We start from the raw sequence: 60,948 nt of genomic DNA, 5'->3' as shown, positions 1-60,948 counted from the left end.
GTTTTATATGACAAAAGCGAGGAAATATTTATAATGGTAATATTAATGATGATAATATAAAAAGTAAACATTTTTCAACATTCATTATGGAAGCATTGAACTTTTTTTGGATATGCCTGTAACTGCAGTTTCTATAAGCTCTGCCACAGCGTGATAACGAGCCATTCATTTGATTCAGGTGTGTTGGAGCAGGGACACGCCTACAAGTCGAGGATCGTTGATCTAAACTAAACATGGTGAGTTGATGAAACTCACACTTTTCTTCTAGTTGGTGACTAGTTGTACCAGGGGAGCAAACGTGTGTTAGTAAAATGACTGCAGGTAAAATGTAGGCGCCATATTGGATCAAAACACGCCCTGTTCGCCCTGAAATTGAGAGTGAGTTTGGTTGTGACCGCGTTAGGACATGTGACCAACGCATCTCACTGGTACTTGGCACAATTTATTTTACAAATAAGGCAATAAAACTCAGGACATTATGTTTTAATGTTGCCAAATGTCTTCTATAAAACCTGCTTTACAGTGATTTTGAGTATTTTAACCAATTTTTTTTTTTTTTTTTAAATTCTGAAATTATAATGAGTAAATACTAGTGCAGTGCCCATAGGAAGTACTGGATGTGTTGCTATAGAAAAGTGGGAGGTTAAGTAGCTTTTTCATGAATGGCCAAATGAGGTTGTGTTTGAAGGTGGGACGTCAGGGACATTTAGGTTTGTTGTAAAATAAAAGGTGAGTGATAACTATTGTTTTCATATATTTTGGCTTTAAACAAGGACACTGTAAGGAGTTGAACCCCATTCCGCTGACGTGAAAGCACCACAACTGGTGCCTTTTTTTGTGTTTTTAGCCATTGGGGAAAAAAGCAAAACCAGTGATGCAACAGCATGACATTTTGAAGGTTAAAATTGGTTAGATTTGTGTTTTAAGGATAAATAAAGGGTATGTTTGGTCAAATATTGTATTAAGTATGAATTTGTTATCCATCATGGTTATACTGTTGCATTGGTATAAAACACAAACCCTTGGTGTGTTTAAAAAACATGTTGAGTTTTAAATAATTCCTTTTAAGACAGAAATCGGTGACGTAGATAGAGAGAATGACGGCTGTTGTAGCGCCGTGATGACTTTATTAGAATGAGAAATAGTTCAGTAATGGTAAGTGTAAGTGGTCATTTTTCTCTTCCAGCCCTATTTGATTGGTCAGTATGTGTGTGTTTCATCTCTGTGGGGGGAGGGGCTATGGTGTCACATTAGTTTCAAAAACAACAACCACGCGCCTAAAACCCGTAGCGAGCGGGCATTCGCTTGCGGTCTCTCAATGAGGTGAATTATCACGCACATTTACGTGTGCCGGACAGGAGGTGGGGTGTGAGGGTGGGCTCTACAGTGACTGGCTCTGGTGCGCACGTGATTGCGGTAGCTCCGCCCCGGTGGACAATTTTGTGAAATAGTTCATTAACAGTATCATTGCAGCCCAAACAAATCCGACGTTGCAAACTCTTGAACCAAGCTGCAGCCATGTTGAAAGTCTCAGGTCAATCTTAGCCTGACCTGCAGAGATATTTGAGGAACACACAGAGACAGACAGATGTGTGATTACTTAATACTAGTTCTATTGCATTTGTTTAGTTTTTAGCAACGAGGACCAAATAAATTCCATTGGCCTCTGAGTGAGATGAAGTCCAGGCAGCCTGTAGTGGAGGTGCTTTAGGACAGTTACAGTTAAAACAATGGTGATGATGAGCAGCCGTCCTCTACCGTACCCCCATGATGTAGTTGATACCTGCGTCTGTTTGCGTACGTGATTGATGCCAGCCTCACAAATGCCTGGGTTGTGCACAGGCAGTGTTTAGGGGTACCAGAAGCCAGACACACCTTTTATATAGCTCATTTGTTGACCACCAGTGCTGATGTCTCTGTACAGGGACACTGTAGCGACACCTCAATTGTGGCTGTAGGGTTTGATCTCTCGCTCCTATACAAGCAAACAGCCGTACGTTAAAGTCAAATGATGTCTACATTTACTACAAGCTCTGCATGAACAGTGAGCGTATCTTTGGTTTGGTACCAGAAAAAGAATCCAAATGGTGTCTAAACGTACAATGCGTCTGTTGACAGGTGTCTGTGTCTGTGTTTATGTTGTATTTTTCTATAAGTGATGATTTAATGTTAAAAAAATGTGTTCCTTTGACCCTATTTACGTATGCATTTCTCATATTTGTTTACAGATCTTGGATTTTTTTTTTACCATTTATGGGCAAGGACTTAAATATGGTAACTTCCATAAACTCTCCATGAAAATGAAAAGTTTTCCAAAATTTGACGACAGTAATCAAGAGCTGCTATATCATCCAATAACACTCTAAGGTTGAGTAATTGAATTAAGAAATATTTCAATGAGTGCCCTAAGCTTTTATGATATTTTAGCAGTTACCTAATAAACAGTTGTTGATTTGCACAATGAAAGGACACACCTGACACTTGAACCATGGCGCCCGCCCTAGGAGGTCATGGGCTCTACGTCGTGCCTGTTACAACTCTCAGACAACAAAACGCTGTCATTTTAATGTTTAATCATCAAAGTGTCCTTTTTTTTAAATGCCAAATCAAAGCCTGGCATCACTTCATTATGTCTGTTAGCAGTGGTTCTCAACCCCATTTCTGTATGCAAGTACTCGCTTTCTTTTATTTCTTAACCCAAGTACACCTTATGTCCAATGAGAATTAGAATTCTGTGAAAAACAACCCCCACAATGCAGCATTATTAATGATGGAATATACAGTATGAGTGATTACACACATTTTAAATAATGTAATTTTGTAAATAAGTGGAATGAAACAGTATTTAGTGCCTCCTATAGATGTATTTCTATAGTTTGTATCATAGTTATCTCCCTCCTGATGTGGAACCAAGACTGACCCTTGTATTTTCAGTTTTTGTATTTGTATTTCATCATTTTGTGAGTATTTTGTTGTCATTTTTTTTTTGAAGTTTGTTCTTTTTATTATTCATTAATACATATCATCTTATTTTGTGTTATTTTATTTTTTTTTGTCATAGTTTTGTGAGTTGCTGCTAATATTTAGTTTCTCACGTACCCCTGTAGTGCCAGCACGTATCCCCAGGGGTACACGTACCTCTATTTGAGAAACACTGTGCCAGAGTGTGAACAACTTTGAAGAAAACTGCTGCCTCAGCTGTTAGACTGAAGCTTATTGTGCTTTTAGAAGTAGCAGCTTTGTCTCAGTGCCATGAGAAACTTACCACTGGTTCCCAGTTCAAATCCCTAAAACTACCACTGAGTCAGTTTGAGCTACTTTCCCCAAGTGTCCAGGTAAAGTTAGTCCTTGTGTAGCATTTTTGGCAGACATGCGGCCCCTAAAACAAATACACAAAATAACAGAAAACACACAAAATGACAATATAAAGTCACAAAACTGAAAAACACACAAAACTATTTGTTCTTCCATGTGATAAAAGCTGTTCATCACTGATTTATGACATATCACATGGAAAGAGCAGAATTAAGAAGTTCTCACAAAAAAAAAAAAAAAAAAAAATGCAAACCATGCAAAAGTAAAAGAAAGCACACACCACTATTTTTGAGAAACTTTTTTTATTTTTCAAATGGTTGTTCTTAGAATTTTGTACATAATCGAATAATCTTCACTTTAAGTAACAAAAAACAAAATCAAACTGTCACCAATCCCGTTTGTTAAAAAAAAAAGAGAAAAATAATCATATTTACACCATGGTAAAACTAGAAACTACATTTATGTACACAGTGGTGGTAGTGGTCTTGAGAAGACTGGGAGAACTGGTTTCCAGAGGACTAATCTTACCTGATCAGTGTTGAAATAACAGGATGCTAACACAACAGATGAAATCCAACGTTTTTGTGATTAAAAAGGGGCGGGATCATTTAACTTTAACCATGCATGTGAAATGTAGAGCTTTTGCCATTTACAGGCCAGATGTAGAACAGCAGCAGAGGACAGTGAACCACTGGTTCCAATGGTTCCAATAGACCCAATGGTAGATTTGTACTTTACATTACAGCTGGGTCACCACTGGTGTGTTCATATAAACTCATTCTATTTACATTTGTAATTCTGGAACAATAGAAAAAGTTCTGGTCAAACAGAAAGTCATTTAAAAAAAGATCATCTCATCACAGGGGTGGACTGGGACCAACAATCATCCCTGGCATTTTCTGTCCAGACCAGTTCAATACATTAGCAGTGACACCACAGTTATTGACTCGGTGATTCTCAACATGTGGCATTTTATGTCTTCATTATAATAATTATTCCCACAGAAAACCGTAAAAGGAGGACACTTCCTTCGTCCCATTTTTGCCCCTTTTCAAAACATTTTTCAGACTCTAGCTACCGTTTGCCAATTAATATCCTTTTGTTCCTATTTTTCTTCATTTTTGTAAGTTCTTTTTGACACTTTTATCCAATTTTCTGTCCTTTCTTTAATATGTTTGGCCACTTTTCATCCCAATAAGCTAATTTTTGCCCAATATATTTAAATATCACCCATTTTTTGACCAATCTTGACTGCTATTGGTCCATTTTAGTCACTTTTCACTCTTTTCTTGCCACTTTTGAACCATTTTTGGCCACCTGTTACCATGTCTGCCACAACACGCTTGTTTAAAAAAAAAAACACCTAGCGGACCGGCCCACTTGGGGTCGACAGCCCACCTGGACGATGTCCCGTATGCCAGATGGCCAGTCCACCCCTGTCTCATCAAGATACATCAGTTCACATCTGTTCACCCTTTAGAAATGTCCTGGTCTATATTTGTGCTGCTGTGACACGTCCATCCTGTAGGTGGCGCCACTAGTTAAAAGAAGAACAAGCTCTGTTGGTTTAACACACCATATGAAACTTTCTTTTTCTTTTTTTTCAAAGTATATTTTAACTCAATCAACCATTCAGAAAAATGTGTCAGTTATTAAATATTTGCTAATATTTGTATTTGGAAAGCACGACTAAAGTGCAGTTTATCAACTTTTCCACACGTTCAGTGAAACAATGGAGTCCTTTGATGATTACATAAGAGTTTCATCCACTCAGCTCCGTCCTTTCATTAGCTGAAGTGCTAAACAAACACCAGACGAAGGTGGAAAGCTATAGTCTTTAAAGACGCAGGGGCCAATCGGACGCTTTAGTCAAAGGAGCACCGTTGCTGCGGCAACCGGCAAAAGGCCCGGATACAAACATTGACTGTGCTCGCTGAGCTTGACAGGTACTACGTGTGCCGGGGCGATGATTAACTTTTCCGTGAGGTTTTTGATTGTTATTAGGAGGGAGCTCATTTTGGCCAGGAACACAGTTTCACTCGCGTTAGAATCAAAAGTGGAAACGAAACCAAATACGTCGAGGAAAAAACTCCAATACGGTCGTTAAATTCTCCGAAATATAAACACACACATATACATACATATATATACTGTATATATTTACAGATATTTACACAGGCAGGACAGGAGGGGAAGGCGTGTCCGCCTCCCTTTGAAAGTTCATACCTCCAAAACGGCAGCACGCTCATTAATTTGAACTGAAGTTATCACAAGTGCATCAAAAGAGTCAGACATGTTTTATCAATGAGTTCTAACGGCACGTTTTTTATAAATGATAAGAAATGGCACCAAAGATCACCCTGGGGTTCATTATTCACAGGATTGTGTAACTGTGAGTGTGTTTAATATACAAATATGTGTACATCATAAATTATGTTGGCTGCAACGATTGTTCGATGAATTTTCTCTGCCTCGAAGACTTGTTTATTAAAAAATTATTTTGTATTTTTATTTATTTTTTTGGGGGGAGGTTTTTTTTTATTTTTTTTTTACAATTTCTGCATTTTAGATCTTAGTTTGGCGTCACCTGTAGTGGAATTTTTCATGACAAATATGCATGTTTTTAACACTGTATGTAGTGACTGCATCTAAAAAAGACAAAGTAAGTAAAAGTGGTCCTGAAATTTTCACGTTATCTATATTCAATTCTTTTTACCAATCAAAAAAATCCCCAGAAATGGGTGGAGCAAACACCAAGTTTCCAGTTTTGTGTTTTTTTTTTTTTTTCTCCGAAGAATTTTTTCCTAATTTTTCAGTAATTTTTAAAAATCACCCATGGTAGTGGTCGGGTTTTTTTTTTCCATTTTGTGAGGCATGGCATTGGTGAAAATAAGACACAACTCTAAGTTGTCATGGATTGTCATAATTTGATATATTTTGATTATAATCACTTTTTATTGGAGTTTGTGAGGGTGTTACTAGTTTTAGGGATAGGGTTAAGTGATCAGCCTTAGTTTTTGTTCCATATTTTAAAAAAAATTGGGCTTAAATTAAACAAAAATATATTTTATCCGTATATTACTCAAATAATTGACAGAATACAAAGATTTTGATCGCTGCAGCCCCTAATAAAACCTGATATTTGTGTTAGTTTGTTGGAAGGATGTGTGGATGATTCGGGTGCCTGTAGTTGTGTGTGCGTGTTAGTTCTGGTGGCGCTTCATGTGCAGAGCCAGGTGGTCTGAGCGTGAGAAGCAGCGGCTGCAGGCGATGCACTTAAAGGGTTTGGCCCCGGTGTGTTTCCTGTAGTGTCTGGTGAGTTCGTCAGAACGAGCGAAGCGCCAGTCGCAGTTTTCCCACGTACAGCGGTACGGTTTCTCTCCTGTGGGTAGACACAAAGCACAGATGTGTTCAACAAATGTCTATCTATAGTACATAGATCTATTCACTGAAAAATTATTTTTTAAAAAAATAGACAAAATGACTCAAATAATACACAAAATTACTGAAAAAAAATACACGTATTGACAAATAATACACAAAATGACAAATAACACATAAAATGACTAAAAAATAATTTTTCAACAAATACACAAAATGACAAAAAATGCACAAAATTACTGAAAAAAAATACACTATTGACAAATAATACACAAAATGACTCAAAAACACATATATTGACAAAAATACACAATGATTCAAGAAATACACATATACTGACAAATATTATACAAAATAACTGAAAATTTATTTAAAAACATACCCAAAATGACTCAAAAAATACACATTGACAAAAAATACACAATGACAAAAAATACACGTATTGACATAATACACAAAATGACTCAAAAAAACACATATATTGACAAAAATACACATAATGACTTAAAAAACACATGTTGACATATTTAAAAAAATAATGACTCAAAAAATAAATGACTCCAAAAAATACACAAAATATGTCAGAAAATTCCAAAACAACAAAAAAGATATATTGTAAAATCATTTTCACATACAGAGAATGAGCACAGTCAGCATTTAAAGGTTTAAAGCGTGCTACTTCCTGACAGTGAGCTAATCATGGACACAGAGAATAAACTGTACTGTTGAATAGAATAGTACAGTATGTACGGCAGGATGTCATCTTTCAAACTAAAGAGCCAAATAATGAGAAGGAACGTTCAAAACTCTCCAAATGTGGTTCGTTCTTCACAGAGGACACGTTTTTAAAGTTGACGCTGGTGACTGTGAGGGTCATTAGGTCCTCATTAGCAGCATTAGCCCGTTAGCACTGATTAGATAGCTCCTGCTATTGACCATCAATCTCTGAGAGACACTTTTTATCACGGTGAGGTCGACCAAAGAGCAACGAGAAGAACAAAGAGAAAAGCTTTGTGTGTCTGTGCAGAGGTGGCAGAACTACACACATCTTACACTTATTAGTACACGTGTGTTAAAGGGGAACTGTAGGGATTCTATTAAATAAATGTGGACATATTTACTTTAATCTGTAATATTTTAAACACCAAATACTCCTGGTTTGAAGTATTTTTATTTGTAGAGCTGCTCGAGAGCCACATTGTCATGAAATTAGAGAAATAAAGACGTGATGAAGTCTTTTGATGTTTAGAGTCGACACAAAAAGTAAAAGTAACCACAGCTTCTGTTATTTATTCTTATTTGTGCCTTTTTCTTTAAGTGTCACCTCAGTGTACATCAAAAAGTACTATTTCAGACAAATGACTGCTTCACCAACAGTCACTGTTATAAACTGAAGCGTTTTTGTGGGACTCTGAGCATTACCGATGTCAGGCACTGACGTTGGATGAGAAGGACTAGTTCCAGTTTAAAGGGTTGAGGTCCATGTCTTTATGACATACAGTACATCATGTTGGAATAACAAATGAATAACAATTTTACTCAAAAATATGAGTTTGAATCTTGTGCTTTGAGGAGAACATGCAAACACTCCACAGAAACACCTTCACTTGCACCCTAAACGTTCTAACTGTGAAACGCACAGAATCTATGGATAGATGTATATTAGCAGAGCTAACAGCTAAATGCTACAATTGTGTTTGTTGCACAATATCAGCCTTTGAAGGCTCCACTAAGCACTCTGAGGCCCTTGAGCCGGTGCTATTAAAACAGGCCCTGCCCTTGATGAGTGTGTGTAGAGGTGAAACACAAACATCTCCATATTAATAGGCTGAGGTCCTCCACCTGCAGGTGTATTTGTTGGATTTACTCTGTAGCTGCGCCGTCGGGGTCAAAAACTCTCAGACTATTATCCCTGAGAGCTAGCAAACAGGCCGGGTGAAATACAAGACATGGGCGCACAGAACAAACACACTCCACTGGTATATGTTCCTAAACAAGCTGCTAAAAGGTCACCTGGAAAGCTGAACCACCATTCATCCAGGACAAGGTGAATAAATAAAACACCGCTCCATGCGTAATGAGTTCTACTTCTTATAAACTCACAGTAACCAAGTTTAATGCTCATAAAGCTTTGAATCAAACTTTATTTACTATAATAGAAAAGTGGACAGTTTTCTTTTTATCAACGAAAACACAGGTTTCCAACCTTTTTTTGGGGTGTGACCCCATGTGACCCCAGAGACATTAGGTTTTGATCATTTAAAAAAAAAAAAAAAAATGTGTTACAAATAGAATAGCCAGGATTAGTGCGCCATACTGCATTTTATTTCAACTTAGGGCTGGGAAAAACATTGATTAATCAAATTTGTAGATAAAAACGATTTTTTTTTGCAAAACTAATGTATTTATTTATTTTTTTCCCACCACAGTTTTTTCGGACTTTTTCGCGTTCCGATGTGAGCCCGCCCCCCTCTTTGTTTATATTTGTTTAGCCTTTGAGTAGGCTATATGTGAGCCATAGGCATGTTCAATGTTTTATTCACACTACGCTGAGATGCTATGGGAAGAGTTCATTATATTTTTAATTGTAATGTTATATGTTATAAAATATGTAGTTATCTGATATTTTAATCAGAAAATTTAAGCTACTGTGAAGTTGCTGTTGCACTTTTGCTTAAAACTGGGTTCAAGCTTAAATGACAGAACCTCGTTTACTTTTTATTTTGGGATTGTTTTTAACTCTTGAGGACAATCACAGCAGTAAAGTTGCACTTTTGACAATGTATCTGATGTCTGCAGTCATTATTAAGTGCATAAAAAAAAAAAAATCAAAACTCGAATTGAAACTTGAATTTTCCTTTTAAATATCGGAGATATTTTTTTAAGGCAAAATCGCCCAGCCCTATTTCAACTGTATTTATATTTGAGAAAGTTGAAGTATAGGATACAGTTATGTGATATTTATTGTGTGTATGAATACAAATCACACAGTGTGATGTGCATTTGAAAAATAATAATAATTAAGAAAAAATATTTTAATTATAAATAATTTTAATCCTTTTATTTGCTTACTTTTTTTTCTTTTTTTCTTTGACCAATTACTAGACTTTTCAGGCGACCCCATTTAATTCCAGGCAACCTTACATAGGGTCCCGACCCCAAGGTTGGAAAACACTGAACTAAAACCATAACGCTACACAGAAGTCCTATACCCTCTAAAAACTGTTTCTACCCTTAAAACTAAAACTAAGCCTAAAGCTCAACATAATCCTAAACCTATTTCTACCCATTTTATTTCATTTATTTATTTAGCTCAGATTAAAAAAAAAAAAAAAAAAAAAAAACAACATTAAAAGTGCAAAAGAGGGAACGAAAGAGCCCAAAGAGCTCCACCCCTTTCAACAAACACAAACAATTTAAAACAAAGGCTAACAAACACTGATGCACAATTAAACTTTGATATATGAGGAGAAATAATATACAAAGTACACAAAAATCAATATCAAAAGACCTATAATAACCCAAACCCTAATGCTAACTATAAAAACATGTTTGCTAATAAATGTCCCTTTTTTTATTCTTTGTAAATGACACTGGAATTTGGTCCAGCTTTGTAGTTGTTTTGTACATTTCATCTCTCGCTAACCATTGTAAACAAGAGGAGAAAGCGTCTGCATAGAAAAGACAGCGGCTGTTTGATCAGGTGCCTGATTAGAAAACAAACCATTATCCCTCGGACGCACATGCTCGCTACGAACACACAATAACCCTCAACGCACATACACACGATCACAACAAAACACACAGTGAGGAAGCGTAACAGTGCATCAATCACAGGAGACCAGATATCTGCTGATGGACGCCGACTCAGTAAAAACTCATCTCCTGGGGAGTATTAAAAGCTGATGGCACAACGTGTAACGCTATGTCTTTCCAACATGACTGCACACGGAGCGGCGTGTTGGTGTATTCTTTTATCAGCAGTGTAATAATCCTGTTTCATAACCATCTGTGAGCTTTTACTGAGTCAAAGAGCAAACATGCTCAGGCTCTCCAGAACGCCAATAAACGTCTTTGTGGTCCTCTCAGCTTTATCAGCTCGCTCAGTGTTTGTGAAAAGGGCTGGAGGTGTTTCTAATCAGGCCGATATCACTCTGCTCGTTACATACACACACACACACGCACACGCACGCACACACACACACACACTTTGACCTCCTCAGGCTAAGGCCAAGGTAGAATAAATAAATAAATAAATACTGAAGCTGTCACATTAGTTCTTCTTGGTTTTTATTTTTATTTTTATCTGCATGTTAGTAAACACAGTAAAAAAAAATAAATAAAGTCAATTACATTTTGAAGCCTAACTGATGCACTGTTTAATTTGACCAAAAAATGTATAATTAAATCTAAAAGGTGCAATATGTGTAAATTTTCAACTTTTAAATTTGTCTTAAATAAAAATGTGTTAAGAAACATGTCCTTAGCTGTCATACCATATGTTATTTATTCATTTATACATAGTTATATATATATACATTATTAAATATTGCCGACCCGGCCAACCTGTAGTACCTATTTTCCACCAGTTGGGTGAGTATAAGCCTATTTACAGCAGAGCAGTACCTGAACTGGACCATCTCTGGTAACAAACATCCATCAAACAGATAAACGATGCGCTACAACTAACAAATAACGGCTTAAACATCTTCACTCATGAAGGCATCGCACATGCAAAGCCGACGGTATACATCTGAAAACATGTAGCATGAGATGGGATGTAGCAGAGTGGTCGGATATGGCACAAGTGTTGGTTTTACTCAGTAATATGCCACCTGGTGGTCGCAGAAATTGCTTGCAAATCTCACAAATTGCACATATTTATTCAAAACTTTGATTGAATTGATTTTTGTTTGCATTGAAGTATCACCTCACACACCACACAGTCTTTGTCTGTGCATGAAATCAAATGTGGGTTTTTTTTTTCTTCAGAAAAGTGCTTAAAAAACACCTTATTTCCTTCAGTACAAGTATTATGTGTAAATCTGTGCAAAATCCACAGCTCACAAATATGTTCAGATTTCATTTATTCAGACAACTGTTCCTCAGGATAGCCACTTTGATCTCCTGACATGTTTTTATTATATTATTATTATACATTACTTTACATTATTATGTTATTTAAATAGAAGAAGAAATGATTCTTGATGGAACAACACTAGGAAGTTTCTGGGGTTTGGGTTCATCTCCCAACACAAGTTGTAATGTAAACATATAAGTTTCATACTAACACCCAACATGGTGGCTATGCTGGTGCACACATGTATTACACATCTGTTAATAATCCTCTATTCATTGCATGCATTCTAACATTAAAATCCCATATTTTGCCTCAATGAGTCCAAAGACTGCTTCTGATCTTATCAGTGGCCCAGCCAATCAGTGTGCATGGATAGGTTGCATACGCACAGGTCAGGTTAGGAGGTCAGGTAGGAAAAGATCATAAATAAAACCATGTGGGTTATGTTATCACTTCCAGGTATTTGTTGGGGATAAGGAACGAGCTGCAGACTTCTCTAGGACCAATGGTGCAAAAATAACACTTTAGTAAGATTTAAAAAAAAGTAAAGGACATCATTTAATTTCTGACATCCAGGAGTGAACTAATCTATAAAACTAAAACAAGGAAAAACTGGATGAAGTCACGCAATATGTATTTAACACTATAAATAACATAAGGCGTGATTGAGACGTGATAGAAATCCAACCAAGTTTGCAAAGATAACGAAAAATAAACTGTTGATGTTCAGTCTGGGACTAGATCTTCTTCTTTATAATTTAGCTTCATTACGGTCATATTATTATTACTACTATCATTTCTGCATGTCAGAACGATCCGTTCCACATCTCTCTCATTATCAGACGGTGAGTCATCATCAACTGTACCGAAAACAAGACGGGACACGGTTGGTTTGGATAAATTAAAACTGAACTAGAAACCACAGATCTGCCACAGGTGGCGTACACATGGAATTCACAATTGTAACTGCGTTCTCATAGAGTTTATGCTACAACAGGACATAGACCAGCAGGAAATACATTAAACTATTCAAAAGGTTTAATTATAAGGCTCAAAGTGATTTCATCTTCTTTAAATCGGCGAATAATTGCCAAATAGTACATATAGGTCAAATATTGTACAAAATTGAACCCAAACATTGACACTAACTCGTGTTTAGTTTCTATTTCTGAAATATAAATCAAGGTAATTATTTCATTCAATTGATAATGTTAAATATTTCTGTTTTCCAGGCATTGACATTTTGCTGTTTCCTTATTTTAGCTTGCATCGTGCCATCGTAACACACCACACTATATGTCATTGTTAAGGTCACGATGTCCACTATGCATCCCACTATGAACTAATGTGGTTGATAAAAGGAGTTTAAAGATATAGAGCAAAAGTTAATATTAACAGATGTGAATAAACTGGTTCAAACCTGGTGTAAACCCCCATCAGGACTAATTTTTCAGGTATATTTTGTGTTTAACAGTGTTATCTCATCATCTTTAAGCATAACCCTGTTTACACTTCTCAGTGCTGATGTCAGAGTGTTTGTCTTCAGTTATGCTGAATCCTGAATCCAAAGGTTTCATCTTACAGCAGGAAAACGCATCGAAACCAGCGTTTCTCGCTGGTTCAGAGAAGCACCAACTTCCTCCTCCTCCTCCTGAAGAGCAGGAGTAACTGGTTTGCCATTCATCTAAAAACTTGGCTTGTCCTCCCTCTTTTCTTTGTCCTCACCTCCTCTTCTCCTCTTACTCTTCCTAGTTTGTAAAAAGGCTCACGGGACAATTACAAGCACAGAAACGCACGTCAAGGACAACAAAAAGTTACGCTTCTTCTAAGCTGGACATGAATATATCGAAACTGTGGTAGACAGTATAAATTATATAAATTAGGCCTATAGTACCAATCGCAATGACGCTTTTTGATGACCAAACTCCTAACAGCGGTTTCTCTGACAGATATTGCCATTGCGATTCGATTTACGATTTTTAAAATTATTTTATACATTTAAATGCATGTGCGTTTTATTTTTTTTCCAAATTCCGTTTTATTTTAATTTTTTTCATAAATTTCGTGTTTTCCACATTCATTTTCTTACATTACGTTTTTTTTAGAAACATTAACCTTTTTAGAAAGTTTTTAACTCCTGTGAGGAAACAAAATAAATAAAAATACTAATAAATAAAAAAACCATAATTAGAAAACTATGCGTCAAAAAATAAAGATACAATTAAAAGGTAAATATAAGTTATACTGACATGGATTGTTCTGCTTCTTTTTAATTATTCGTGTCGTAGATGTAAGAGAGCAGCATTAATGTCACCCAATTCCCCCTCAGGGATCAATGGTTTACTGAATCTGAGCAGGTTTATTGATTTAAATTAACCTAATATAAATATCCTGATGACATCATTTGAGACGATAATGATTTAACAAAAACAAATGGACGCAAGGATGCATCAGTTATTTCACCACTAGGGGCCAGAATATTTGACAGTATCAGAAGTTATCATTGACCTACAGTGTTTCAGACTCTACAAACCCTGGTATCCATGGTCTCGTCCACAACAACAGAACTTTATCCACTGATCTTCTGTAGCTCTGATGAGATGTTGCTTAAACTCTGAGCAGGTAAAACTGATTAAAGCTAATCATGTTCTCACGTGAACATATACAGTATATCACTCAAATGATGGAGGCGGAAGAAAAAAACCTCAATATTAATGCGATTAAGGTTAATCGTTCAGCATTACCCTATGGTAAAAAGAGTAAGAGTTGGACTGATATTATTTATAATATTACAACAGCCATTACTGTACACTTGGTCCGTTTCCATTCAGAGGACAGCAACAGATTCATGACATGAATAAAACCTGATACGTAGTGAGCCGCATGTACTTTATTGAGACAGAAATACCCAGACTGTCTTTGCAGCTCCAAAAGACCTCTGTGAATTAAAGTATTTTGTAACTATACAGAGTTGCTGTCGGGTTGCACCGTGGACTTTATATCAGCCACACGATCCAGAGTGTAATAATATAAGCTCCTATAATTTACTTATTCCACCACGTTGAACAGAGTAATTGCAACTTGGCATAGCCAAGGATTGTGTTATTTGCAGGATGTTTTATTTATTTTGTGTGCTCTTGAAAAGGCGAGTAATTGTTGTTGATAATATTCTCACTATTTTACATTATATAAAACAGCCTGTTGTACTGTTTTTATTTAAAATATCAGCAATGGTGTTTGTGTTCGTTTTGCACTATTTTTCACCATAGTGCTTTAAAAATAAAAATAAAAAATCAATATAGCTTTGCTAAGGGACTATACCGAGATAGGTCATATTGCCCAGCCCTAGGACATCATATACAATGCAGTCAGTAAAAAAAGGCTGAGCAAATAAACCCTATTGCAGAAAAGCACAGTTTCAGAAATAGGAGATTTTAACTTTACAAAAGGCAGTGAAGTAAGTTAAGAACCTTTCATTTATGAAAGCCCCACACAAAATAAATAAACAAATAAAATAAATAATAAAATCAACCAATATCTCAAATAACTGTCTTATATGTCTTCTAGCGGCCGAGGCTCCTACCTGTGTGTGTCCTCTGGTGGGCCTTCAGATGGGAGCTCTTTGTGTAAACTTTGCTGCAGCCTGTGAGGAAACCAGAGGGAGACATGAGTTCAACTGATAGAATAAAGCAGCTTCTCTCATTTAACAGGGATTACGATGAAGTTCACAGTCAAATGAAGGTAATTTTATTAAATCTAATAAAATGGAAAAAAGAAGTTTAATGTGAATTATAAACAGTTAACAGCATGTAAGTCAGTGTGCAACAGAATGTAAAATAAAAGGTGCTGCAGAAACTTAATATTTTAAAATGTATTAATCTGGATAATGAAGTGAGAATTTGTTTATATTTAGCTCTACAATAACAACAACAATAATAATAATAATAATAATAATAATAATAATAATAATAATATAATTAATTTCTCATCATACAAGATTCTTAAAAATATATTGTTTATATTTTTTTAATGAATATATTTAGGTTAACACATGTCTCAAATTGAACCACCCTTTAAATCAGATTTTAATAATATTTAATTAATACATTTTGTCATTATGTTTTTCTGGTTTTGTTTACAGGTCATAAAATGGGCTGTTTGGGAAGCCAGAAGTAAGATGAGTTGGTCTTCTCTAAGTCTACACACACACGCACATTTAAAACAAACCAATGCAACAAAAGTAAAATATTTTGTTTAAAAACATAATAAATACTATCCAGCAATTTCCAACAGAAATTTCACTGTTTCCCAAAACTCTTCAGTTTGTGGTAGTTTTCTTTCCAGAACTAATTCAGTCAAATAGTTTATTAGCATACATTTTAGATTACATTAAGGCTCTGTTCAGGGACCTCTTTGCCATTCCATCTGCTGTGTGGAAGAGAGCTCCCCCTTGCTCTTAGATGAGCTACATGGAAAGGCATAAGCAGAGAGAGCGGTCAGCATGACCCCCTGGAACAGAAGCACAGACGTCTAGATGGCAACAGGAAACACTGTTTAATTAGGCACAAAAACAGGAGCTGGGGTGGGGGGTGGATAGCGAGGCGTTTGGTTTAAATACAGCGCTGTGACTATCTCTAACCAATGGGAAACATGGGTCAACTGGATGATTACCTGAATTAGGGGATGGATACTGACAGCTGATGGGGCAGCTGACTTCGTGCCTGCCTGAACGAACGCGATGCTCAATATTTGCCCCAATGATTTCTGTTTCTACGAGTTTTTAAATTCCCATTATGTGCGGAATAAAAGACGACAGTAAACGAAATGCTCAGGAAAACCTTCCAGAAGCACCTGGACCAAGTTTATAATTTGATATTCAAAATGTTGAACATGATAACCACATTGAAGCTCTGAAGGTTAACAGACCGGTACCTGGGTAATCACAGAAGTGGATCCTCCTCTTCTCCAACTCTGGGTTGTTCCGTCGGTTGTATTTGGGACCTGTCAGGACGCCCTGTCCGTGTGTCATCAGCAAAGCGTGCGGTGACAATCCCGTCACCTTCACCTCTCTCAGTGTGTGCTGGTACGGAGGCGGACCCTGCGGCACTAAACCCAGCAGCTCCGCCTGCCCGTCGGGGCTCCCTGGCTGGGAGTTGGGGGGTGAGGGGGGCAGGCTGTGGGGCGCCGTGTGCTGGTGTTGGTAGTATCCGAGATGATGATGATGATGATGATGCTGATGCTGCTGCTGCTGCTGCTCTGGGATCATGTAATGGCCGTTAGTGGTTGGCACAGCCACGCTGCCTAGGTTGAGCATGGTCCTTCCGCTGGAGGAACTGTGTGCTGCCAGGTTGTGAGAGAGCGTCATGGTGAGGTCAGCACAGCTGCTGATGGGCATGTGGTAGACCTGTGGCTGTGGAGGCTGAGGTCCGATGTGAAGCTCTGTGTCCAGGCCCTGCTGCTGCTGCTGCTGCTGCTGCTGAGTACTGGGGGACACGCTCACCGCTCCTCCAGCGCTCACATCTGGCTTTATGAAGACGCCGTTGACAACAGGCGGCACACTGAAGACAGATGTGAAGTCGGGCAGCGCCTGGGTGCAGGGGCTGGAGCAGGGCACCTCCAGCCCGGGCTCGGTCTTGATCTGCTGCGGTGTCAGGGTCTTGGTGTTGGATCTATACAGGCCTGTGCGCAGGTGGGTGGTGCTCGGGAGAATAACGTTGATGTTCAGACTGTACGGAGTGGTAGGTTTGTCATCAGAGAAGTACTCGTCGATGACGGACGCGCTCTCTCGTCTGTACTTTCTGTCAATGATGTCAGTGGACGGACTGAGCAGAGGGCTGTTCACCCGAGGAAGGTATTTGTCCATTTCAAGCCGAGCCTGAAATATAAAAAGCAGAAAACAACATAAGGAGGAGTTCACCTTTTTTCCATGTCTAACTGCTGATTATATATCCATTAATTATTATTTGTTGTTGTTTATTTGACAGGAACAATGTAAATGTGCATTCATAAACATTACAGTAAATGTGCCAGTGTTAGCCTAATGGCTATTTTTCATCTGCTGTTCCTGGACAGCTGTTAAAAGTCACCCTAAAAACTCAATCTATCCAAAAAAATGTCACAAATTTTAAAACAGCATAAAACATTCATGTTCCTGGTATTTGTATTCATCTTTACATTTATTTGTTGTCTAACCAAAATTACTAATAATGTATATTTCCGTTTCAATAAATAGTTCAATACATATTTTAAATATAAATATAAAATAAAATGCATGAGAACTCATGACTATCAGGGTTAATGATTACTGAAAAGCCATTTTCATAGCTGGGTTTTAAATTAATTGTATGTGTTAATGTCAATAATATTTATAGGTAATGCATTCCAGCAATGAGCAGCTTGACTTTGTGCAATTTTACTTTTTAATACATGTTTTTCCTTTAATTTTAAATACGCATTTTTTTTTTTTTTTTTTTTTTTTTAGTTTTTAAAAATATTTAGAAAAAAATGTATAATTTTTTTCCCCCAACTAATAAAATGATGAACCGTGATATTATTATCATTATTATACAATAAGGTCTGGGCAAATATAACAATTCAGCAATATATATAAAGGTTCTCTCCTACACAATAAGGAAATATGGTTCCGATACAGTTTCATCTTTAAGCGTACTTTTCACTAAAATCCCAGGTTTTAGAGCCTGTCCAGCCTCCTGCCCCAAAAACAAGGCATGCTAACTCACTCACACGTGCTGTCCCTTAGAGAGACAGACTGCAGACTTCCTGGTATTCAAACTAAAAACACAGATTTCTCCTTCCTCGTATCATTGGTTAAGGTGTCGACACGCATTTCTTTCAACCAACAAGACCAGGCAGGCCGAGCACAAAGGAAAATAAACTACAGGTATTTGTCTTTGTCAAAGCACGAGGAACGATCTGATCTTCATCCCTGATGAACTGCTTTAGGCTGGGGCTGTTTGTGTGGATGTCATTCAGAGTCAATGGAGCAGACAGCGTCACGTTTAGAGGTGCACAAAGCATCGACTACATACACACACACACACACACACACACACACACACACACACACACACACACACACACACACACACACACACACACACACACACACAAGGTGCAGAAACTAGTATGACACATGTTTTCCTGGTCCAAACCAAACTCCAACACAGATCTACGAATGTTTATACTAATAATCAATATGACTAAATCATTTATCAAACAATCGATTAATCTATCGAGATCGATTAATCTTTACACCCCTACTTTTTCAGTAGCAGAACGTCTGATGACCACATTTAGATTCATCATAACAGAAGGTTTTGCCCAAATCTATGTTTGAATTGAATTGTAGGCCTACATTTCTGCTGTATATTTATTTATTTATTTTTAATAAATGGGACACAATTCAACGTTAAACTGCAATTGTGAACAAAGCAAATGTTCTTTTTGTCTTTATAAGCTGTGCTTTATGGTCCTAAATTGTAATACTTCATATTAATCTTGATTTATGCTCTTTTAAAGTACTAAGTAGACACCTGACTTGACTAAAATAGTGTAGGTGCTCTTAATTCATATAGACACAAAAATAAGAGATTGTTGTGTTTATTGCTAAAGGAGAATTTTTATTTTGTACTTGCATACTAACATCTTTATAGGACAAAAGGTTTAATTGTTCCGCTGTCTTACAGAAAACACATGTTATTCATATTATTGATATTCATTTTCTTTTGTCTTTATTTAGCATATTTGGTTTTAAAGTCAAAGTGCTCATGTTGCAGTACTTTATCAATGTGTTACTTGGATTACAAAACCATGTTCCTCGTTTTATTTGTCTGTATTCACAATGAAGATCAAGCTTGATTGTAAACTAGCTAAAATGAATGCATCTATGATCTAATAATAGTCCATTTGGCTCTGTGTAGGATTTGTTTTGAATGTAAATGAATCAAACGCTGTTGCTCCGATGTCTCAGTGTTGATCTGACTTCTACAAACATGGCACCAAACTCAGTGTTTGCGTTCAAACGGTATTTCTGGTTTGAGTTTGATCTTTCTAATCTTCCTCTTCTAATGATTAAGTGGTCATGACTCTCTGACTTAGTGCTTCCACTGCAGTAGAAACAAGAGAAAACCTGAATGTCTCCAGTTTTGCATATTACCACATGCATGTATACGTTAGGGATGTGTCAGATCTCTTTGTTTTTCAGACCAGACTGGGGAATTCTATTCATTTAGAAGAAAAAAAACCTGTTTATGTTACAGCATCGGCAAACTGTAGAAAAGTCCCCACGGAAAGACTACATTGTGCTTTGGTTTTTATTTATTTTTTCAATATTATCGGAAAGCAGTAAGAGAAGTTAAGGAGTAAGAGGACACTCTAGATTATTTTTAAATGTCAAATTAGAGGTTATATAAACCCTACATGCAGTAGTTTGTCACTTTGAGACAAATCTCCCCACAGCCCCATAGGATCTAGGGGTGTACCGATTCCATATTGATATCGGTCCAATATCAGCCAGAAAACAAATATCGGATTTTATCGGACTGCATCTAAAATCTACGATACATATTATATTTATTCAATTGTAGAATACTCTAGATATTATGTTGAAGGTTAAAATGTATGTAACCAATTGGTTAATAATAAATGGGTCAGTTTTTCTCATAGCTACTATTGCTGACTATTGTTCTCTGATTGAGTAACATCACTAAGCCTTTTTTTAACATTCCATATTACAAAAAAAGTAATGAAAGTATGTATGATTTGTGCTAATATATCGGTATCGGCGAATACTCAAGGCTGCAATATCGGTATTGTTTCGGACGTGAAAAAGTTGTATCGGGACATCCCTAATAGGATCACCACAGACACAGTTGTATTCTTTATTAAGACATCAACCCTAAAACAGCCTTAAAGTGAATACTTGTCCAGCTGTATTACAACTTCTATAAACATGAAGACAAACACATTCAAAGAGTAATTCTTACTCATCTGAAAGACATGAAATGTTCCCGTCTCTTTGATTGGATCGACTCCCCGTATTGTTTTAATCACTTTATTATTAGTCTCTATTAAAAACACACAAACCCTCTAATGGCACACGGGTGAAGAAAGACAGATGAACAGATGTATATTGATCTATATTTTATTGGTTATATATTCAATGCGTTGTAATGGAAATCGTAATTAGTTTATATTTATTTACTAAGGAAAATGTGACAAATAGTGTTCCTGGTATTTGTTTTCATCTTTACCTTTATTTGTTGTTTAACCAAAAAAAAAAAAAACTAACAAACAGAAATATCAGAAATGAAATGTACTTTTTAGACTAATGTTATTTGTTTGATGTTAGAGTCTTTTGTACATTTATGTGTAATCATGTGTGTTTTGTTGTCATTTCGTGTGTTTCTAGAGTCACTTTATGCATAATCACTGTTATTTTGATTGTTTTTCTGTCATTTGGTGCATTTTTGGCGCCGCATGTTGTCTGCGCTACATTGCACACAAACACAAGTACACATCTCGTTATAGGAACTACTCGAAAAACATTTGGCAGATAATTATTTGTGTCCTTTATCATTAGATGAGAGAACATTCTGAGTGGGTTTGTCTTTAAATGTAGAATCTTTAGTAACATTTAGAAACTAAAATAAAGTTTTTTCTGGACTGTGGGATTAAAGTTGAAGACGTGCATTAATATTACTAAATATATAAATATAATTGATATAAACAGCAAAAATAAACATCTAATAAAATATAGAAAACTAAAATTATACAATAAAAATTTTGATTCAGATTTTGTTTATTTATTTTGAACAAAGATTATGAAGAAAATGCATAAAAACAAGGAAAGAATGTACAAAGATTAGTTCCAAATGGAGCAGGAAGAAGTATAAACTTGTTTTTATATACTGTTTAAATTATATTACTTAAAGAAAACATAAATACATTTATGATAAATAAATAATACAAAATAAATATACAAAATACATAGTAAAAAACATAATATATAAATAATAATTGTACTATAAATATTGTATATTTAAAATTTAAACAATATATACAAATAAACTATGTATATTAATAATATTTGTCTAGAAATATATTATGTATTGCCAAAAAAAGACTGAAATAATATAAACCACATAATTTTTAGGGTTTGTTGTAGGCTTGTTTCCCCATCAATCATAGCTGCGATAACGATAAGAGTCTAAGAGCTACAGTTTCCTTCTGGTTAAAAAATGAGTGAGTTAATAATTGGAGAACATATACAACCGATCGTTATGAATCCCTCTGCTTGATAACAGTCATTTCTTATCAGCTGCCTTTGGGTTTACAAGACAGAGTGGGCGTGTTCTTACGTCTGACGTCCAACCTTAAAGGATCCGTGTTTAATCTGAGTGTATGCTGGTTTTAGCCACAGTTTCTTACACAATAGTTAAAGGTCAGTGCGTAATATAGGTAAAACAAAGCTTTAGTTGACAGTATGAAAAATATATGCCATAATCTTGTCACGTAAAGGTCTTTGTCATGTTTTCCTAAAGCCACAGCAGTAGTTAGACCACGTCCATCCATGACAGCTTCACAGAAACAAAGACAACAATGATCACAGCTGCCTTTTGGACCTTCGAGCTATAAGCTCAACCGTCTCCCACAGCCTCCGTCACTCACTGTGGTTCATTGCAAAACAAATGAGCACCTCCACACACACCCACTTTCTTTTACGGCTCTTAGGAATGCAGAAAACAGTGGACGCTCGCCTTTGGATGGCCATAAATGTTGGGGCCTCCCAGTCTGCAGGCCATGAATCAACAGCAGAAATCATGACAGCTGAAACAAAACCTTTGAGACTGTGGCCAGGTTTATAGCCAGCCATGACAAGGAGATAGGAAATCTGAGCATGACATCCCAGGACAGACACAAGTGCAGATTTTTTGCGTTGGATCAATATGTTAAAATGTAACTTATTTCCAGGATGGGAAAAGCTTAAGTAACAATTTGCAGCATAATTATATAAAAAGGTGATTTCAGTTGTAACAGAGCAATACTTCATTAAATTATGTAAGACAAAAATGTAAAAACATGGTTCATTAGAGTCTGCATTTTATTTACCAAGCTTAGTACGAACACAACAGAGTATTTATTCACAAGGTGTTTTAAGATTAATTGTAACCCTATAGGATTGCTGAGGGACTGGCGCCCTATCCAGAGTGTACTAGGGCTGATAGATATATCAAGTTTTCTCTTTTCACTTATACTGATACATGTTTTTCTTGTTTATTTTATATCAAAATACTTGTTTTATGGATAATGTAATTAAAAAAATTGGAACAATTAGTTTAAACTGGCAAATTAAGGGCATGGCAAATTGTGAATGTGGTTAAATTGGCAATAAATAAGCATGATATATGGTGAAAAGAGGTTAAAAGTGACAACAATTGGTCAATCTATGCAACATTAGGCAGTAAAAGTGGTGGAAAGGGTTTATAAGTGCCAAAAATGTCTTGAAAGTGGAAAAAATGTGCAGGAAATATGAAATTTGATAGAGATGTGGCAGAAATGGGAGTAATGTAGCAAAAATGCATTAAAAGGAGCAAAAATATGGCAAGAAAAAGTGATAAAAATAGGTTAAAATATGGCAAGTTTAGTTGCAAAAATGGGTTCAAACGCCCAATAAGAGCAAGAGATAGGCACAGCAGAGCCATGTGTCCCTGAAAAAAGGGGGGTCAGAAAATGGATGAATGGATGTATTGCCGTAGTTACTCTCCATGCAATACAAACAGCTTCAATTTCTTCAAGAGCTGCAGAAATACATGCAAGTGTTTTCACAGGCTGTTGTTCACGTGTGCATTTCTGCAGTATGATCTTTAAACAGTATTGTTGCAGACATTGGTCACATGGTTGACTCATTGTTGAGATGGAACAAAAACATGCCACAAATAATTTTAAAGTGTAATGTGCAGTCCAGGCCTGAAGGGGCAACAGCAATACCTGGAAGTGGAACTAAAGAAACATCCACCAGTGTTTCCTTCATGGACCATATGAGAGGAGCGCCTTCCTCCAAAGCATGGTTTGTCTGTTCACTCCACCTTTTGACCCACTGAGAAGGCTTAAACACACAGATCATGTTTGACATGAAGATGCAACTGGTAAGAATCCAATTATTTATTATTATTTTTTAAATAATCTGAAGTCGAATTAAAAAAAAAAAAAAAACACTTTCGTTTAGTTTATGCATTTTGTTTAAATTGGAAAAACAACTACTAAGGTAATTTCATCACTGCTGGTGGCATTAATGTTTGCACTATTGTTTAGTTTGTTATGAAACTTGTGAACAAGAGAATTTCTGTTTGTTTGATTGTTTGTAAAATACTAATCAGTATTCTTTGCTGTTTGACCTATTCTGTTACTTTTTTAAAACTACTTCACGAAAATAAAAGAGAAAAAAAGGAACAAAGAATCTGATTTGTCCTTTTGCCTTCATGTTTAGAAACAAGCCGTTTTTCAAGTTTGGGCAAATTAGTGTGAAAACCGACACAGGGTGATACCCATCATGCATCAGTTGTGTTTTCCTCATCAGGAGTTGGAATGATTTTAGTACAACTTGGTAACATCCCATCCCCTTAAGTAGTTCATTTCCTCAGGGTTAAATGAAGCCATTAATGACACCTCACTGTAGAGATTAAAAGGGACTGCAAGTATTTATAAGCGTCATGCTAATTCTGTTAGCCAGCCAACGTAATTTTGTACTACAATATTAGCATTTCCTGAAGAAAATGCAAGTGAGGATGCAGGTGCTGGCCCGTGTCGCACTGCATTACCTTAGCATTAGCTAGTATTAGCATTCAAATTTGCATTGGTTTGTATTAGCTTAGCATAACATTAGCATAGCCTAACAATAACATTAACTTAGCATTAGCACTTACCATGCATTAGCATAGCCGTACATCAGTATTGGCATCATAATATAAATTGTGTTATATAGACTAGTATAGGCAAAAACAATGATATCGGACATCCCTATCGATTTATTTTTCACAGGTTAATCCAAACACAGAGCCTCAGTCAGTGTTTCTGCACAAAGATGTTTTGAGTATGCCTGAATATTATGTTTAAATAATCCCGACAGAACTTCAGCAAAGTAAAGTTTTGCTTACTTTGAATAAAACCTTTTCTATGCTCCTTTTATTATTGCCTGTTTTTGTCGGCAATCTTTGTCGCCCAAAACATGACAAGCAGCAACTTAAAAATCGGGCTGACGGGGTTGGTTAGCAGGAGAAGACGAGATTATGAAGATTTCTACGTCTCACCACAAAATGGTTTCACCTTTTGTTTTTCCTCCAGAGTATAATCCTGGCTGTTCTTCCAGACGCGTGATGGATAAACAGCGGCAGTCATCAGCGAGACTTTGGAGCTTCATTAGATGAGCTTACAGACCGCAGGCATGGGGAAATCAGCATGTGAGCTGTGGTACACACACATGGCCTGGGCATGGTGACGGGAAAAGGTGGTGGTTAGACCAAACATTGTGAAGTAAGTAAAAGTATGAGACATCTAGTCTGGGGAGAATCAGCGTCACTAACAGTGGAATGGACGAGCAGAGCAACCTGAGGCTCTTTAGTCCCTCTGCTGTGGCTTCTATCAGTGAAACACTGATGTCAAAGTTTCACCAAAAAACCAGCCTGCACATTGTGTTTTACTACAAATAATCCCTCATTTAAAGGGAATGTACCTTTACTAGTCATGTCTACGTCGTCATTCACAGCCATTTTTTGTTGGATGCAACATTAGGTTGTTAATTCTAAGTTATCTACTTGAATTAAATACACAGTATTCTATAGGTGGGCAGTGTTTCAGAAGTAACAAGTATGGCTGTAACTGATGAAATGTAGGAGATCTGTAGGTTATCGTCACATTCTAATGATGTTCAGGAGGATAATTTTGCCGGAAATGTGCACGACGGCAGCCTTCAAAGTCATCTGCTATGAGTTCATGCTCTTAGCAAAGGTTTTTATAGCATTTTTAGTATTTAAAGCTTGTTAAATCAATATGTTTGTGCTCAAATGGCGCGGATAAAATAGAAATAGAAGTGTTGTGTACATGCTTGTAATTACGGTATTCTGAGATGCATTTCTAATCGACAGTTTGTAAATGCTACATCTTGAAAATGGTAATTAAATGAATGATTGATAATTTATTAGACAACTACGACTTGAGAAATCTGGCAAGATGATGTTGAGCAGCTGACATTTGTTCTTGATTTAAAGTAACATTCAGGAACTTTTGGTCCCAGGCTGCACACCAAAGTTCTTTTATCTGCATCACTTTCCATGGCTTAAAATCCACAATAGTAGTTTGTAATACTCTCATGTGCTATATTTCATGCAGGTATTAGAGTTACCGTGACCTTCGACTAGTACTGGCCGATATGGACCAAAACTCATATCTCAATACTTTTTTCTCAAAATGGCGATGTACGATGTAACTCTCAATATATTTTAACTCGATAAAGTCTTACCAGAAAAATGCCACACAGACACATTTATTAACAAACAACTGCACAATATGTGACACTTTTGGCTTTTTCCTCATATAAGGGACAGCACGTGTGTGTGAGTTCTGTATTGTGGCTTGTTTAGGGGAAGGTTAGGACGCACTCAGTGATCCATCGAACTGTGCTTTTCATGCCGTTCCGAGTAGTAACGAAAGCAGCGACTCCTCAAACAAGCATTTTAATACAAAATAAGCTATGACATTGAAAAATTGTAAAGGACACTGTTTGACTACTCTATGAATATTAAATACTTGTATGATGTGATTTGTACTGTTATTGCGTAAATAAAATAATAGATATATCTCGATATAGCCGAAATAGAAAACGTGATATACTGTATCTTGAATCTGGACATATTGCCCAGTCCTACCTTAGACCTGATCGCACAATGCAGCGTGCGGCTCAGATTTCACATTTGTCTATTTAAGTTCATGACGACGACTCTTTCATGTCAAAAATCATGAAATTGCTGTGCCCAGTCTTAAGATATATAATATTGTGGATGTTTCTTTGCATTTTAACACTGATGACACAGTGGATTACAGTAATACAAACAGATATGACCAGGTCTTTGGTCATCTACTGCCTCTGAAATCATTCAGTTTAATTTGTAGCAGCTCAAACTGTAACTGGTGCTAAATGCTAATGGAACTAAAGGGATGCTGTTTTTGTAGCTGTACTCCCGACCATCACATCTATACCGGACATCTTACAAATACTTGGGATTCTACTTGGATGTGAATTTCTCTTCCCCCACACTGACTTTAGCTAGGATTCCTCTTTAGAAATAAATTCAGTCTCTCTTTTGTAGCCAGAAAACAACTTTTAGCTGAAAGGAATGTGGCAGCTATTTAAAAAGGAGACATTTGTCTGTATGAATCCCTCTGCCAGCTCTCTACTGATAGTTGGATGCTGTCTATCACAGAGCTCAAAGATAAACTGGTCATCACATGCAGGTTTTTGAATTGGAACCCTTTGATTTATAAATGAATCCTTGGACTTCTGCTGTCATATCTCTACCCACACGACATATAATCAGCACATTTACAGCCTACATTACCTGGCCTTTATTACTTAAGCATCTCTAGTGTACATACAATACAGACCTCTTACTCTGTAACTTTTAAACGTATTAACTTTTTTCATTATTTATTAAGGGTGTAACGATTCAGCCATTGGACCAATGAATAGATTTATATTCCCAAGATCCAACTACATTGATCTGTGCTTGGCAAGTTTTGCCTTGCGAATGATTAGCTCTGCAGAAAGCGTCAGGATTTGCCGTCAAGTTAAAAGGAAAAATATCAGGTTCAACCACTGCTTATTTAACCTGAACAGATCTTGGTTGCACTTCATTTTTGATGCTAATGTTGGGTTTTTTGTTTGTTGGAAAAAGGCAGTGGCTATCAGTACGGTTGTTGTATCAATATACCGACATTCTATCTGTACGCAGCGCCCCTCATTGGCTAGACTAAACCTAACCCTAAAAATTGTTGCGATATTGGGTCATAACCTAACCCTAACCCTAAGACTCTACGTACGTGTCGCACCGGGGGGTTGTCCGTACGGCAACTGTACGAATAGACACTTCCTTTTTTTTTATTTTGCGTATTTAAATGTCATTTTGTGTCCTGTGTATTTCTGCTGTTGTTTTGTGTATTCTTTCTTTCATGCAGTCATGTTGTGTATTTTCCTGGCTTTTCCCCCCCAATTTTTGAAGTAATTTTTGTGTATTTTTAATGTCCTCTTGTGTATTTTGGTTGCTACATCCACCAAGTAGGTTATATTTTCATCGGCGTCTGTTTATTTACGTCAAAAGTATTTAACAGATTTTGACAAAATCTTAACCAAAGATAGACTTTACACCATGGAAGATTCCAATAAATATTTGAGGGGCACTTCAGTAACTGTACCAATAGCACCGGGGGTTGTCCGTACGGCAACTGTACAAATGGATACTTTCTTGAAAAAACAAGCAGAAGTGTCGGGTAAACCTAAAATGTAATTTTGTTGAAAACGTATTGCATATTGGAAATGAGAGTAGAAAAGTTATCGTCCTGTGTTGGTTCGACTTCATTCAAATAAAATGTGAATATATTTGCCATTAAATATTGTTTACTTATTTTTGTCCATAATTCATATATAGACCATTCTCTCAGGAATCTATGAAGGCTCACCTGCACTGTCAAGTATTCAGGTATTTATTTGATTTCACTCACACCGGTTACGTTATTATTTTGGCTCAAAAGTTACTGAATCGATTTCAAGTCACTGAATCAATTCGGATCGAATCGTTCTAAATTAAACAATATTGTAGGGGTGGGCGATATGCCTGAAAAAAGTATTGCGATTTAAGTGTTTCATATCAGTCGATATCGCTAATCATTAATTCTTTTTTTTTTTTTAACCTATTCAAAATATGAACCAAAAGAAAAAAGGCCATATTTAAAAACTTTAACATTTAAAAAGAGGTCAACAAATCTATGGAAAAAAACAAAAAACCTCAACTAAAAAAAAATAATTGTTCAATGTACAAATACAGACATTAAATAATGCTTAATCAAACACAGTTTGTAAATAATAAATATGTCCACACCCTGGTTGAACTAACATCTCTGACATGAAACGAACAATAGGGTATGTATTAAGAACATTTTGGCATTTATTTCCTAATAATTTTTTTAAAAATCCATTAAAAAAGAAGCACATGTATAGCAAAAATAACTCCAATAGTGTTTTTTTTTTTACTGTTTATTGCTGTTGTTTATTGCTGCTGCTGAATCTTGTTTATTTTATTCCCGGGTTTTTAGGAGTTAAGTGAAATTATTACGCATTCTATCGCACATATTTTCTATTGATATTGATTACATCTCCATCGCGATATATATCATTATTGTTTTGTCGCCCAGGCCTAAAATATCATCCTTTAATCAAAAACGACGAATAGTGATTTGAATCGAATAATTATTCAAATGAATCATTACAACCCATATTATTTATGTGTTTGGCCAAATTAGGTCTCTCTTAAAAAATTAGACCTTGTTGTCTCAATGGGACTATAAAAGGTTATAAATGAATAACATTCAATAATAAATAATTATGTATATATTTAATACATACATCACTGTGATTTACTGCAATGCAAAGTTTAGGCTGAGCTAAGAAACACCGTCACATACACTTTGCTCACATGCAAATCAGCTGCATGTGATGTCCTTCAAGTCAAATCTTTAGTCAAACCAAAACCATCTCAGAGCTCAGCTGCATGAAAAACATGACGGAAGCACTAGCCTCATGCCACAACTAAAAGGAACAATGGAACCCCGCTTGGGCCGTATCCCAGTATTGATCTTCAGGAATCATTAGGCACGACTGGCGACGTGGGCGACACGAGGTTACTCTGTAACTTCTCCTGTCGTCTTGGTTCAGCCTTACAGGAAACCCGCGGGTGATATAACGCCACAAGAATCCCAGAAAAGATTTTAGATCTGTTACTTATTCTCTCAGTCCTGCGGGAGAAGTGATCCTTTCATAATTCAACAAACACGTCAACCTTTTGTGGGGAAATCAACGCTGATGCATGTAAAGGCTGGCTTTGTTTTCACTGTAATTACACAATTTTTAGGACACTTATCAAGGTACACGATGCGTTTGTTCTGGCTTGTTAGTCATGTGGTTTCACCTCCAAAGCCTTTAATAACTGAAGATTTCACATTAATGCATCGACAGTCTCACACTTGGAGGTTGTGAACTACTTTGTGTCCTAGACAAAAACATCAATATGTGACAGTTATATCCTTGAAGTGGCGTTCATACATTACACCAGTGTTTCCCAACCTTGTTTGTCCAGTGTACCCCTTATCTTTTCTGTCTTAAGGCGAGTACCCCTTTATTTTGTTATTTTGTGTCAGAAGGCTCATCTGAAAGCTTCACTCATATTTTTCCGATGTTTTGACCATTTTAGGTGTTGATCTTCACCTGTTTTTTTAATGTATTTTAAAGAGTTGTGCCACAATTTATTATCGATAGATAAAGAAAATGTCTGTGAACAAGCGGAAATTTGTCTCATCATTTTCAAAAAATAAATTGACAAATGTTTCTGTGTACCCCCGAGGTGTGTTGAGGTACCCTTAAGGGTACACGTACCCCTGGTAGGGAACCACTGCATTACACAATGTCACAAAGTTAGGATAATTGTCTCACCATATCTTAGTGTTCATGTCTGTCACCTACAACTTCATAGTAGTGATGGACCAATACATCGATTTTTGCGTTTTTTACGTGCATCGGCCGATGCGGGCTGCTGCGTTCGCCGATCCGCATTATTTACAGAGAGCAGAAATATTTTTTTACTTGTTTTGTTTTTAATATTTGTTCAATATTTTTAACTTGTTGTCATTCTACCATTTGTTGTCATCATTGTGTAATTTTTATGATGTAACTTGAAGAAAGAAAGTTGGCAGTTCGTATCGGTCATCGGCTAAGGCTGATGGGGAAACAAAAATCGGTATCGACCCTGAAAAAAATCCATATCGGTCTATCCCTACTTCATAGTAACCAACTGTTTCCATTACCCTTGGAAAAGCGGAAAATCTAAATAGCGCAATAAAAACTGGTTATGGAAACACCAGAATTTCTAAAAAAAACACTCATATCACTAAATAGGTTTAACGCTTTTATGAGGAAGAATTTCAGACGTTTCGATATTGAAATGTGTCGCAAAAGCGCTATGGAAACACTTTTTCTGCAAATACACATCACAGAACGTGACGTACCTAGTCACATGACCACTGCTCTCAGAGTGTAAACAGAAGAGGAGACCGGGACATTTCTGTGCATTATACTATAAAATTATTACTACCACATTAGACGTGAAACAACAAAGTAATATAGAGTGTTATAAGGAGGTTCTGAGTGTCCGTCTCATGGGATGAGATTTTACGGGAGTTACGAGGCTCCTGCCCAAAACAACGTTCAATAGAAACGCGTTCAAAAATGTAAATATACCGTACTCTGTCGACATGAATCTAGCTTACTGATAGACATGAACCAGGTTTAGCGGTTAGCTCTGTTGTTAGCCACTGCTCCCTTTTTTTTTCATACATTTTAGGGTGTTGTGCATTGATTTACATACTAGGGCTGGGGATATAAATCAAAACTCATATCTCGGTATTGGTTTCTCAAAAAAGACGAGTCACTGGTGCAAAATATCAACATGTGACTCACTTGAGCAGGGGTAGGCAACTCCAGTCCTCGTGGGCCGGATTCCTAAGACTTTTAGATGTCTCCCTGCTCTAACACGTGAATCAAATGAATGGCTCGTTATCATGCTTCTGTAGATGCTCCAACACACCTGGTGGAAACTAAAGTTTTGTCATCAAGCTCTGCAGAAGCATAACGAGCCATTCATTCTCTCTTTAAGGGACAGCACGTGTGAGTGAGTTGTGTTTATGACTTTATGATCTGTGTTGCAGCAGCAGTTGAACTGAACACATTCTTATTGTACCTTAAGGCTTATGTTGGAGATGCTGGAAGAGATTAGAGGTGCTCCAACTTTGTGTGAGAGGTAGACAGTTGAGGGATGAATATGGGTTTATAGCTACACTCTTACAAACTAGGAATTTAGTGTAAAATAAGCTTTAAAATAAAGCCATGTCGGGGCTTGTAATTTTCCATTATTACCGAAAACGGAGTAAAGTCAGGGAAGTAACTTCCTGAAATGTAAATAACTATATGACATAGAATATACCCTAACCTTATCTAAATGTTTATGGAGAAAAGCAAACATTTTTACCACATTTTCTCTATTTCGGGACAAGTAATTAAATGTGTAGCAAGTTTTTGGAGAAGATAAAAAAAAAAAAAAGACAAGTGGCGAGATTTGGGCATCCAGTTTCGACTTCTGAAACATACATATACAAGGTTTAACATCATAATTAATCCTTAAGTTGTTTTTTTGTTTTTTTTACTTGATTTGGGGATGTTTAATTTGTCAGAACATTAAATTATGGAAATCAGATTAAGAGGAAATGAACAGAAAGGAGAATATCCTGAAGTAGAAAATCTGAGGCCTCAGACAGGTGGAGGTAGGCTTCATCTGTAGCCACACCAGCTAACCTGAACACCAAATGAATTCATTTATTCACCTTGGTGATATTTAACCACCTTATGAATGATTCAAAGTGATCTGTTGTATTGTCAAAGCTCTTAGTTTTTGTGATTTATTACTTTTACGTTACAGCGAACAAAGACAATAATATTGCAGCTAATTAAACATGTGCATGTGACTGGCGTTGAACCGGTCCTGTTAGGCTTTCTTTACCACTGTGACTTTCTCATGAGGTCGGCCTTTATCATCCTAATTCTCTCTGTGTCTCTCTCTCTCTTGCCTAAGGCGGCCTGTGGAGATGCGGGTTCTGCTCAGACAGGTCGAGCAGCATAGAGCTGTCACGACAACGCCGAGTTAAGCGTTCCATTAAAAACATAATGACACAAAGACCGGCTCAGGGAAAAAAAATAGAAAGTAGAGAACAAAAAAAAAAAAAACAAGGAGAAGAAGAGAAAAGCAGACAGGGATAAACCTGAGTGCACCTAACCGGTGTTTGAGAACCCCGGTGGGGAGCAGGGAGCACATGAGGACAACGGTCTCAGGAGGCAGATGGCCTGGCACTGATTTGCCTGAGGGGTAGCCATTTCAATTACCCCGCCCTTTCATAATATTTTGCATAAACACAAGTGCTATACATCACAGCAACAGGAACCAGAGAAAAAACAATGACTTAACCACCCATTGTCTGTACATTAGGTTACATACGCTGCTAAACGTACTAGGTCAGCCATCCAGACAAGAAAGGAAACACAGTCCAAACACTTCAATGTTCTGAAACTAGCAAATAAACTACAGTATTTTCAGCAATGAATAAATACTTTGACATCTTCAAAAATTAGAGCTTTTTTCGTCAAACAAGCTGATTGGATGTAACCTTATCTTCTAGATACCTGCCTATCCTGCACAGGAATGCTATAGTATACCTAAGGCTGCACGATTATGGCCAAAATGATAATCTTGATTCCTTTGATCAATATTGTAATTGTGATTATATTATTATTTAACATGTTAGGGAAAAAAAAAAAAAATCAGTGTTTTTATTTACCTACTTTTAAAACAAACGTGTACAGTTCACAGTGCAAAATGAAGCTTAAAATATGAATTATACTAAAAAAAAAAAAAAATTAACCCAAGAACTGAATATGTACCAAAAGCTAACAAAATAAATACATTATAGAGTAGGGATAGAACAATATGGATTTTTTTAGGGCCGATGCCAATTTTTTTCCCCATCAGCCTTAACCGATGACCGATACGGACTGCCGATATTCTTGAGCTGATATTTGGAGCCGATACTACTTTTGCTCCCTCAATTTACATCATTAAAATGACACAATGATGATAACAAATGGTACGAGTCTCAATTTTTTAAAAAAGAAACATTTATTGAAATTAACAAAGGTGAGTTAGAACGACACCAAGTAAAAAATATTTAACAAATATGAAAAACAGGTAAAAGAAAAAACGCTCTCTGTAAATAATGTGGATCGGCGCCGATACACGTAAAAAAAACGCCAAAAATCGGCCAATATATCGGTCTATCACTATTATAGAGTGCAGAGCCCATATTTTTCAATGTCAATATTGCCGACGATCAGGTTAACTTAATCGTGGCAACCAAAATCGTGATCACGAAATTGGATTAATTGTGCAGCCCTAAGTGTAACATCGGGTGCGAGGCCTGGATGAAACCACTGTGTGTTCGAAATTAGTAATTTATCAAATGAATGCAAGCAAACAAGGTAACCCTGCACTGAGAGTTAAAAAAAAACATTTATTTATTAAATCTAAATTTGTTGTCAAGCTTAATTAAATCAGGTGTGGATCATGCAGTGCTTAAAAAAACACTGAAGTAGACAGAAATCACAGTGACACTCCAATGGTTACAGAGCTGCCATGATAGGCCCAAAGCTACCATTCATTCAATGTATTTCTTCACACTTCAGCACATGGACACTGGTATAGCCATGGGATCAAAGCCCTAACTTCTCCATCAGAAGACAACCCCTGTAACATGGTGTCCTCATACATCATTAACAGTCGGCCAGTTTGTCATAATAAGACCAAAAAGTTACAGAAGGCCACAGATTCACTCCAATGTTGAGTTGGCGGCCGTTTTTAAACACAGAAGTCTGTATGTTTTTGTCGTCTGTTGCTCCAGTCAATGATTGATGTGCTATAAAGCTCAGTTACTCTGCAGAGCATTTCACAGCGATTCATGGAGTTCCACAAACACACAGTTTGGGTCATAAAATACTGCCGTTTATGGTCCTCATCGCGTCCTACATTTAGCAGGTACAAAGGGTTACATAGCAATAATAGCATACACAGAAGAGCAGCACTTAGCTAGCTTATCATTCCTATGCATGTCATTCATACACGTGGACCCGCTGAATTAGTGAAAAATCACTGCATTTACAAAGAATAAAGAGATATTTCACTGTCAGCTCTATGAAATATAACCTTTACCAACATTACCAACAACAGAGATGGGCAACTTTTATTACAGTGGGGGCTGCAGAAATGGGATTGTGTGATTACAATATCAACATTTAGAATAATGACCAGTAAGAACCTCAGGGTTTTTGTCTTTTTTCTATCATTTTGTCAGTGTAAAGGCATTTTTTATTTTTTTATTTTTGTTGTTGTTGTTGTGTGAATTTGTGTCATTTTTGGAAACTTTTGTCATTTTGTATGTTTTTGGAGTGATTTTGTGTATTATTTCTGACATTCTGTTTGTTTTTGGAGTAATTATGTTTATTTTTTCATTTATAATATGTTTTCTGTAATTGTGTGTATTTTTCTGTCATTTTATTGTATTTTTTAAGGTCATTTTGTGTGTTTTTTTTCATTTGGGTGTGTTTTTGCAGTCATTTTGTGTATTTGTTTTTGGCGGTGCACAATGCTCTCCAAAATGTAAGACAAAACATGTAAACAACTCTTTTTTTTTTTTTTTTAATAGGATTTCTGTTCTCAAAGTGTATGATGAGTGCAGAGAGATGCTGATCAGCGAACCTATAAAGCGAGCTCCCAACAGCAGTAGCATGTGATGGCTTTGCATAAAAACCAACACCATAAATCCAGTAAACCTCAGCTGTGATGGTGAGTGTTCCTGACCAATAGCAAACACACTATGGTTATATTAACATTTCTTCATCCCTGGACGTCTCCACTTGCTCACTATTTGCCAAATGACTTGTTGGAGTTGTGCGGCTGCAGCATCTGCAGGTGTTTGGTTTCTGTTTGCACTCTGCACAGATCATGCAGGCCCATCACACAATCCACTGCCATTTAACTTTAATGCAGCTGTCGTGTCTGGCCTCTTGATCTGTTGTTTGTGTTCGACAAAGACGGTGGCGGGGGATGTCAAAACGTTGGGGATCCTTTTGTAACACGACCAAAGACTGATTTGTTAACACACACAATAGCACGATCATATACAAGGAAGGCCCTGAGTAAAAACAACAGTTTGGAGAAATTGTGTAGCATTTGCCTTTCTTGTAAAACACATGATCAAAGCCCATGTCAAGTATAAAGCAGAATCAAATGTAATAAGGACTAGCTAAACTGGCTGTTTTTTAAGTAAAAATTCAACAACCACTTCCAAATAGTTTGTTCTCGTTTAATGATCTTACATATGTAGGTGCAGTAAACAAATGATGTAAATGGACTTATTAAATAAAGCATATAACAAATCTATGGAAAAGCTCAAAAACAGCAAAAAAAAAAAAAAAAAACATTTATGGAATAGACGTTTCTATTTCCAGCACAATTTTGATTTAAACCTTCAATCAGTTTTACTTCACAGGTAAGCTGCTTCTTCTCACACCAAACAAAAGCACTTTACTGCTTATTATAGCTTTATAACACTAAGATTATATAAATTATTAAAGTGCAACAATGCCAGTGGAAAAGTGAAGTGTTAAAAATGCAGGTAAGTTTATAAAAGTATCTTATTCTTAAAAAAAAAAAAGAAGGAAAAAAAAAAAAAACCCAGGAGTTCAGACACAGACAGCGGGCCGGCTCAGACTCTTACCCCGGGTTTGACGTCCTCAAACACGGACGCGTCCTCAGCGCCGTCCGCCCCTGACATCCGGACCGGCTTCAGCTGCGTGAAAACCGCCCTTTCTTCAGGCGTTTGCGGAGGATTCATGGCTAACCCTACACTCGTTGCCATTTACAATAACTTAATATTTAATAGTTTCTATGAAAATGAGTCCTGGCGAGTAGAGACAACCAGGGGTGAAATGTGCGCGTTAATCCACGTCCCTCCCTCTTCTTCTGGCTCACAGGTAAACTTCACCTGAGTTCATGTACGGACCTGCTCACCTGGAAAGGATGAGTGACACACAGCTCGACCAATCAGCGTGGAGTATGTGCTCTACAGTCCAATCAAGTGCACGGAGTAAGGCGGGACTCACCTGAGAGACCCCAGGGATTGCAAAACATTAAGGCTCAGTTTAGTTTATTTCTAAAAAAAATTAATATATTTTTTAAAGTGTGTATATATATATATATTTATAAATAAGTTGGTATTTTGTATTTTAGACGTTTTATTTTTTATATCCTGTTATTTATTTCTATATTTTTAAATTTTGCAATAATCTGCCCAACATGAGTCACATATGGATAAAGTTCAGCTTGTGGCTCCACGCCCAACCAGGGCTTATTGTTCCTAACCGCAGGCTAGTGAGCTACAGTGATTATCTGATGTTTTTGGAGGCTTTGGAACAAAAATTACTACCTTTTATGCATTTACTTAAGATAAGCTAAGCCACGATAAGATAGAACATGCACATTCAAGCACGGTTTGGGCAAACAAGCTCAATAATGAATTGCAAAACAGTTTTAATTTAACATTTTGTGTGTGTGTGTGTGTGTGTTCATGTACTTTTTCACATGCCAAAGCATTAGGACTAACTACCTAACATTGTGCTGCCAAAACACTACTAAAACCCTACTTTGGGAAGTGAATTCCTGTCAGCTCCATCCATCTCTTCCATCTTATTTGTGCTATTTATTTACCCAGCCTTTTAATGCCTAGTTCTATTACCTGACAACTTATACGTAAATGCAACAGCCACAAAGTCCAAAATGACCCTCTTTTGAACCAATTTGTATGATAATCAATTCATTTTATTACACGCAGCAGTTGAGTGAGTATACTGTATGTTGAAATCTTGGTGAGTAATAACGCCAACGCAAAGAAAGTCGTTATGGAGCAGACATGCACGGAGGAAGGTCTCATGCTATTTTCAAGAGGAAAGGGAGAAATTCATGGGGGAAAAATATAACCTTTGTACAATTTGTATATCACTCCTGGCAGAAGAAAGATTAGAGTGTTAATAATCTATCCCAGACATGGGCACACGCGGCCCTCGGTCTGATTTTATGCGATTCCCAAAAACGAGTGCAATAAAATGCACAAGACATACAAAATGACAAAAACGATACACAACTTAAAAAATCTACAAAAGAACAACAATAATATACAAAATGATTTGAAAAACCAAAAAAAAAAAAAAAAAAACCCAAAACAAAGTAATTTAAAATTACACAAAATTCACAGAATAGCAACAAAAATACACAAAACCACACACGTATATCAAAAATACACAAAATAGAAACAAATGTAGATGTAATTTCTGATAACTCCAATTTTTTGTTGATAGGTTTGACTACTTTGGCGGTTGGTTTAGCCACGGAATTAGACATTTCAGGAAGTATTTAAATCACTTCTGTCAAAAATGACGAAGCTATTGAGCTTTTTCAGCTGAATGTCGATCAAAAAACCAATATCAGTGTCTGCACATTCTTTACAGGTAAACATACTGTATATGGTATACATGTATGGCAGGTTCCTTCACTTTCCACCACGCCAAGATGATCACAAAGCGGTCTGGCAGTTTCAGGCTGTCAAAACCCAGCAGGTTGTTGTACTCATGATTGGCAGCTGACATTTGCTCTTGTTTTGACGGTACAAACACTTTTGGTCTCAGGCTGCACAACAAAGTGCAGCAAGTTCATCTTTTCACTTCTCAGAGGCTGTCAACACTCACTGACATTTTTAAATACCTTTAGCATTATTATATTTTCGTACCGTTCCAGTGATTGAAACCAATAATTTGTATTTCTGTCATGTCTCCCATTTACCATGCACATATTTTGGTTTTGTGACCTTTGACCCAATCCCACAATGCAGTGCGCGGCTGAGATGTCGATGGATAGATAGATGGATTTATTTTATTTCTATATCATACATTTGTTTTCTGGCACATTAAGACTAAAGACAGGAACGATGTATTAATAGCTTATAACAGATAAGTCAAAGAACACAGCTTTGCAGTCTCATAGGTGCTAATGGGCCCCTATGTAATTGCATAGTTGTGTATATACAGTATTCAGAAATTGCTGTGAATGGCACAATATATATGGTATCTCCAATTTCAACCATCTTAACTGTGTCCCACCGAGTTTCCCATCATATGATGAAATGAAATGAGTATGAAAGAAAACACTGTTTTATCCAACTGCCAGAAAAATAGATTAGATTAGATAGAATTAGATAGATAGAACCCTTAGGAAGGCTATATATATATATATATATATATATATATATATATATATATATATATATATATATATAATTTATTTTTCTTCATGGAAAAATTTATTTTTATTAAAAATAACTATTGTTTATATATATAAACAATAGTTATTTTTAATAAAAATAAATTTATTTATATTTATTCTATTGTTTATATATATAAACAATAGTTATTTTTAATAAAAATACATTTTTCCATGAAGAAAAAAACTTATTTGACTTTTGACTGTTTATAGCAACAAACGAGACAAGCTCCATTTGAACATTTTGTCACAACCAAGAGTGAAATCATACCATCAGGATTGTACTGTGTAATTACACCAGTTTACGTGTGTGTGTGTGTATGAGACACCGTGAGAAAATATAGGTACCATCGCTGATTCTGCTCACGCTTAAGACATGAACTGCATTTCAGATCTGGTTTAGTTTGTCTTACTGGTTTCTCTGCATATTTCAGCTTGTAATCATGCAACCGTTAAGCACACCGTGCAATGTGCATGCTATAATTAAAATAGCCAGAACAATACACAGTAATTTAACAAAAACAGATGAATGATATTTTGGGAGTATGAAAGAAAAAGGAATACAAATGTTGTGCAAGAAGTGTCAAATATTGAGCCATAACCCAAACAGAGGAAAAACTTTAATATCAAAAAAACAAAAGGCCACAGAGGGGCATCGGAAAATAAGGAATAGCCACCTTACTATAACTGTCAACATCTACTTTCTCCACCACCGCATAAACTGAAGAAAATTATCATTTTTTTAAACTTCCAAAATCTCAATACATTTTAAAAGGTATAAAAACTTAAATTGGAAGTTTGAGACACAGACTGTAACTAAACTGCTTGAAAATCTGCACTAAAACTCATATATTTGAAGATATAATTTGTTGTGTGTGTAATATACAATGTGGCTTTGCTAATGTTCTTCTGTATTTAATAAACCCTTTATGGTGTTATGGAAATGGCATGAATCAGCATTTTTTTGCTACATAAAAAATCAAAACAAATGTTTTTAAGTTCAAGCTGTAGTTTTAAATTACTGTGTTGTAAACTCACAAGGTTTCTCATGAATTTTACACTAATACAATATGTCTAATTAATTCAATTCAGCATAATGCTAATTTGAGCTAAAACAAGTTTAATTAATTGAATCTGCTCGATGTTGATGAACATACAGCACCCATTCGCGATTAAGTTTGGGGTCCTGAGGAAACGTAAATGAGGAACTGCCATCCTTAATTCTTCTCACAATTGACGGGCTTTGTAGAATATTGCTGCATATCTGAGAGTGATTTGCCAAAGCTAGCTAACTCCATGCTCCTCGTCAGTGTAAGCTACTGGTAAAGCTGAAGGATACTACACTGTAAACCTCATTCTGTGCAACTATATGGTAATTTTCTGAAAAACAGACCTACAACGTGTAGAAATCAATGTTAAAATGATACATTTTATGTTAAGATGGAATAAAAATGTCATAAATTCTTTGGAAGCACTTTTCAGGTTGATGTTGCATTTACCCATTGAAACTTTTTCATCAGCCTCTGTGAAGTCATATCTGTGGCTTTTGCTGCATTGAGCTCAGCTCAGAAACGACGAGATGCTAAACACTTAAGGACCTCTCCAAAGAAGTCACAGAAGGCCTTGAGGTGATGTAATGACTAAAGTACTATCTGACTATCTCTATTCTGCAGAAATTATAGAATAGAGATGATAGCTTAATCGCATTGGGTTAAATATGGACTGTGTTCTCAGTCCAACAGCAGATATCTAAAACCGTAACAACCTCAGCGGTTCAACGACAGGTTGCACACAGAAAATTGTGGCTTATTAAAACGTGAATGATGAGCTTTACTTATCAACGGGTTCTGTTTTTGTGTTCCACGACAGACTGGAGCCAGAAAACTGGATCTGTCAGCAACATTACAGAAAATTAACATTAATTACACCCATTGAAATTAGTCTGTGAGATTTTTTTTTTTCTTTTCTGCAAGTAATGATCATACCATGAGGATGATGTAGGAAAGACACTCCAACCCACAGCTGCCCTTTGTTATAGTCTCTTTGCTCTGCTCATTAATCAAAAGAAGAAGAAAAAGAAGAAGACTCTGACAGAACAATTCACATCTCTGTCGTTAAATATTAGCAAAAGCGCCATTTTCTTTGTGAGCAGACATTTCCTCTGGGTTACAACTTGCTGCAAAGCAGACTTGTTTTTGAACCAGACCTGGGAAAAAGAATTCATATAAATCACGTTCCCACAGTATCATGGATTGTAAAATAATATATGTATTTATTTAAGATGTGTACAGCAATAACTCACTTGGGGACAATGTGTGTGTACTCGTACGGTAGTAGCCAGGGGGGTGAACTGGCGATCTGGCATACCGTCAACCCATTTTTTTTTTTTTTTTTTTTTTTGATGAGCGAGTGGAGGCAGACATGGTAGCAGATGGCCAAAAATTGTCCAAAAGAGGCAAAAGTGTTGCAAGAAAAGAGTGAAAAGTGACTAAAATGGGGTGTAGCTTAAATGGGCAAAATGTGGCAAACAATAGTGAAAAAGGGCAAAATGTAGGAAAAAAGGAACCAAGTGGTATTTATTTAACAAAAGGTAGCTTATTTGGATGAAAAGTGGCCAAAAAAAAATTGGCCAACTTGCAAAAATGGACAAAAAATAGGATGAAAAAAGCTATTACCAAATTGTGGCTACAGTCTGAAAAAAGTGTCAGAACTTTATGAAAAGGGGCCAAAATGAGAGACAGGAAGTTGCAAAATGGTTAAAGAAAATGGGTAAAAGGGTTTTAAAAATGTCTTTTTTACGGTTTTCTGGGGGAATAAGAATTATAATTAAGACATAAAGAGCCATATGTTGAACACCACTGACTTAATAACAGCTTCTACATGGTATCCTCTGATAATGTTGTGATAATGCAGTGCGCTAGTCTAGACACAAAATGCCAGGGCTGAATTTTGGTCCCAATCCACCCCTGGTAGCAACTATAATGGCTACTATTTTCTGCTAAGAGTATGAAGTCATGCTTCCTTAAAGCCTTTTGGTTCTGAATCTTAAAATCACCTAAAATTACATTTAATTCAGATGAGATTATGTAGTGGTGTGTTGTGGCGGTTTGGACGAATGCGACGGAGTCGAGCTTTAGAGTTGCTGGTCAATTCAGTTCAACTTTATTTGTATAGCACAATTTACAACAAAGTCATCTCAATGCGCTTATATCAAATGATAAAATTCATAATAAGAAAGAGAAAACCCAACAAGATCCACATGAACAAGCATTTAGTGACAGTGGGAAGAAACAACTCCCTTTTAACAGGAAGAAATCTCCAGCAGAACCGGGTTCAGAGGTGGCAGCCATCTGCTTCGCCTGGTTGGGGTTAGTGGACAGAAGGACCAACAGAACAGGATAGAGAGAGAGAACATCAGAGTGTCTCAGACTAGTTGAGCCGTGAACCACAGATCAGGAACTGCCATCATCAGCTTCAAGACACCTGAAACAGAAAAGAGAGGACGAGGAGAAGGCACTGACTGCAGAAAAACATGATACAGTATTATCAAGTCAGCCTGCCTTGGCCTTGGGCCTCACTCACAGTGGCCTAGTCAGCACTTATTGTAAATGTGATGTATCTCTTCCCGTTTATTGCTAAGCTAACAGCGACTCCAAGATCTGTAAATGCGACCAATCACAGACGAGTCCATTTCCGCTCTAGCGGTTAGGTTACATAATGATTCAGTCCTGTTTATGCAGACTGTAAATCATAACCAGCTACATCAGAATTTGAATCTCTTCCTGTTTACTGAACCAGAAAATGCGACCGTTTACAGACGAGCCCATGTTCGCTTTAGTGATCAGATTGTTATGATTCGGACACATTTTTTATTTGGTCAAAGGGTTTTTGGCAACAGACCGGTCTGGGAGGCAGACAAGCTTTCAGTATGTCTCAGTGAGTCTGCTGCTGTTCAGTGCTCTCTGGGTTATGTATGTTGCTGATAGCGGTAGTCAAAGCATAGCGGAGCCTCCTTGGTAGAGACCTTGGTGAGTCCTATCAGTGTACGATGTTATGTGGCAGTCGCACCAGAATTGACCAGGAGAGAGTTCTGCAATTACATAACATGATGCCATAATATGTGACACATACTGTAGCTTTAATATAATATGTAAGGAAGATTGCATAAAGTAAAAAATGTCTACGTTATTGCATTTCTAGTCTAATTTCTTGAAAAGTAAGAACAATAAAAGCACCATTAATCTAAAGTGTACAACATAGAAAGTTGAAATTTAACTCAATACTGCCTCTCAGGTAAGGAGTGGTCTTGCTTTTGGTATTGTGCTTTTAAGTCAAGTTGATCTGCAAAATGTCTAGCACAAGTAGTGCCGGGCAATACATTGTGATTCAAGATATATCAAGTTTTCTGTTTTGGTCATATAAAAAATCACATAATCGCCTATATTGAGATACTGTATATCTACATTTATGTTATTTTACTTGTTTTGATTCATACAATCACAGTAAAAATCACACCATACAAGTATTTAAAGTTAGGGTAGGCAATTTTCGAAAGCTAGCATTATTTTGAATGGAGATTCCCGACCGCTCCGCCTTCCACCCACTCGCCCCTCCATTCTGTGCTCCGGCTCCCTCACATGCATGCGCACAGCTGATGCAGTAGAGGAGCTCAGCTCATCGCTTGTATTGTGTAGAAACTTTGTTGTCTCATGTCTCATTCATCAGTAAGTAAACAATAAACTTTATCATTATATATGTTAAAAAACGTGACCAAAAACTCTGTTTTAACTCTGTCAGCGGTGACGCGCTTTCAGTGCGAGCTCGTGCATGCGAGGGGTCGAGAACGAGCAGGGAGACAGGGAGACGTGATTGATTAAAAAAAAACGGTTAGTTTTTTCCATTGGTCGAAGTTATTACAGATTTACAGCTGCTACAGTTGATGGATTTTCTTTGTTCCTTTTTTAAAGCACATAAGATCTTAATTTCTGTCAGGACATGAAGATAATTTCAACCAAAAACTTAAAAAGTGTATCTGGAGAAAAGTGCCTACCCCAGCTTTAATGTTTTTTATAGAGTAGTCAAACAGGGTCCTTCTTTACAATTTTTCCATATTTCTGAGATGAATATTTCATAGATTATTTTGTATTATGATACTCGTTTTAGGAGTCTCTGCTTGTGCAACTTCTCAGAACAGCATGAAAAGCACAGTTAGATGGATTGCTGGGTGTGTCCTAACCCAGACCTTCCCCTAATTAAGACACACTACAGAACTCACTCACACATGCTGTCCCTTACAGGAGGAAAAGCCAAAAGTGGCACATATTGTGCAGCTTTTTGTTAATAAATGTCTGTGTGGCATTTTGTCACCAGCAAATTTAACCCAGAATTGTCTTTCTGGTAAGACTTCATTGAGTTATAAATAGCGCGATGTATATCGACATTTTGAGAAAAAATATAAAGATATGACTTTTGATCCATATCGCCCAGCTCTAAGCACAGGGCTTACATGCACATACCAAATCCACACACAAAACCAACGTCCAGGTGTAAACTGTTGAGGAAATCCACGTTTGTTCTGTTTGAGCAGCAAAAAGTGACATCAGAGCCAATAGTCAGTCATGCAAATAATAGGTATGCAAAATGTTGAAAACATAGCTAAACATTTGCTATGTGTGTTTTTTTAAAAAAACGTCCTGTGCTGCTGAACTGCCTCGAGGAAATGAAGCAGCATTCTTCTGTTAAGTTACGTGTTATATTAAAGAAATCTGTAGTGCATTTTTTTTAATCACCCACCCCAGCCCGAGGACCCCAGGAATAGACCTAAAAGGAAAGAATAAATAGTAGAAGAAGAGATAAAAAGAGAGTAGTGAAGCTGTAAGGCTTTAAGAGTTCTTATGGTGTTAGACCAAAATTATATGTTATTAAGTTTAGCATGGTGCATTTCAGCTGCCCAGCATTCCATGTTTGCAATATCAAAAAAATCCAGCATCCATTTCTGCACAGACAATACATTAGGGGGTTTCCATCTACATGCTATAAGTCTCTTGGTGGTGGTGAGGCCACCCAAAAGAACACACTTCTGCTTAATTGAAAGCTCTAAACTAGAGCAGTCATTAAGCAGAAGAACTTGTGGAGAAACTGGAACTTGTTTGTTTCCAATGCGTGAAAGAATATTGCAAATTCCCTTCCAGAAATCTGCAACCCTTGGGCACTCACAAACCCTATGTAAAATGGTGCCAACAGATTTGCCAGGGCATGAACATCAATTTGGAGATGGTAGTGCTTTCATTTTATAGATGGTACGAGGTGTATCATATGTGCGATGGATAAAATTAAAATGAATAACTTGGTTATTTGGGTTTCTGGAAGATATAATGATATTTTGCCAGATTGAATTCCAGTTACAAATAGTAGATGTAATACATGTTAAATATAAACTCTATCAAATGATCATATAATCATTGTTGGTTTGTTTTTCTTAAAAGTTCTTTTTTTAACAGCCTGGAGAAGAAAAAACATTCTCGTCGGTAAGACACGGTGGCCACCATTATGCTCAACGTTGGGCTGTTGCACACATCATCAACATTCATTGTCAGCAGTTAGTTTTTTTAGCTAGTTTGTGTGTATTTGCTGAAATTTTAGTGAGTTTGTGTGTTTTATTGTTTTTCATGTGTGGATTAATTTTGTGTTTTTCTCAAGTCATTTTGGGGGTATTTGCTTTGAAACTGTCATGTCTGATCTCGAGCAAGGTTCTAGTCTTTTATGATCCAAGTCCTAATGAAACAAGATGCACAGCATTCCACGTTGTGTACCTGCAGAGGTCGGGGCACGAGAGGGCACGCTGTGCACTTGTTGGTTACCGCCCTTAAGATGAGGCCTTTAGGGGACTGAGAGGTAATTATAATGTAATACTCACCACTCCGCATTCCTTTTAAATCAATTGTTGGGTACATCTTTACTTTATTTAGTTTCAGAAACTGGTGCAAACTTAAACAATTGCTTTGTTTATCTCTTCATCTGATCAAGAGCTCACAAACTCCCTGGAGCAAAACATCGTGATGGAGCCACTCTGTTTAAACTGTCCATGAACAATTCTGTGCCTTTGGCTTTAATACATCCTCATATGAACTCTAAACAAAGATCAGGACTATAAAAGGTGTAAAACATATTTATAGATCTAGGACCTGAGCTATATGGTGATTACCTACATCGGACAAGGGCAACTGGGGGCTCGCGGGCCACAGGTCACTTGGTTTTGTGTGGCTCCCAAAGCAAATACACATATTTTTCTTTTTTTTAAATGACAACAAAAACACACAAATTAATGTTGCAGCAACAGAGCAGCGAAATTTCATTTGTTTCATCCCGTCCAAGTAAACATGAAAAGTCACTCACATATAACACTTATAACATGGGAGCACAGGAACGGGAGAACTGCGGTTTGACACAAGAGCGGCGCCCCTTATTTATATGAGAAATGGGATAACAACATAAGGAGAGGTGAGGGGAAAAGGCAGGTTTTGAACTGAATTCCCTATTTGAGCGTAAAGTATAAAACTAGTAAAAAAAAAAACTCAGCATACATGCATTAAGCAAAACACAGTCAAAGAAAACACAGTCACGATAACCATAGCAGGGTGGAGAGGGGGATAGGATATCCAGCCGCTGGGGGCCGCGGGCGTGCAGCTTCTCTGGGCGTTCCTCCACAGACACCCTTGAGCTCGGAGGCCGGGTGGAGGGCTGGTGAAGGCGTAGACAAACTAAACCTTTGCTCTCTCTCTCTGATACAGTCAGATGTTATGTGGCAACCTTGGTAGGCCTGGTTCAGGAGACAAAAGTCCAGGTGGCAATTGGGGAGAGGAGGAGGAGGGAAGGAGGAGGGACCAAGCCCATCAGGTCCTGAAACTGCATTGTAATTTATTACGCTTTGACATCTAATTCATTTAAAGCTATAAATCCAGTTAAGTTTTTTTCTCATTGAATGAATGAAATGGAGAAGAATAAATAAAGCAATAGTGATTGAATGAATTACATTGGTAATAAGAATGTGAATGAGATGATGATAATGACAGGGGAGGGTGAGTGCTGCCTAATTTGCAGTGATGAGAGTATTTCTGTGAATGGAGGGTGTGATAGAATAAGTCATGTCCAATGGCTTCTTAATGACAGAGGGAGGAACCCACAAACAGTGTTTGATTGTTCCCAGGTGTGATGTTGCGGAGGGATGTGTGTTTGTCATTTGTTGCATGCCCAGAATTGATTCAAACAAACTCAGTTCTGCTGAATGCAAGATTGACAGACGGGAGACAATTCTTGTTTAAGAGTGATTTCACACTGCTAATAAGACAACAGATAAAGTCTGATTTGACTTCAGATTGTTTTTGACATCTCTTTGATGATCATCCAAGAATCATTGCTTTGAATCAGGGGTTTTTCAATGGATGGGTCAGGACTTCAAGTGGGACGGTATCTTACTTGATATTAAAACGTCACTAGATGTCTCGTTGGAGGGTCCACGATGTATCGCGGGGTGCGGTGTAGATGTTTTTCCCTTCAGATTCCAACATGCTGACTCTCTCTACCCTCCAATGTGGTTAATGGTGGCGTTCTTCTATAAGACTATATGCAGCAGAGGCATGTTGCTGCTCCCACAGGTCAATAGAGGAAGAGTGTGTGGACCATAAACAGTCTATGATGTAGAAGGTGTGGATTTTTTTTTAAATGTTATGATCTTAGCGGTGTCGGCTGGGATTTGAGGTGAGAAGAAATGAAGTCCCGAATGAGCTTTCTCCAGGTTATCATCCTGTGTATGTGTTCTGGGATTCCTGAGAAAACAAGAATGTCTCTCATGCTACAGGCCTGAAGATCCTTTATTTCCTTTTTTCTTTTGATACGGAGGCAAGTTTGGTGGTGAGTGTGTTGACGGAGGAATGAAGATATTTGTTTTCCTGGGTAAGTTTTGTGATTTGGTCCTAGCTGAATTCGAAGCTGTCACGGAGATATTGAAATTTCTTTATGTAAGACTTCTATCAGTGCAATGCGGGCGTCAAGAAAGGTTATTGTTAATTTGTATCAGAAGAATGTCACTGACCTCGGAACAGCAGGGTTTATCGGGTGAGTTATGCACAGAGTTGGAGGGTCTGGGTCTCATGCCTTGTGGCGTAGATGAAGGGTTCTTTGGGTCCGGTGGTTTGTTTGTCAGGCATGGTGCACAGACGGGAGTCTGTAGAAGTAGCTGTCTATATAATACTCCAAGTCTTCAAGTTTCGGTGGTGAAAAGGTTGATGTTCTTGCTTGCTGGATGTGTTTGAATTTTTTCATCCATCCATACATCCATCCATTTTCTTCCGCTTTATCCGGGGCCGAGTCGCGGAGGCAGCAGTCTTAGCAGAGATGCCCAGACCTCCCGATCCATACACACCTCCTCCAGCCGTTCTGGGGGAACCCCGAGGCAACACCAGGCCAGCTCAGAGACATAGTCATTCCAGCATGTCCTGGGCCTTCCACGAGGCATCTTCCCAATAGGACATGCCTGAAACACCTCCCGAGGGAGGCAAACAGGAGGCATCTGAAACAGATGCTCAAGCCACCTCAGCTGGCTCCTTTCGACGTGAAGGAGCAGCGACTCTACTCCGAACTCCTCACGGGTGACTTAGTTTCTCACCCTATCTGGATGGGTGCGCCCAGCCACCCTGCTAAGGAAACTCATTTCGGCCACCTGTATCAGCGATCTTGTCCTTTCGGTCATTACCCAAATCTCATGACCATAGGTGAGGGTGGGAACGTAGATCGATCGGTAAATTGAGAGCTTTGCCCCCCGACTCAGCTCCCTCTTCACTACAACAGTCCGATACAGCGGACAGCAGTGATGCGGTCGCTGTTTGAGTTTTTGTCCAAAATATCAATTCTAACTATAAATTCATTGAAATGACAGTTCGGGATTGCTACCTCTCAAACGTGTTAGCAAATACATGCGCATCATCCTCATAACATTTTCAGTGTGCTTCTAGTTTCAGACTGGCATGAATTGTTGGTCTCTCAGTGGCACTTTAAGTTTGTTCATTTTAAAAGGGAAAAGTTTTCTTACCTTTGCCAAGGAGGTAATATTTCCACCGACTTGTATTTGTTTGTCTGTCAGCACGATTATGTCAAAACTACATAACAGATTTTGACAACATTTTATCAAAAGATAGACTTTACACCATGGAACATTCCGTTAAGTTTTTGAGGGGATCCAGATCAATATACGGTACTGTTTCTGCAGCCGTTTGAAAAACCTAAAAATCTTTAGCAAAATCATTAGCAAAATCTCGGTTCGTTATTGACCGATCTTTATAAAATTTGACTCATGTCTAAATGGGATTGCGTATTTTATTGCGATTTTTGGAAAAAAAGGGGTTGCCCATACATATGGACCTACTGTATTAATATTATTGGGGATAGAAATTTATTTCAAGCCTTAAAGCATGAATGATCAAGGCTCCGTGATCAGGATCACTAATACAGTAACTGCCAATATCTGGCAAAGAGGATATTTGACGCTTGGCGAAGGTTTGCACTCTCTGAATGCTCTTGTTTAAAAATATATATTTATATTCAGTTTGAAATTTGAAAAGCTTATACAGAGTTCAAAGTTAAACACATTTTAATTTAGTCAATATGATAAACAAAAGATCAATCAATAAATGAACAGAGGCGCCGCAACAGTGTCTCCACTGCCGTCGTGTGACATAATCTAGCCGTATTCAACTCGCGTCAGGATCACCAATTGAGGCGTGTGATAAATGAGAAGACGAGAGATGAAGATATGTCCGACCACTTTACTTTCCACTTCAACATGTATTTCAGCCTCGGTAGTTAGAGAGGTAAGATACGGCACACACGTAAACATAACATCCCTCCCTTAAAGGTACTGTCCTTTGGTGAACGTCTCTATACACTTTCTTGTGGGTCACCACAAGATCCTATTTGCTCATAACATTTCCGGTGACGATAATGTAGTTTTTCCTTTCATGACTGTTATCTGTCGTTCCATGAGTGGGCAATGCGGTGATTGGTGGTGTGCATACAGAAAGGAGCCAGACATTTTATAGCCTTGACCAGCTCATCACATCCTGCAAAGAAATAGAGATAAAAAAAAGGCCCAAATTGTTCATTTAGGAGAAGGATGGTGTTAAACCTGTGAACTCGAATGGTTTTATGTCTTAACAACGCCACATAAATGCTGCAGATCTTACATCAGAGCGTCTAGTCTGGATATTATTTACCAGCACTGATACAATGATTGTTGTTATATAGAGAATAAGAAATAAAATTTAGGCTGATTAAATACATTTTAACTAACACTACAGAGAATGATGTGCAACACTGTAAACCACTGATAAATACGAACAATTCAGGGTGATTTGTACAGAAGAGAAACCTGTAAGGGCTTGACCTGAAGTAATTTATGACTGTGTGTGAGTGTACCTCGTCCTCGTGCATATCCGCAATGTATTGCACAATATTGACTATAAATCTTTAATATACAGTGTGGCATACAGGGGGATATATGGGAAACAGTAGGTTTTAGTTAAAATTGAAATTAAAATGGACCTGAGTGATCTTAACAAAACACAATTTTTCCAGCAGTTTCTGTCCACAAACCCTAAAAAATAACCTTTCCCGGAGTTGTAAACATGAATATATATGTGACTTTATACCCTATAATGTAGGGCAACGGATCAGATAATCACAGGACCAGAAAAAGGAGAAACATGCTTTTCCAACCGTTAAGTGGGCAAATTCTCTGCAGGAAATGGGACCATATATGGACTTCAGGAAGTCCCTGGGATTCCTTCAGGTAAGTATTGACTAAAGTGGTTACGTCATATGAGGGCAGAGTGTGACATGTTACCTTCCTGTGCTGATAAACGGTAGAGGCATCTCACACGATTCCCCCCATGGAGGGTCCTAAGTGCACCAACTGGTTCAGGTTGGTTGAGTAATCCACACATGCTATGTGTGCTCCTTTACGACCAACAGTTTTTTAAAAGCTTTCATCACAAATCAAAGATGGATGCTCATCAGTCCTCCTTTTGAGATAATCCTTTTTTTATCAAATTGAATGGAATTCAAAATTAAATGGGCCTGAATAAAAATGAATAAGCAAATGATTAATAAATACATCTTAATTTCATTTACAGGAGTGATCCCAAAACTTTTTGCTGTCTCGGACTGGGACTAGGGGTGTGGGGGAAGCCATCAATATAACGGTGTTTGGCAGGAATCAGAAACGAACACTGCACAGATGATGAAAAATAGACCTGAAATTAAGCACAATACACATAATGTCTCCCGAAAAGACCAAAAATATGACGATTTGCACTTTTCCCACGATGTCAGACTCGCCACCAGTATGTAAAATCCATTTTCAAAGGACCTGGTGCTCAAAGAGCACTTACGATGGCCTTGCGTAAACATATCATCAGAATGATTGACAATTAGGAGGACCAATAGTCTTGATGATCCACCCGGAAGATAAAGCCAAAATAACATTGTCCACAATACCTTTACGTTAAAATTTTTCAAATTTTTTTTTTTAATCTCCTGACATGTTTCAACTGTCAACTGCCAGTCTTCATCAGAGGAGTTCTGCTTTGATGGTTTCTTTGAAGTTTCACTTGGACTTCAATTCAATAGTTCCAGCGCTGGAACTATACATGGAGCTATTCTTTGCAAACATCTTTCAAGGGGCCAGACTGGGCGATCTGTTAAAGTAGGTTTCAACCCCTGGGCTTTGAATCCACACACCCAAACCAGGACCAGTGGTATCTCTGCAGGCAACAGTAAACTCTACCATCTACAAAGTCACTGAATTGGCTGCCCCATCACTGTGTCCTCTCAGCTGTGATAGTTGAACGTATACATGCTCCTTGCTCAGGGATGCTTGAAGCTCTGGTGTCAGTTTGTCACGCCAGCATGAGTTCTCCTTGTAATGACACCTTCGGCGCATGAATACGAGCACCACGGACCACAATGCATTGGTAAAACGATGCTCCTTTTAATGGATGACAGCCAAGCAGCTTGTTGTTTACTGTCAGGCAAAGTCACACTTTATATGTAAGGTTCATAATCGAAAAGCGCAGTAATAAGACTGATGGGACATTTCTTTAATAATTCACACAAAACTTACAGAAAACCTTTATTATTTACAATAAATACTTTAAATGTTTACAAGCAGTGTCTTGTTGGGAATGCAAGGATTAGAGCAATGAACTACTTGCAAAGTTTCCTTATCTTGCATCTGGAATAATAGAAATGATAGCCAGACCTTGAAATAATGCACAAAACTCTCTAAATTACAACAAAAATACAAACAAGTGACTAAAAAGCACACAAAGACAACTAAATTGTACAAAATTCAACAAACCGACACAGAGCAACAACATAAATACAAAAACTGACCATAAAACCACACAGCAACACATTTTACTGCCTGCAATACATGGAATGCAAAGATAAATCTTTAAGATTCCTTATCACTCAGCTGGAAATACACCATTAACATGACAGAATTTGGAGGGAATATGAAGTGGCCACTGCACAGAAATAATGCACAATACACAAAATGAAAACACGCTTAATTGTAAGACACAAAACAAGAATAGAATTTCACAAAATAATTCCTAAAAGACAAAATATCAACCCAAATTAAAAAACAGCAGAAAATACAGAAACATGATTGAACAAGAAAAAACGACCCCCTTAGAAAACAAAGTAACAGCAAAAATACACAAAAATGAGAATGACTCAAATAACTGTAAAGAGGTCTTATATTAGTCTATTTTTTATTTAGAGTGGTATGTTTTTTTGTGGCTCCAGACTCCAATTACATTTATGTATATATTTTTGTTCCCTACAATATAAACAGGTTCACAATATAATTATTTTTTATAGTTTCTGTTTCCACTGTATCCAGAATAATAATAATAATTCTCAACAATTATTTAGTTTCACATTTACCTGTAGCTCTATGTTTTTTACACTGATGACAACTTGTTTGTAGTTTTATTTCAGAAAGTTTCACTTTTACAGTTACAGCTGGAAACCTTTGTTAATTGAATATCCTAGTTACATTACAGCAACCAAATTAAACTATATCAACTTAGTGAATTAATAAAGATGGCCTGTGTAAAGGCTTTTTCAAATAAAAAAAATTATCTTGTGAACTCTGTGACCTGTTGACCTGCACAACTCAAAGAATCAGAATCAAGAATCATTATTTCTTGGCAGAAATACTTTTTATTAAACACTTGCTGTACATTCAACTGACATAAAAATCTTGTTTTCAAATATGTAGAATAATTGTGAATTTATCAGTAGCAGTAGTAGTTTTAATATTTTAGTTAATTTTTTGCAGGCACCTTTTTTGTTCGTCAAATGTATTTAAAATAAACGAAAATTAAAGAGAGAATCTTATTTAACTGTCGAACCTTGTCATAATTTTATTTATTTATATGTTTTTTTAAATTGAAAAAAAAAAAATGTTTTTGGTCTTGGTCTTGGTTTCGGTGCATTCTGGTCTCGGGCAAGTCTTGGTCTCGGATAGTGTGGTTTTGAACACAACACTATCTGTTAGTCTGTGACCGTCACTTTACAGAAGACTGCTTGGTGAATCTTGGCCAGTTCCAAAGTGGATTGTCCAGTAAATTACATCTTCAAACCAGAGCGATTCCCACAATAAAACCCACTGATGGAGAGGCCACAGCCGTAAGTAAAATAAACCTCTAGCGAAATGTTAGCCATACTCGCTTCTTTGTCTTTATATTTGAAATACATTCCATCTCTGGAACTGTTTACAAAGTTTGGTGGGCGTGCCTGTTGCCCATGCTGCCAGGGCTCTAGGGCATGGGAGGCACTCCGAGAAACTGTGCGTCTTAACTTCTGGGTTGAAAGAAAATAAGTATTATTTCTTAATAAATTAGTATTTTGTTTTGCAAAATGTAAAATATTACCCATATAATTATCATGTAGTTGATTTTGGAAGGTCTTTAAAAATGCACAAAACAACAAAGGAATTAGACTGAAAAACACACACAAAAAAGAAGCTATACAAAAACACAAAAACTTTTCTATCTGAAATATGTGGAACACAAAGATTCAGTGATCTCTGATCCTGATCCCTCACCTGAAAGATGCGTTTGAAAGGAATTCAAAATTCTGCTCATACTGGAGGAAAAAACCATGAAAGATGAGAAATTTTAGAGTTTTAGCAAATCTATCATTCACTGCCAAGGCAGAGGTTTGCCCAATAAAAACCAATGGTTTGATTAGATAACTTAAACAAAAGTAAAGCACTTATGTGCCAAATGATGACACGCTTATACGTCATTTGTGTCTGGACATAAAGTTCAAGTCCAAGGTAAATATCTGAAGGAAACCATGCGGGTTTCATCAGACTCTGATGCCCATCACAGAGAATCATCAGCAAAGGAAGCATGTTGGCGTGTTTCTGCCGCGCTCCCCTCTGATAATTACATTTGATAATTGCATGCCTGCAGGAAGGAACCGAACCAATGACATGACATGACGGTTACATGCTTCAACAAAAGAGAGCAGAGACATGATGAAGAGTTTGTTTGATCCGCATCCACACGCACCGCTTGCAGAGCTTGTCGTCCCACTTCTTGCGTCATCAACAACATTCCTGGCTTTCCTAATATGATTGGTTGGAAGGTTGACTCAGGTGAGTCAACTTTGCTGTGTTTTGGCAACGACAGGAGCATGATCAGGGAAGAGGAACGAGGGCTGCAGGCCATGGTGGAGGATTCCAGAGCAGATCTATGCTTGGATACAAACCTGCACTGCAACACGGCACCAAGGGTCATACACAGAAGACTAACTTTGTGCAAAAAGTACTAAAATCGTGGTTATATCTGAATGATTTTGTCCTCAACTTTAATTTCAATGCAGAGGTTTGAGTATTAGACTGGAAATGACCATAGACACTGATTTAAAGGAACAGTTTTGGACAAAACTATGAGAATAAAATGAGTTTCTCTGAGTTAATGCGTTTTACTTGGAGGCACGAAATGGCAGATTTAGGCAGTTGTTTTCTTTTTATAATGGTAACCACTTATATTTTAATACTTGGAAAGCAGAGCTGATAGAGCAGTCTGATTATAATAGATAATGAACATAAGATACTGTAAATGGACTTACATACAGACATGGAGCAGTAGCGGGAGCTTTACTTTTCCTTATACAGCTTCAAAACTTTTCTCTTTCTCCATTTTCCTAATACAATACAATATGTCAATATTTACCTTAGTTTTGTCTTTTTTTTTTTAATTAAACATAACCCAAAAGGTGCTCCAGTGATGCTATAAATGTCATAAAAATAAACCTAAATACAATGGCAAAAATATAAAACAAACATATAATTTATGCAAATGATACGACTAATAATTGCTGGCTACTTCAGTACAAACACCATATTATAAACCTAAGTTGTGCTAAATATAAGTTTTATAATCACATATAGAAATGTGTTTAGTAAGTTTCATTTATATTATTTCATAGATTTGTATCCACTTTTAGGATAAAGAAAATGTAAAACATATTCCCTAGTGTCATTAACATTCGCTACTGCGACATTTTCGTAGACTCATGTTACTGTGATTGAGTTGCTTTCATAGGTACTTGTACTTGTTTGAGTATATTTCTAAATCAGTAATTTTACGTTTTAAAAGAAGTAAAGTAATTTGTTACATTTCTCCACCCAATCGTTACTGAGTAAAATCAGGTCATTTGTTTTAAAATTATCAGCAGACATTGTGAAACTCCAAAAAAATGAAATAACCAGACAACAATCTAATGCATCACATCATAGTCGACCAATCAGATTAAACGTAATGCACGGCACCAAAACAGCATTGAATGCTGGTAATTTTCTCAGTTTTAGAGTTCATAAATGTATTTATACTTGGTAATACCTGATAATTTTTTTTTTCATTTATTTAAATTATCATTCAAAAATATATGTATATATTTCATACAGATGCCTTTGTGGAAAATAAATTAAGTTCCAATTGTGCAAGATTTAATCTCTTTTTTAAATTTATACATGAGATGTTTACTGTTTACAAGGAAACCGTGGCAAGATTTATTACCAAAAATAAACGTGGGGCATGGAAGTAACTAGTAACTTTTACTTTGAATACTATTCCATTTAGCTACTTTTGACTTGTACTTGAGTACAATTTAAATCAAGTAACCGTACTTCTACTTAAGGAGGATATATCAGTAGTCTTTACACCTCTGAGTGGCACGTTGTCATACCAATGGTTTATTATAGTTTGTTTGTTAATACTTACATTGTTTTGCACCTATGCAGGAGTCAATGAAAACAAGTGAAGAATGAACCATGTTGAAAACCATCCTGCACTGGATCATAACTGGTACAGTCAGAGTAGAAGATGAATTCATGGGTGGGTTGTTTGATTAGCCAGAGCTCAGCTTCATTTGTTTTCTCTGAGATTACAGCGACAAAGGCAGCGATACGCAGTGACCTTTGACCAGCTTCATTCTGACAGTGCATGTATAAGTGTGTGATGGATGGACGGTGGAGCCCGCCGGCTAACTAAACACCACAGTCATAGACATTGTGTGGTGAGGATCACCTGTGTCACACTGTTTGTTTTATATATGTCTACATGTAAAAAAAGCAGAAATAATCCTGATATTAACCAATATGATGTGCAAGGCAGATATTATTTGCTGCCAAAGACAACAGTGCAGGACTTGCAAGCTTGGAAAAAGCCTTTCAGACTCAGATTGAAATCTTGAAGCAAACCAAGTGTTCACATGTGTCACACATGCTGGAGAAAGCACATATTTTTGCCGTACGTGGGCGTGTAACGACACAAATTGCGCCATAATTTCCACACACGCAGGCACACTCAGCCGTGACGTTGTGACTCTTCCTGCTTGTTTGTGTTTATTGTGAAGCCATGGAAATACGTTCAGATGATGTGTGCTAACACACGCGCTAACGACACATGCTAACACATGTTGGCCTTTAAAGTGAAGCGGTGTCAAATTCCCCGAACCAGGTCCCATGTTAAACATGGTCCAGATCAACGCATGAGTGTGTATGTGTGTTGTTTGGTTTGATTTTTGGTCAAAGACATTATAGACATATGATTTAATACAGATTCATTTAAATTTAAAAAGTGGGCGCAGGTAACAGCAAATGATCAGGTCAAAGGTAATTAAAATTCTAACATGTTATTGTGTCAGAAGGAAATTTTGTTTGGTTTGCATTATAGCGTATGAGTATATACAGTATGTCCATGCCTAATGTTTACGTATGTATGTCCATGTAGGTCTAAGTACTGTATATATCTGTATGCCTCTCTGTGTGCGTGTGTATGTTTTAAACGCATCAACAGTATGTATGCATCTATATCAATGTCTATGTAGGTGTAGTTGTCTATATGTCTATCGATTTCTCTATATATCTACTGTATGTCTATGTCTATCTATGTGTAGTTGTGTATATATGTTTCTCTTTATGTCCATAAATCTATGTCCATGTATGTGTAGCTGTGTATGTATGTTTCTCTATATGTCTATATATTTATGTCCACGTATGTGTAGTTGTGTATGTATGTTTCTCTATATGTCTATATATCTATGTCCATGTATGTGTAGTTGTGTATGTATATTTCTCTATATATTTATGTCTATGTCCATCTATGTGTAGTTGTGTATGTATGTTTCTCTGTATATATATCTGTCCATGTATTTGTAGTTGTGTATGTATATTTCTCTGTATATTTATGTCCATGTATGTGTAGTTGTGTATGTATGTTCCTCTATATACAGTATTTATGTCCATGTATGTGTAGTTGTGTATGTATGTTTCTCTATATGTCTATGTCTATGTAGTTGTGTACGTATGTTTCTCTATATGGCTATATATCTGTCTATGTCATGTACGTATGTGTAGTTGTGTATGTATGTTTCTCTACATATCTATGTTCATGTGTGTGTAGTTGTGTACGTATGTTTCTCTATATATCTATGTCTATGTCCATGTATGTGTAGTTGTGTATGTATGTTTCTCTATATATCTATGTCTTTGTACGTGTGTGTAGTTGTGTACGTATGTTTCTCTATATGACTATGTCTATGTCCACGTGTGTGTAGTTGTGTATGTATGTTTCTCTATATATCTATGTCTATGTACGTGTGTGTAGTTGTGTACGTATGTTTCTCTATATGACTATGTCTATGTCCACGTGTGTGTAGTTGTGTATGTATGTTTCTCTATATATCTATGTCTATGTACGTGTGTGTAGTTGTGTATGTATGTTTCTCTATATATCTATGTCTATGTACGTGTGTGTAGTTGTGTATGTATGTTTCTCTATATATCTATGTCTATGTACGTGTGTGTAGTTGTGTACGTATGTTTCTCTATATATCTATGTCTATGTACGTGTGTGTAGTTGTGTATGTATGTTTCTCTATATATCTATGTCTATGTCCATGTATGTGTAGTTCCACACTCCTGTTGCCACTTGTCCCAATGACCTATAAACATGTTATAGAGAGGAATGGTCCTGTCAGCTGCTACAGTATCAAAATAGAAACATGTGCTTTGATGTTACCTTGCAAACATTGACATTAGGATTTATTTAATTTACTTGAATCGAGTCTGCGTAAACTCTGTGTTAAGTCTGTTGGGAGTGAATTTAGGATGACGTGTGTGCAGGCAAGCAGTACCTGTGATGGAAGTGCTCACCTGAGGGATTTCACTTTGATCCATACATGTTCCCGGGCCCGCCCCCATCAGTGCAGATAATAGCTTTGGTCGCCTGCAGCTCGGTGTGAGTTTCACGTGTGACATGCTGCTTTTATCGGATACTTCACCCTAAAACTGTTTTACCCTGTTTCGTTTTTTGCTATTCACCTCAGCTTCATGTGTGTGGCTGTACTGTTACGTACTGGAAACACTAAATAGTATAAAGATAACTGATTGTTGTTTTAGTGAGATACAAATTAAGTCAATGTTTCACATACAGTTAAAAACAAGCATAACTTATGGAAACATCAGAGGTGTAAAGAGTAATAATACCTTTTTAATCATAATACATTTTATTAATATAGGGCTTTTTCAGTGCTCAATGACACTTTACAGGGATAAAAAACAGTGCGTAAACAAAAAGGTAAAAATACAGGCATAGAAGTAGTAAAAACACAATGTAATAGATGGACTACAAGATAAAATGGCTATACATTAAAAGCAGTCTGGAAGAAGTGGATTTTGAGGTGATATATGCTACTCAAGTTGAAGTACCGTTACTTGATTGAAGTAGCTCAATTAAATAGTACTCAATGTAAAAATTACTAGTTACTTTCACCCACCCAAGTTTATTTATGGCAATAAATCTTGACACAGTTCCCTTGCATACAGTAAACATCTCTTGTATAAAATTAAAAAGGAAGAGACCAAATTTTGCGCGTTTGAAACTAAGGCATCTGTATAAAATAAAAGATTTGTCTAAATGTATAGCTCTTTTTAAAAATAAATAAATAAATAAATAAATAAAATAACACCAATGAATTTAATTCAAAATGAGAAAATTCTCAGGCTCTAAGTGTAGCTACATTTATGAACTCTAAAACAGTGCCTTGCCAAATGTTGCCATGTGGGTAAACAACATAATGGGTAGGAAAACTAAAAACTGAACCTAAGAAAGTGACTGGGTGTTGATCAGAAATGGCACGACTAAGAACATATGGATTATGTTCATAGAGACAATGAAATGTAGATTCAAAATAGTCACAAAAATAAGAATTTACTTAGTAACAGTTGGGTGTAGAAATGTAACAAATGACTTTAATTCTTTTAAAATGTACTTAAGTACAAGTCAAATTAATGATTAAAAAATGTACAAAAAAAAAGGTACCCATAAAAGCAACTCAATTACAGTAACGTGAGTAGTTTCACCCATAGTTTTTTCTACCATCTTTTCATCTGTTCAGTGTAGATCATGTTTCCTGCCAGCAGAGGGCGCAGATGGGCTGCAGTAACGTCTAGTCACCGCTAGATGTCAGTAAAAGCCAGAGGTGCCGCTGTGCTCTGTTACAGAAGTCAACAGTTTCCTTCCCTTGGCATGGAGCCACCTTTACATGAGACATGAGCTAATTAGCACCTGATGTTCACTTAATGAAGATGCAGTGAGACAGAGGAAGGCTCCAATTCCCCTGATATCATGTAAAAAAAAAAAAAAGGCACCTCCCAGTAATTAAGGCATTTAAACACGAACGGTAATGAGCAACAAGCTGTCCTAAACAAAACATCATGAGGATAATTAGAGGGAACCCCCCCCACCACCACCACCCACTCCCACCGAGACTAAAAGTTTGTTCTTTCTTTCTTTCTTTCTTTCTTTCTTTCTTTCTTTCTTTCTTTCTTTCTTTCTTTCCAGACTGACCTTTTTAATATGGTCAAGGATTGGGTGGAGGGTCTGCGGGAGGCTTTCTCAACCCCTCTGTTCATCTTTGGTACAAAATATACCCCCATGAAAAGAAAAATCCAGATTTTAACGAATTTTACGTGTGCTAGTGCAAAGCTAGCCATCTGGAAAAGCCATAAAAACAAACTGTGGGGAATTGGTTGGACTGATGCAAGTTACATTTATTATAGAGTAATTCAGTTACTAACTCATTACTTTTTGGATCAAGTAGTGAGTAAATATAACTAATCACTTTTTTACAGTAACGTACCCAACACTGTTACTTTAAAAAAGTAATTAGTTATAATTACTCACTACTTGTTCCAAAAAGTAACTGAGTTAGTAACTGAAT

General features: G+C 36.9%; 1 protein-coding gene across 1 annotated transcript; it reads right to left on the bottom strand.

Moving 5' to 3' along the window:
* Positions 1-6,107: 6,107 nt before the first annotated feature.
* Positions 6,108-36,735, bottom strand: klf5l (Kruppel like factor 5 like). Its single transcript, XM_028466875.1, has 4 exons — positions 36,494-36,735; positions 16,709-17,651; positions 15,360-15,419; positions 6,108-6,697 (listed from the first exon to the last, which is right to left on the bottom strand). The coding sequence occupies exons 1-4, from the start codon at positions 36,632-36,634 to the stop codon at positions 6,519-6,521; spliced, it is 1,323 nt and encodes a 440-aa protein (XP_028322676.1). The 5' UTR covers positions 36,635-36,735; the 3' UTR covers positions 6,108-6,518.
* Between the last annotated feature and the right edge of the window lie 24,213 nt (positions 36,736-60,948).

This window comes from Gouania willdenowi, chromosome 14, assembly GCF_900634775.1.
Source record: "Gouania willdenowi chromosome 14, fGouWil2.1, whole genome shotgun sequence".
Lineage (NCBI taxonomy): Eukaryota > Metazoa > Chordata > Actinopteri > Blenniiformes > Gobiesocidae > Gouania > Gouania willdenowi.
This window is presented reverse-complemented; position numbering and strand designations above follow the sequence as displayed.

Bases quoted from the DNA above. Each gene is read 5' to 3' on its own strand.
- klf5l (XM_028466875.1), bottom strand. From the start codon at position 36,634: ATGGCAACGAGTGTAGGGTTAGCCATGAATCCTCCGCAAACGCCTGAA. The intron at 15,420-16,708 runs GTACCGGTCTGT...GTTTCCTCACAG, and splicing joins CCACTTCTGTGATTACCCAG to GCTGCAGCAAAGTTTACACA. The intron at 6,698-15,359 runs GTAGGAGCCTCG...GTCTACCCACAG, and splicing joins CCACCAGAGGACACACACAG to GAGAGAAACCGTACCGCTGT.